Below are 57,324 nucleotides of genomic sequence, written 5' to 3'. Positions count from 1 at the left end.
CTACATGCAGGATTCCTGAGGAGGCCTTTCTAAGAGTGTCAGAATGAAAAGATCATGTGAAACAGTAATTCCACCACCTGCTCAATTCAGACACATGGCGTGGAAGCACCCCTGGTGAGGCATCATGCATTCATGAAAGCAGAAAGACCATTCACAACAAACCGCAAACACAGACTGCTGAAAAACTGCAGTTAGAAACCATGCAGCGTTCTATGTGAATTAACAACTTACACAGAGCAGGCAGGTCTTATGACTCCTGGGAACAGCAGACTAACTACTATCTACTAATTATGCTAACTACTTCATAGATCAGGAACATCAACAAACTCAAAGTGTTCAATGTTGTGTACAGCCAGCACGTGTATGTTTTTCAAAGCCAGAGCACGAAATGTACTCAAATAGCCCTATCAAATACCAGTTAGCAAATGTGTCAGAGAATCTTACAGGCTGGTCAGTGGGGTAAAAAAGTAACACTAAAAGCAGGTGTAAAATCATAGCTCTGCAACTGAAATCACAGACAGCGTAAGAAGACAATAGTAAGTGACTAAGTACCAGCAGAGTACCTGCAGCGTAATGGACTAGTAATGGAGCTAATTCAGACAGGGGTAGTACTGTACAGTGGGTATGAAGATGGTGAGACATCTCAATGTAGCCTCTGGATACAGCGTGTGAACTGAACACAGCGTTGCATTAGTAATTGGGCGTATGCTCAATGCATGCATAAAATGGTTCATCACATGGAGAGTGGTGCTCTTGGGTTTGCTGATCAGGTGGACTGCACTCTGTTTTACCAACATACCAAGCAGCCAATGTGAACTCCAGTATTGAGCTGTGCAAATGCATGAGACTGTATGAATATTGTCCTTGCTTCAGATCTAGGCTTTTTAGACTCTGGAGCCACCACTGACAACCAAGGAGGTGAGGCATACTCCAGAAGGTGCAGACAACAAGCTCAAAAAGCATCTTGAGTGTCTTGAACATCTGTCAGGTTCTTTCCCCTAGTACTACAACTGTAGCGTCCCAAAGCCTGCTCCATCAGTTCACAGGTGCAAATCAACTACTGGCCAACAGCAGATCCCCAGGCCTCCAAGGATGCAAACACAGCACAGGCATTTCTCACACAACCACACAAACTTCAAAACAGCTCCAGCAAAACAACATGCCATTACAATTATCAATTAACAAGCCACCAAACTTTGCAAGATTGCAGATGAAGGCAGCATATGCTCTTAGACAATAGGAAAACTCTCACTGTCTTCAGGAACTCGGGAAAGTGCTTGTCTCATCCTAATGACCTGCACCATTCAGACTTTCAGGCTCAGAAGCAGTCCTGCACAGAAGGAAACTTCTGTATGGAAGTTTATGCTACATCATCACACTGATTCCTTCATCTGCATTCTTCACCTTCTCTGTAGTGGCAGCAGAGAAAGAAGAAATTAATTGGTATGGAAAAATATTAATATCGGGCATTAACATAACTTCTCTCTCAACAAGTACACTTAAGAGTCTCACCTCAGCATACTAATATGGACAGGACCATGTTAACTAGCAATTTGCATTAGATTAGCAGTTTGTTAGTGTATTGCTGCCTGCTCTATTCATAAGGGCTCTGCCATACCCTGTGTACAGTCCAGAGAGACACTTGCAGGTCCTGCCTGACAAACCTGATCTCCTTCTACAACAGGGCCACCCGCTTATTGGATGAGGGAAAGGCTGTGGATGTTGTCTGCCTTGACTTCAGTAAGGCCTTTGACACCGTTTCCCACAGCATTCTCCTGGCGAAACTGGCTGCTCGTGGCTTGGATGGGCACACGCTTTGCTGGGTAAAAAACTGGCTGGATGGCCGGGCCCAAAGAGTTGTGGTGAACGGAGTTAAATCCAGTTGGCAGCCGGTCACGAGTGGTGTCCCCCAGGGCTTGGTTTTGGGGCCACTCCTGTTTAACATCTTCATTGATGATCTAGATGAGGGGATCGAGTGCACCCTCAGTAAGTTTGCAGACGACACCAAGTTGGGTGGGAGTGTTGATCTGCTCGAGGGTAGGGAGGCTCTGCAGAGAGACCTGGACAGGCTGGAGCGATGGGCTAAGGCCAGCTGTAGGAGTTTCAATAAGGCCAAATGCCGGGTGCTGCACTTGGGCCACAACAACCCCCAGCAGCGCTACAGGCTTGGGGAGGAGTGGCTGGAGAGCTGCCAGTCAGAGAGGGACCTGGGGGTGTTGATTGACAGCTGGCTGAACATGAGCCAGCAGTGTGCCCAGGTGGCCAAGAAGTTCCAATGGCATCCTGGCTTGTATCAGAAATAGTGTGGCCAGCAGGGACAGGGAAGGGATCTTACCCCTGTACTCGGCACTGGTGAGGCCGCACCTCGATGACTGTGTTCAGTTTTGGGCCCCTCACTACAAAAAGGACATTGAATTACTCGAGCGTGTCCAGAGAAGGGCAGCGAAGCTGGTGCAGGGTCTGGAGCACATGTTGTACGAGGAGCGGCTGAGGGAACTGGAGTTGTTTAGTCTGGAGAAGAGGAGGCTGAGGGGAGACCTCATCGCCCTCTACAGCTACCTGAAAGGAGGTTGCAGAGAACTGGGGATGAGTCTCTTTAGCCAAGTAATGAGCAATAGGACAAGAGGGAATGGCCTCAAGTTGCACCAGAGAAGGTTTAGACTGGATATTAGGAAGCATTTCTTTACAGAACGGGTTGTTAGGTGTTGGAATGTGCTGCCCAGGGAGGTGGTGGAGTCCCCATCCCTGGAGGTGTTTAAGAGTAAAGTTGACTTAGCGCTGAGGGATCTGGTGTAGTTGGAAACTGTCAGTGTTAGGTCAATGGTTGGACTGGATGATCTTCAAGGTCTTTTCCAACCTAGACGATTCTGTGAAATTCTGTGAAATTATCAGACTTCCAGGAGGCCTCCTTGCTGCTTAGCTCAGACCTACACCAGAATTAGACTAAGAAGGTGCAAAATGTCTTACATGCTTAAACAGCTTGTTTACTCAGAATACTTGTATGCATTTTCTTTCTCCCATCCTAATATTACGTATATTCTGCACGTTTCAACTCATGGTTCCCTTTCTGTCCAGTCTCCTTTACCCGTGCAGACAGCATGCTGGCAGAATTTCTTAGCTTAGCTTGTGTATTACTAGAAAGACTATATAGCTATGTGCAGCAGAAAAATTCCTTCTGCTGGCAATCACTTTGGAAAGCTTTAATACTGTGTTTAACAATCTTAAGGGACTATGGCAAGCAAACTCAAATCTAGGTAGCAGACTCTGAACAATCATGTCTACACCTCCTCTAAATGTTTCTAAGGCCAAAAATAAAGTAGGCTCTGAAATAGGCCAAAAATACTGTGTTCAGAGGACTTTAAGCACCAGTCCACATGCTTTATAGGACACTGCTTGCTCCTGTCTCCAGGGAGCAGCCGTCCTTGAAAGTTTCTCAGAAGCATACATGAAAATGAGCTATCAAAAAGAGGGAAAGGAATGCACTGAATTTAGCAACTGGTTGGTGGGGTGGAGTGAGGAGGGGAGCAGAGAATTCAGAGAAGTGGTATCATTGCTAAAGAACAGCAGGCAGACTAGTAAACACGTGAAGTTAAGCCCCGCAAATGCACTCTCCCAAACAAGGCACTTTCAACTATTCAACTTTTATAAAGTTAAGGAAGGGGGAAAAGTCCACCAATAATGCATGTCTCTGACACTAAATGCAGAAATATTGAGGACTGCTTCCATGTTTCCCAAAATGCTCGTTAAAGAAGAAGGGACAGCTCTGAGTAATAGCTCTGAGATAAAAATCCCCCCAAATTAGGGAAAGATCACAAGAACAAAAGTAAACATTGTTTTATTGATAAATGGCTTTTTTAATATTTTCACCCAAACATTCTAGCATTACAATGGTAAACAAAGTGCAGATTTTCAGGAAGTCAACTGAAATCAACAGAATCCAAACTTGTTAAACAAACCCTTTTCACAGAACACAGATTTTTCAATTTTATCACCTTTAAGTCTCCAAGGCCATATAGTAGTTATATTTCTCTTCAAAGCCTGTTACTTATTTTATTGCTAAAGAATCTGAGCTGCTACATTCAAGAAGTGGTGATTAATCATCCTTTGAAAATTCCACAAGACTTTGAGACACAAAATCATGAATCCATATATCAGTATCTGGAAGAGATGTGTCCACGAGAAAAGTCACTATTTTTCGATCCCAAGAGTTAGTGCTTTCATTAACTGACTGTATCTGTGCCACCAAGGGTTTCTTCTCTACAAGATTCCGAAACACTATTGATGCCTCTTCTGACCACTGCTGGCTTTTCACTCCTAGGACAAATGTAAAGCAAAATAGAAGGTCATTTATAGACTAGACCAATCTGAATGATTAAGTTTATAAAGAAGTGGGAGGAGTTTAAATACTTGAGAAACAGATGTTCAAGTACTACTGTATGCAGCTTAACTCTAGAAAAGAAACACAAGCTCACTCATCTCCCACACAAACAAGCTTAATTATTACAGAGACTAGGCCATTTATTTTTTCTTGAAGTCTAAAGATATGGAAAAGTTTGCAGAAGTGAAAGGCAAATGCACTGACTCATTGAGTAATTCAAAGTATATCAGCTGCCATGCATGATCAAGGCATGTTAGGAAACATGACTAAAAGGAAACTAAAGGTCCTTTCAAAACAAACTTATTTCTTTGTCTTCTGCCTGAGGCTGCTGAAATTATTTGTCCTGTTGGCCTTGCTTTAGATTAAATTTTCTTCACCTCAAAGCAGCATTAGCTACTAAAACATCTCCCAAACTAGATCTGCAGAGAGCAGAAACAAAGAGAAATGCTACCTAAATGCCTCACAACTTCCGCTATTTTTTTGAGAGCAGCATCCCACAAAGTCAAGTCTGCTGATGGATGTGATGCTAGAACCCAGACAGGTTTTTGAATATGGCTGTAACACACCAAGAAAGAAGGGGCTCCTGCAGACTTGGAATTCAGTCTCCCCAGAACACCGCTGGTGTACAGCATCTAGACACATGGGGCTCAAATACTGTGCATGAATACCCAAGCAACAACTTATGGGTAAAACAAGCAAAACAGCAAAGTGACAACACTTTGCTTTTACTACTAGCAGCAGCTTGATGCTGACAGGACAGGACAACACAGGAACACAGCTCCCTGCAGGTTACAGATCCAAGGAGAAGTTAACAGACCATCAGCAGTTAAGAAGGGTAATTAACACTAGGAAAGGCTGGTGGGGAAGCAAATGGGATTTTACAAGGAAATAGACCAGAGACTGAGAGGTAGCAGAGAGAGAAAAAAGTGGAAGAATAGCAAGACAATAGTTACCAGTCTTTTGGGCTCAGCTGGCCTGATCTGACAATATGAAGCAGCTCAGAGGCCAACTTAACTAGGTACTTGGGATTCTGTGAAGCAGGAAAATTGTATGACTTGCAGGCTTGCTCAGCTGGATCCTGTACTACCCCAGTAGACAGACACAGATAGAAATCAGCTTCATTTCAGCACTGCCCTCCTAGGACCCCAGCCTGTCGGTAACACAACCACCATCACTAGTTTAAAGCAACCCCCCAGGTCACACTGAGGCTTTGCGGGAAAGCAGATCCACAGAAGGTAGCCTAGGACCAGAGCACCAACTCTGCAGACTGTCACTTCAGACAAGCGTATTCTGTAACTGAAGTCTACACTAGTGCTGACCAAACTGTGGCAGAAAGTAGCAGCTGAATAAGAAGAGACGCATACACCTGAAAGCAATGCAGAAATGAAAGAAAAATTCGGAAAGCAAGAAGAGATCAAGTTTGGTTTTTTTTTTCATTCTATGATCAAATGTATGCACACTCTCTACGCCCCATATTCTCAAGGAATTTAATCTTACTTAAGACTGTTGAAAGCCCCCCCCCTTGTGGAGTTTGTTTGAGAACACCAATATATTTCAGGCAACTGTGGATTCCAAATACGCAGCAGAAAACAGTAAATTACAATAGGGGCAAGATATGTAAGAAAAACTTCCCCAGAAACTCAGCATTTAGTTCCTAGCTTTATGCAGATTAGGATAATCAGATCATAAACTCTTATCAACAGATATATCAGAACTTTCACACTTCATAATGGGCTATGTTTAAGGATCCAAAAACAATTTAGTTTTGATTTCCTTATGTCCTTTGCATATTAGACATCACACATATTAAATGATAAATATTTTTGACAATGAAAAGCAGCTGCTGGGAAAGTGTAAGCAACCTTCAGTTTTATACATAGTAACTAAAAGTGCTGCATTAAAATAAAACAGAACCATCACCACCTATGTCAAGATGTCAAGAAGAAAAGCAGAGCTACTTTGATGACATAAACATGCATGCATTAAGTATGTTTTTGCAAGCAGGTACATGCTTACTTTATTAAAAATCAATCACATCACTAACCTTTGGCTTTGTCCACTTTACATTTCTATTCATTTGGTATCCCCACTGATTTGTAAATGCTTACTACCTACCTGCAAGCTGAGCTGTTATAGCTTGGAAAGGTAGTTTTCTAAATGTATCCATGAGTGGCTGTACTTTCTCTATGCTGACAAATTCATGTTTACCATAGTCGAGCTCATATACTGACAAAAACCCATTTCTAAGAATTCCTTTTATTATGACCCTGTACCACCTAAAAAGGGGGAGAAAAAGAATAGTCAATCTGAACATGCTGTCAAGGCACCAGAAAAATAATACACGACCAAAAGATCTTAACCAACATGTCTCAGGCTTCCTAGATCTGGTATTACCTGAATAGAAGTCAACTCTTCCAACTACAATCTGGAAGCATGAAGAGACTACAACCTCATTTACTCCCTTAATCTCTCAGACATCACTGGACATCTGCCACCTTGTTAACAATGCAGACAAAGCACACCTAGGCTTGCCTAGCTTAGCAGAGCTAAGCTTGCCTTCAAAGATTTGTACAATACAAAGTATGTACTTACTGATTTTCAATTTTAGCTGCATACAGCTTGTTTTTTTCAATGTTCACAGGTTTCTCTTCTGCCCTGCTGTAGTACAAGATCATTTCTTCCATTAGGGCTTCCAGATTATGTAGCTCTTTCCAAGGCTGGAGAATAAAGTGACCTGGATGGCAGGCGACCGAGACATAGACATCCATGAGCTCACCAGTCTTTGACAAGGGTAGAGGTGGAGGCATATCAATGGTGGACACTGCACTGCTGAGTTCTCTGGATGAATCAGAGAAACTCTTCTCTAGCCTTCCACTAGTTAACCGTAGAGCTGAAACAGCATCACTTGTCACTTTTGTGGAGGTAGTCCCACTGGCTGTAACACTTAAGAAAACATCTTTCTGATGCTTCCACAAGTCTGCATTTTTGATCTTTTGATTGACGCTATGATCCATGTCTGGGAAATTCTCTGGAGCAAACAAGTAAACGTGTGCAATCGCCTTTGAACCATCCTGTTTAACCACCTTGGAAAACAAAATACAGTTTAACTTCCAGTTAAGAACTATTAAAAGCACATCCGATTTTGTACAGGAGACTAAAACCTTTAACAGAAAAGCAGCAACAGTTCATTGCATTCTATATGCACAGAAGCATTTTCAAGGTTCTCTCAAATATGTTAATGAAGTTGTTGGATAGTAAGCAACTCACAGTAAGCAGCTAAAAAGAGCATTTGCAGCTACCCCACTAATGTAAAGCTTCCGGGTTTGTATCATGCATAATTTTCAACCACTGTCATAAAAATACTTCCTATTTAACATCAGATATGCTAGCGTTATTGATAGTAAAGCACTGAAATTTTAATTTGACAAAGTATATAACATTTCTTCACAGATTTTTCTGCTGGTTTTCCTAGCCAGGAATAAAAACTTTCCACAATTAAAGTGGAAACTGTTATTTAATCAAGCAAAAATTAGTACCAAACTCAAACTATCTTGGAAGAGGATGTTTAGAAAAGCCACATTCAACAGTCATAAGTCCCAGACTAGAGGAGCTATGTTTTAACTATATGGTCTCCAGTGTTAAAGCAAGCAAAAAAATAAAGGAACAAGTGCTGTGACAGTATCTGAAATCAAATTTTTAAGAGGAAATCAGCTTTATGTAGTCTGTAGCTAGTAATAGATTTCCTTTAGAAGGGTGTTTTCAGTTAATTAAACTGGACAGGATACACTGCAAGTGGAAATAATTTTATGTCAAAGATAACAGAAGTTCTAAGTATACAATAGCATATACTAAATTACACTGGATTAGAAAAAGCAAACAAAAAATAAAGCTGCTTTCTAAGGCCAGAAGGACAAAAAGCTATGCTCATAAGAGGCATAAGATACTTCAAGATTAACTCAACAGTTTTATCTTTTCATGTGGTGAAACATTAGCAACTGTGTTTCTTTCTTATCAGTTGGTAAAATAACTCTAGCTGCATATTTGGACTGGGACAGCAAAATGTGAAAGGCTAATGTGAAAGCTGTTAAATTCTTGAGGGGAAAAGAGAAGCTTCCAACAGGCTTAAGCAAGTAAATTTTATGCCAAATATCCTAAGAAAATGATTTTGTATAGAATTTATATCCAAGAGCTAGCTACAAACTTCTAAACTTCTTTATCAAAAATCAAGTTTGATGAGTGGTTAAGCTTCTAGAGTTGTTCTTTCAATGCTCTTTCCACACGCCTGTGGATTTCAAGTCACATAGGCATTTTGCCTATTTACCTTCATGCTAAATTCAGGACAATTCATTACAGTGTCTCTCAGCCACAGTACAGCATCTGGAGTCCACATGCCAGTGTTAGGAGGCAGATCTGCTAGGCAGCATTTTATAGCCTAAGAACAGAATCAAGTATATAAGGTATAATTTACTAATATGGAGACTAGTCCACAAATTCCTATTCACAGAAACTTCATTGATGCTGACAGATTCAACAATGTATGACAAACAAACAGAGGAACATGCAAAACTAGTACCATTACACACACACAACATTCTGTTGATAACATAGGACTACATTATGATTTATTTCAGGCAAAGATGAACAATGAAATACACTCCAATGCTGAATGCTATTAAACAAAACAAAATTTCATTACATAATCCTTGAAGTACCAGCACTACAAACACTGCCAAGAGATCTAACATAGGTTAGCTTTAACATGTCTTTATACCTGAGGAGGTATTGCAATTACTTCTCTCAGGAATTGTGGTGGGATTTCTCTAAGCTCTGATACTTTTACAGTTGCAACTGTTCCAGTATCCAAGAACTGCACATCAAGTGCCCGTCTAGTGTGAATAATTCTTATCTGAAAGAAGAAAGCAAGAGGCTAATTTTGTGGTTAAAAACACAACAGTGACACATACACTATCACAAGTTTCACAGAAACTAAGGATTCAGATTTAGCTGAACAAAAAGAACAGCCATTTCTATGTGGGAAAAATGTAGATGTTTTTGAATACTTCTTACCTCTACACGTGCCCATCTTCCTTTAGAAGGAAACAAGCAGATTTTGCCACAGAAAGGCAGCGATACATTAAACTCAGGTGTCTGCTGCAAATACAAAAGCAGAAGTTAAAAAGCGTGGAGCTATTACAATCTGGCACTCAACTAACCATTTCAAAAGCCACACATGAAATAAACAGTTCTGAGAAGCAAAAGTCTGTTTCAAACACAAAGTCTCTTTCCAGCCTCAGGAGCATTTCTTACCATGTTGTTTTAAGCTTCCCCAATTGGTAAAGCTTTAATTTCAAGCTGTGTATCTTACAGGGAAACTGAGAGAATATAAAGTGCCAGGGGAAAAAAGCCACATTTGGAAACACAGAATATGAAATCACCCACGATTACTTTAATGTTCTGAAAAGCAAGAGCAGTTTAGAGCTGTGACAGACAACTGAAGAAGCTCCTGCCTTCATGTTCTAGAACACATCATTTGGTGAGATACTTAACAAAACAAATTTACTACTGCCTCAAATGAAAGTCTCAGGGGGGTGACATTCACCATGATGATCCTAAATAACAAGACAGTGGCTACACTATAAAAAGCATTGAAGAAACTCCATTTGAAGACCCATCAACACCTCAGTTTGTTTAGATTCTCAGGCAAAATAAAAACTCTCAAGACAAGCTGCAAAGCCAGGATTGCTTATTTTACCCCTCATATACAGATTGATATTAAAAGATTCTGAATGTCAAGGTCTCGTTGATAGCTACAGCAACCTAACATACACTCTGTCCAGAAAATCTGAACTTTTGAAATACCTGCCTGGCTGCCTGCCTTTGTGTTGCTAAACCTTTCAGGGTTCTGTATGCTTTCCTCCAGTGTTTAGCTCGCTTGAAACTGAATCTTGGTAACTGAGACATGTTCCATATAAAGTATTTCCAGATGGTGTGTGCTCCACAATAAGTCTAAAGTTCAACTTCTACACCTAAAAACACTTTGACAGAGTAGTTTCACAAGCAGCAGTTCTAACAGGACCTTCAAGGATCTGCATTTCATGGTTTGATTCTCTAAGGCTCAGCTGAATGTTGAACAAATTAGATTCTCTTAAGATTTCTTTTCTTTTGTATAAATTCTCTTGAGTCTAGTAAGGGTTGTTGGATGTGTCTGTAAATGGCCAGTGGAATGTCAGACTCCTCTGCCACATGCCTATTTTAAGGCAACATAAGACTTTTGAAAATGCCTCCTGTATATCAGTTCTAGTTGAAATTAGCCACATTATTCAAAAGCTAAGGGTACAAGGACAAGATAGATAGCAGATCAGACCAAAGCCATAGAACCTCCAAGGAAGCAAAGCTAAAAAGAACAGACCTTGTTTACATTGCTTTTATTGTCACTTTGCATGGTGTGCTGTGGGCCAGGCTGTTTACACACCTGAACTCCTGGGAATACAACGGAAGATTGGCGAGGAGGATTGTAAACATGCTCAAGTCACTTGCAGCTGGGGGTGTCGAAAAACACATATTATCACACTAATTGTTGCTTAGCCCTGTGTGTTTGATGGGTAGAATATCTGTGTTTAGGTAACATAGGCCTGTGAGAAACTCAGAGGCACCTTATTGAACATCCTTGAGATCCCTGCCCTGCTGTGGGAAAGATCAAAGCAGTGGAAAATTACGCCTGTGAAAATCCCGGATATATACACACAAAAGCAGCAGGCCCAAGATCTTTTTTTTTCCCTTCTCCTTTCCCTGACTAGCCAAAACCAAGCTCTGTGGTGTCTGCATCTTTGCTTGCATGTCTCTGCCCAGGTGTTGCTGTGGAGAGCTCTCGGGTCATGAGATAACAGGAATAAATTTACTCTTTCATTTCATCCATAGTTTTTGTGGTTATTCCTGCGTCCTGCTTGTGCCAGCTCACACAGAATGCCATCATGTAAGTAAAACTTCCAGAAAAAAACATATGGCAGTATCTCAACAGGCTTTATACCAATCTGATGCAGTTTTCATTAGAAGCTTCCTATTATGAGCCATATTGTTACTGTTCTAACCATCCAAGGAAAGTTATAGGTAGTTACTGAAGCCTTAGAGACAGCTTGTGAGCAAGAAAGCATCAAAAGACACTCTTCATGCTGAAGGATGCACCCCCAAAAAAATAGGAAGAGAATTTATAGCCTTTTTGAATAGTCTATGGCTACCTCAGAAACTTGAACTTATGTGCAAGGAAAATGATAGGTACACTCTGAAGAAAGGTTACATGACTTTGCCACTTCTCTCACCATAGAACCTACCTTGTAATGGAAGTAGTCTTCTAGTTTCTGCAAGATTTCGGAAAGTCTTGACAAGCCTTTAGATGGCACTTGGCAATACAGGCTTCCATCAGAGAAAACACTGGTTACTCTGACATTTGTATATAGTGCATCTGCCTGCAATGGTAAGATTTTGACAAGAAAGGGGGGGAAAAAACCACACACACCAACTTACCAAATTTCTGAGTACTGTTTTTTGTCCATCCAAGACCTTAGCAGTCAATAATTTTTAATGAACTAAGAAGGAAACAGGAAAATGGTACCTGTAAGTGCAGTTCCAGGGACTTGTCATACAGTGCCTTCAGACAAGTAGCATTGATGTTGATATCGTCTTCTCCGGAAGTGTCATAGAGAACAAGAAGAGGAATATCACTCTTTTCCAATATTTCCACAGCAAATATCTTGGAGCATGTCTGTGATTCCACAGCCTTTACTAGGACAGGATCATCACAGAAGACTTCCAGTCCTGTAAGACAAACCATACTTTTTATGTATCACCATATTCAAAGGGAAAAATAACAACCAGGTCCGTGTTCGCAACAGGAATCTTTCAAAGAATCAGGATGTAGCAGCCCTACTTGCATTCTGCTTAATTTCTACCTTTTTTAACACAGAAAGCCATCTTAGGGGGTGGGGGGGAGAAAATAAAAGAAAAAGATCCTTCAGAAAGACTCTTCAGAAAGAGTCAAGGCAAATGTGTAGAGAAAAAAAGGAATGCACCCGAGTATTAAAAAAACAACCAACCAAAAGTGCTCATTCATGGCAATTTTATATATTTAAAATAAAATATTTTTTAAAAGTTAGAAATGCCTACCAGCTTTAGGAAGGTAAATAATTCCCAACAGAGCTTAGGAAGTCCGCAAGTGTGCAAGTACTGAAAGAGGAAGGATCACTTTACAATAGCTAAATAGGATCACATTTACGAATACTGCCTGACCTGACCACAACAAATGTGCCTCATTTGTGGAAAAAGGAGTTGTGCTAATACATTGCTTCACACAGCAGCAAACATTTCCTTATATTTCTTTAGGCTTGCATATCTTAAACCAACAAAGACATCTAAGCTAATTGCAGAGACAACTAAGCTCCATACAGTATCAAGGTCTAGATATCAAGGTCTTCTAATACCAAAGTTTCTCTATAAAGTTCTCCTGCACGTCCTTCCTTCTTTCCATGCCTACCAGTGTCTGCTTAGGCTAGCTGTCTTGGACAAAATCTAACATAAAGAGAGTTATTGCAAACAAGGACCAAAACTCCCAAACTGAGACGCTTCAATCCAAAAATCGTGAACAGCAAGCTGTATAGTCAACACTGGCTTTCTCTTACCTGCCAGTTTACACTTTGCAGCTTGAAATGGAAGTGAATGGAACTGTTTCTGTAGTTTGTACACACTGTTGCTTTCAACAAACTCACTGAAGCCATGATCAACATAGCATACCTGATAGTAGAAAAGGGAATAAAAGCAGAAGATCATGAATACAATTGTCAATATGTTTTCTTGAGTCTAGGGAAAATATATTCAGTTACCACATTCTCTGTGCAGCCCCAGACAAATCACTTTTCACTAATTTAGTATTATATAATGCCATTTATTTCACTGCTTGAATGTTCAGAGTTTTCAGGGAAAGCCACCTTCTCAAGATCTCAAGATCTCTGTAAAACCATCCTCTCCAACTGTTCCACAGAATCTCAACTCTTAACAGGAACAGTGCTGGAAGGACTCGGCACATATTACACCAAAATACATGAAGAAAGGTAATAAAGCAGCAATTTTTATTTGTAAAGTTTTGAAAGTGTTGTAAAGTCAAAATACCACAAATTGTAAAGTTTTGAAGTGTTGGAAAGTCAAACACCACAGAAACAAATGCCTTTTCTTTTTACAGCATTAAGAGAATCATTTTGATTTATGCTTATAGTAACTTTGATACAAATACCAGTCAGTGCAGGAGACTAGTAGGAAAACTGCTGATTGGCAACAAGCAATTGGAGCCAAAGTGAGAGAAAGAAGGCTTTGACAGGACTTTTTACAACTCTTGTTCTAAACTCTACCATGCAAAATGTCTGCACACCAAACACTGAGAAGGGAGTCTGAACACTGTGTCAGAGGATAATCAGCAAATGTTGCGATAAAGCAGTAGCCTTATTTGGCTGATAGCTCTAGCTAGAGAGAAATTAGAGGCAAGCTTGCTACCAGGGTCCTTGCAACTACTCTAAACCCAACAATCTTTCACAAAATCAAGTTCTGACATCCCCCTCCAAATTTCAGCTGAAGGGTATCACACTAACTTTCAGAAAAACCTCAGTTTTAATACATGTGTTATTTAAATGTTTATGAAATGGATCAACTTTAGAAGTATGTTAAGCAGACCTGGGTAAAAAGTCACCTAACTGGGTGAAGAAACAAAAAATAAAAAGATATCATTAATGTTTGACTAGGCAAGAAATAATTGAGATGTTTGAAACTTTTTTTACATTTCTATCATATGTTCTAGTTTCATTGCCGATGGCAAGAAGAGTCTGCTTGGCCCAGGAAAAGTTTAACAGAAGAGTTAAAATAATCTCAAAGGGGTTTAACTAAAATGCATGCTACAAACGGCTCCCAGAATACTAGATCTGCCTGGAAGGGAACACACGTATATCCTTCTCATTGTCTTGCTATTTAGTGCATGTAATAGATATTTCAGTACAATATGATCTATGAGCAAGCGAATTTTGTTTTTCCCTTTCCCTTTCTCTGTCCCACACCAAATAGTGCTACCACACCCATTCCTCCTAGACTGTCAGAGGTACATTTTCAGTACAAAACAAAACCCCCAAACTCAAACTACTTATGGAAAAAAACCTGAAAGACCATTTAATTTTGGCAATCACATAACTTCAAAAAAAGTCCTAATTTCTCATACAACTGAAAATAGAACTACTTCAGGGCAAGAAAGGAAAGAATGCCAGTGTAGCATATTTAGGAATCGACTATCTAAAAACCAAGATTATTTCAAGCCTTCCTCCAAGTGCCAAAAGAAGTAATTGCTTGCCTTTATTCTGTTGTCTTCGAGAGAAATTATCCGAGCACGCAACCAGGCATCTTCTTCAGCATGTACTGCAACAAGTTGCTCAACGCTCAGAGATTGAGCTAGTGACACTGTACTGTTCTGACTATAGTATGCTTTCATGTCATCTTCCATTTGTTCCTGGGCAGAAGAATAATCTTTGCCTACATACCTACAGTATTTTACAAAAAAAACCACCACAAGAGTTAGGATGCAACTTCAAAAAGCTGAATTAAAAACTAAGAACATTTTTATGCATATATGAATACGAGTAAATTATGGATATATACATTTTCTAAGCACATCAGTAACCAAACTCTTTCCCCGTTAACAGGGCTATAGAAAAGCAACTGACATAAAATTTAGTACTTTTGTTGACAGCTAGATGTGGTCCAGCAGTGTATAATCTAACACGCTCAACTGTTTTTTTAGTAAGACCTCTTACTTGATTATTACAATCATGTAGACCAGCTTGACCACAAGTGCAGCGCAGTATCTGGGACCAAGTATAAAAAAGAACTAATATGTCATCTCTGATGTTAATTGGTCATTAAAAACCACAAGCTTACTCAGCTTTTCACTAAGGTTCATCAAAACTAAGGCATCTAAAATAACTTTACAAATCAGATGTCAAACCATGTGCTGTTTACTCTCAGCCTTCAGAACAAACCTGATATTAGGCTGCTGATGTAATGGTTCATACTGAAGCAGTTGCATAGATACTCTTTCATAAAGTATATAAATTTACTGAAAACTCAAAATGGGATGTTCTGAGTGCTTCAGAAATAAGTCAGATCAGAGCAAACAAAAGGAAAACTTATTCCCTAATTTGTATTAATAGCTACTGTTTTAACTTGTTCATAGAGTGATTAATACTGCTCATTTCTACCACACAGTTTAGGTTTTCATCCTACAAAAATCCAGGTTATATTTTCATCCTATAAAAATCCAGGTTTATTCTGAAGGTCTGCTATATGCCCAGTATTACTGCAGATACTGTACTATGACGTACTATGCTAACTTTGATATAAAGATTAAGTTAAATCTCACATTCCAGGGAACCCTCATTTTCCTAAAGACAGCCTGCTACCTCACCATCCAGTTATATATTGCTTTTCAGAATGACAGCCCTTTAGTTTCTATGCAAGCACTCCTCTACTTCATAATGGACATGGAGTGGGGCAACAGTCATGTATGTGCTACTTAAAATTTTCTTAACAGTTTCATAAATATACTTAACAGACAGTAGGAATATCTTAACAGAAATTAGAAGAATCTTAGAGAATTTCATGCCTCACTGTTTCTGGTAATAGGTGAGCATCATACTGAAGATGTTTTTGGCTGCTCACAGCCAACTGAAAAATCATTTTTCAGATTTTTCAGAAAAGCATCTTGGAAAGCAATCTCAAAGAATTGTGTTAGAGACTAATCTATGTGCAAGTGGACAGACACTGAAAGTGCTCATTCAGCAAAATTCTTAGTCTCAACTGGAACCAATTCACATGTGAAGTAAAGCTTACTACTTCATTGTGAAAGGAACAGAGGGGTATGCTTCCATAGTGAAACAAGCTATACTTTGTCTACTCAAAAAGATAAAAGAAGCAGAAAACAGTATCTGAACTGTAGCACAGAAACTCGAAGTTGTTGAGAGTAAAAGGTGATAGTTAATTATTTCTTGTGAGAATTCAATTGTAGCACCTAGCATATCAACTCTGCCTTCAATAATACTGTTTTAGACGTATAGTAGCAAATATCTAGCAGTGTTTCTATCGCCTCACTTTCATTCTGATTTCCTCAGAATTCTTACAGAACTGTACCACTCAAAATTGAAATAGCACCAACCTTCCAGCTTTGTTTTAATTAGTACTGCAGTTGAAAGGTTTCAGCCAAACAACACTTAGCCACATACCAAGAAAGTAAAGAGATATTGCTCCATCTTCAAGATAGAAAGAGGAATCTTGATTTTATTGATCCTGCAAAATCAACATCAACCAATGGCTGCTACACACTTCTTGTGTAGATGTGGAGAAAGTGACTGTTAGCACACGCATGGGAAGGGTAATTCCATGCGTTGTTTCCTTCCTATACGTCTACATGAACATTTTCTTGTCATGGCAAAAAACCTACTCCTTTCAGGGCTAGTTTCATCTTGAAGATAAATGACCTTGCCCATGAAGTACATAGACAACCCTAAGTAGTAATTTCTGTATCTAGGGCCAAGAAACCACTAATCACTACCATGTACCTTCACAGAGCTGACAAATTAATATTGTCGAAGAACCATGGTCCAAAATTTGGGAACTGCTGCTTTATAGAAATTTTAACATCATCACCCTGAGCTCATCAATGTCATACAGTAGTTCAATCCACAGGACTTGAAGCATTTCCCCAAATAATCCTTAAAATAACAGATGAGAAAGCTAAGATTTTTTACTCCACATATCAGCAAGTTATCAATGCTGCCAGGATTAAAAGGTGTACAGTGAGAAGGAAAAAGTTTTGCAGAGTTAAGTCCCACCTGCATAGCAAGCTGGAAGTAAGAGACAGGTAATATGTTCCTGTTCTTCCCAATATAAAACATATAATATGCAATATGCATCATGTCTAACTGTTTCAGTATCTCTATGTACAGATGATTACGTATCTTAAATTGGCTGTCTTTCCTGGCACTATTTGTTTTCATCATCTTTCATGTCTTAGACTAAATTCAAACAGGGCTTTCACAGGAACAACCTAAAACGTAAAGCCTCTCTTTTCTTTGAGGTAGTTCCTCCTCTTGTGATTTCTTTTTTTAAGTTTAGGCTCACTCACAAATTCCAGCTGGGTCTTCGTTGCTAAAATAACTGACTCATTCATTTGGAAATAGTACAAATGTTAATGATGAATTAAGATTCTTGTCTTAAATTATGCTTTTTGGTAAGACCAGTATACAAAATAAATGTATATGCAATGTACAAAAAAGTCTTATCTGAGAAAAAGTACAATATAGGAATGTTGCTAGCAGCTAAAACAAAGATGGCAACATTCTCAAATGAGAATTTCTCTCATAATCCCCAATTATGGGAATTTTCACTACAGATTATCAGACATTAAGATTCCATTACTTCAGGGAACCAAAACAGTGGACTGACACAAGGTTGAGTATTCCAATACATTACTGATAGCCAGAGAGAAAAAGAATATCTGAATTTCAGCCTTAAGGCTAGTGTGTTGAATATTGCCAACCAGCAATGAGGAACAGGGTATTAGTTTCATAGTGAAAGGATCTCTAAGTGAACTGCACACATACTTATTCTGATCCTAATCAGGACCTCTGAGAATGACTGAAAGCTGAAACTGCAGAAACTAGTGGGGAAAAAACAGAGCTGTCAATATAGTATATTACCATAATGTTGCTCAATTCATCCTTTGAAGTGACATATAAAACTTTTTAAGATTAGGCTCAATTTGAAATAATTTTCAAAATTAAATATCCTCTACAAAAAGTGGTGGTTTTTTTGTTTGGTTCATTCTTTTTTTTAAGTTTTAAAGAACTGCTAGGATTTGTGTGTTTTATCCCAACAATGAGGTACAAAAAGCTTATCATAGTATTTCCTGAAGCAGTACAATAACATATACACAAGATAGCCACTACAGGCCACTTGTTACAATGTCCTCTAGGGCTGGGCTGATTAGCAACCAAACCAAGAAGCACCGGTAGTTTATTGTTGGATGGAAGCTCATCTGTCCCCAAAAGTGAAAACTGCAGTGTAATCTGAACACAATCAAGTCTCACCTAGTTAGTAGTAAGTCACTTATAGAAGTAAAATATATTTTAATAAGTATTGCAGCAATATCTGAATACTACTATGTGTTATAGTAAGGTTATTTTAAAAGGTCTTCCAACAGCAGGTCAAATCTGCTTTGATTCTCAGACAAGCTAGTAATAGAACTGATCAGCTCAGCACAGAAAAAGTTTCAGAAAATTTCCATTTAAGCACACAAACAGAAGGATTCTTAAGTTTCATTATCAAAATAAGTAAATAAGAAAGTCCTGCAACCTCCTGTTCATCTGTTCCCTTATGGCAGACCTGCACCATATAAATATATGGATTTATAAATAAAGCAAAAAAGATAGATTATGAAGTACAAACTTGCCTAATTAGGACCTCATTAGTGTTTTTCAGTTCTAACACCATGACAGACACAGATCCTTCTGATGGAATGATTAGAGGAGGAACAGTTATGTTCTCTGGATACTGGTCCTTGGGTTCTTCATACTGTTGTTCAGCTGTGGCCTTCACACCATCATGCCTCTGGACTTTCTCAGTGACATTCAGATTTTCATCAATGCGTCTTTGGGGTTTAGCATAAAGGATGGCCTTTCTGGGGGCTTCAGATACATAGTCCACTACACATACATCTGAGAGCAACTCTAGATTATTTAGAATGTCTTCTGGAAATTTTACTTGGTAAGCATCTTGGTACAATTTAGGAAGCGCATTAGCCCAAAGACCACTGGAATACTTCAGCAAGATGTTAACAACTTTCTGCTTGAAGTCACTAGTAAGTGATGTAGGTGTGGTCTCCGTATTTGGTTTTAACAAAGGGTCTACTTTTGAAGAAGTAACATTATGAGTTGCCTTTTCTTGCTCTGTATCACTTTTTGCTATTGGTGGTATTTTCTTAGCAGGATAAAGAAGCCCATCCATCTGATCACCCCTGTGTACTTTCTCCACCTTGGAAAACAAAAAGTAGAGTAAATAATCAGTTGCAACTCTAAGTCTAAATAATTTTGTCAATTACATTTTTATAACATGCACTTTATACAGACTTAGAAGTGGACATCCACAGGGAACTAAGCTTGAGGCAGTTACTACAGGGTAGTATTTCACATAATGCTTCCTCCTCCATTCTGAAGGATACCAAATGCATTATGACTACATCGGTATAGGCAAATATCTAATCTATGCAATACAACTTGGACTTGCTTCCAAAGTATAATCTCTCTTTTCTCCTAGAAAGACACACTCCAGAAACTTAGGTCTTTTGCACATAACCCCCATCCTGATCTTCTACACAGGTAAGCATATCATAAACAAAAGTTTCTGTCCCAGTTTACTGAGGGAAAGGGAATTTGATTGTATACTTCAAAAAGAGAGGACACGTGTCACGCTGTGTTGTAAGGGCTATCTGCTGTCATGCTCAGGGAATTATTTTTTCTTTAAAAAAGTTCTGAAGTTAAGGAAGAAATTTCTGGATTATAATAAATTTTGTAATAAATTTGATTAGGCCATTTTAAACCATGTCCATAGCCTCTCTCCAGACCCAGCTGTTTTGCCAGTCCATGTCTTCACCCTTTCCTAAGTTCAATAATGATCTGAAACATGCTCTGAAGTCACAACCTTGAAAACACCATTTGAGAACTGTAGAAACAAACTCACATAAAATTCCATTTCCTAAGGCTATGCCATTTCAGCCTAGATCAACTTAACCAGAGCTTAGCAGGAATATCTATGTAGAATTGAGATGACAAAAGCTCTCACTGTTTTCACATTGCTCCCAAAGCAAGAACAACTCCTGCAATAAAGGAAGTTATTAAGGTTTACGTATCAAGGTGGAGACCTTGATGTTCCTTCCTCAGAGTAAACAACTCTCATCAGTTTTCTGGGTCCACATCAACCAAAGTCCTTTTCAGAAGCAGATCAACGAACAAAACATTGAGTAGTTGAGTCACTTGATACTACTCAGGGGAAGCATTTACTTTATAAACCTTGCTGAAATCAGAACTTTATAATATCCCAAGTGTCCATGCAGAAGATTGAGGAATTTGCTTAAATGACCAGCCAAGGAAACTTTTAGCTCCAGAAAATATCTGGTGTTATCAGGACAACAATCTTTTTGAGAAGGCTGTGCTGAAATGTATGGGAGTTCATCCTGAAAGAAGCTGGGTGCAGAAGTCTACCTTTACGCACCGTTTCTCTTAGCTAGCTCTTTTTAACTAGGGCTGCAACAGACGTGAATAAATTTTAGCTGATAGGACTATTAAACCTTTACAGACTGGCAGCAGACTAAAGAGAGAAGATCCTTAGGGACCTTTAAGCCTCTTAACTCCAATAATAGCTCTGAGGTTTTCTAGGCATTGCAGCTCTGTTTTGAAGAGACTGTAGATGCTGACTGAGCAAACCATTTAGAGACAGAAAAATGTCATTTCAGTAAATTGCTTCAGCTTACTTCAGTACAAATAAGCTCAGGTGGAAATCATCAGGCTACTATTTCTTGCCTAGAAGTTAATGTTCAAGATGCAACAGACTCCTCCAGAGAGTGATATGGCCAAGACACCTTCAAGGATACACAACACTACACAAACTCTTAATTATATACAAACAGCTTCACTTGTAAGCACCACTTCAAAACAGCCACCCTTTCTTTAGCACACATTTCTCAACTTGGTTTCCAGTTGAGTTTATAGATTTGCCTGCAAGGTACTTCCCATTAGCATGGCTTGCAAGGCTGCTTTGCAATCACAACATGCCTGTTGTCACTCCTCCATTAGAGAGCGCAAAGCAGTGTCAACAGCTGTCAGAATGTATTATCAGGACAACAGAGACTGAAGTCATTCTACACAGAAGAAAAACATGTTTGCCCTGGGCCTCAATAACAGAGGGAGCTCTTAAAAATTAAAATCTGGAGCCCAAAATAATAAAGCTTCAAATAAAAAAATACCCACAAGATAAATACTGACACTGCAACTAAGTCAGTGGAATGAAAAAGAAGAGCAAGTCCATTCCCTCTGACATACACAGAAGGGATGAAGACAGACATGCTTCTGTATGTGTTGCTAGGACAAAAGCTTTGTATATGTGTGCTTGACAACATGCAAGTAAACCACTACACTAACATATATAATCAAAAGAAAGGATCACCTTTGCAATGCCAGAATGACCAAGATAACACCAAGTCTTGTTTAATTGTGCATACAGTGATGATCAAAGAGCAGATACACTGGCAAACTCCTAGAGCATCAGTACCTTCCAGGAAGGAAGTGGAGAAAAACACCTTGAAATGAGAGCTTCTAGTCACAGAAAGTGTCCTTCACTTTCAAGGTTACATTCACAACTAGCATATGCAGCTATTTTCTGCCATTTTTCTGGGAAAGGAAATGCACAGTGGAAGTTGGCATTTGATGTCAATGACAGAGTCTCATCATATGTGGCAAACAGGAAAAGTCTGATTCCATGATTCCTGGTATCAAACAGGTCCTCAAAGACTGCTCTAAAATACACTGATCAGAACTATCACTCTAATCCAGTGAGAATAATTCATCAGAAGTGAGATGCATGAATTCCTCCAGATCTGATTTCAATCTGCAACACAGAACCTAGCTACCATGGCACATATACCACAGACTGCACACAGACATGTTTTGCTGAGAGGCATCTTAGACAAATGCTTTAATGTGAAGACAGCGCTCATCTACCTGACTTTCGTCAATAGTACATGAAGTTCAACTCCCAGCAAGCTGGAGCTCAAAGCAGTGAGGAAGGTATTCCTGGCCTTGATCAGCAGTAACTTGCATCCATACACTTGGCTGACAACATCTTTTCTCTGGAGGCGGCACTACAACTCCAGGTTCCACTGTTTTCTCCTATCATTCTACAGTACAGCTCTCCCTAGGCAATGGTGAGATGCTGCTTCAACACTGACATCTATTCCTCCCTGCTCTTCCAAGTAGCTGCCTCTGAAAGCAACAGTTTAAGCTACCAAGCTGTTGAATATGCATGCAAAGTAACCAATACTGGGGAAAAAACCCAGACTTGTGCAATGTTATTGAAAGGCTGAAGATCCCCACTGCACAGGGTGGCATCAGACACAGTAAAGAGTTGTTCTGGTTTTGGCTGTGATAGAGTTAATTTTCTTCAAAGTAGCTAGTACAGGGCTATGCTTTGGATTTTCCTGAAAACAGTGTTGACAACACAGGGATGTTTTCATTACAGCTGAGCAGCGCTCACACAGCATCAAGGTCTTTTCTGCTTCTCACATCACCCCACTAGCGAGGAGGCTGGGGGTACACAAGGAGCTGGGAGGGGACACAGCCGGGACAGCTGACCAAGGGGATATTCAATACCAAATGATGTCATGCTCAGCAATAAAAACTGGGGGAAGAAGAAGGAAGCGGGGACATTTGGAGTGATCGTGTTTGTCTTCCCAAGCAACCATTCCACGTGACGGAGCTCTGCTTTCCTGGGGATGGCTGAACACCTGCTGCTGATGGGAAGCACTGAATGAATTCCTTGTTTCGCTTTGCTTGGGCACGCATCTTTTGCTTTATTTATTAAACTGTCTTATTAAACTCAAACCACAACTTTTACCCTTCTGATTCCCTTTCCCATCCCACCGGGGGGGAGTAAGCAAGTGACTGTGGAGTTTGTAGTTGCCAGCTGGAGTTAAACCACAAAAGTCCTTTTTGGCGTGCAACACGGGGCTCAAAGAGTTCGAGATAAGGGCAGATTTGATTGGAATGTGCCAGATATTGAATTTATAACTGTTATTGCTGTTTAGCTCTTAATTGCCAAGCTCCTGTGCTTGCCATGGGGCTTGCTTGCCTTACTGTATAACAAGTCTAATACTTGTTAGTGGCTGCTTGCTGTAATGCATATCTTATACATGTAATGCACATCTTGCTCTGCTGTGCCTTGGAACATTTTGATAACAGTAATGGCCATGTGTCTGGGGTGGCAGACAGCCAGGGCATCACTGCTGCTTCTCTGCTGCCTGTACTGAACAGGCTGGAACTCTAGTGGGAACTCGAGTCAAAGTGTCTGCGACCTGGGGATGAGTCCCCATGGGAGCAGGACACCCCGAAGTGTCTGTGGCCGTGAATAAGTCCACATCAGAGCAGGTACACCTTGAAGCATCTGTAGTCACGGTTATGCTGTGCTGCAGCAGGTATACCTCTGAAGGGATTGTGGCCCAAGGATAAGTCTATGTTGGAGAAGGTACACCTCAAAGCATCTGTGGTTGTAGATAAGTCCATGCTGCAGCAGGTACACCCTGAAGCATCAGTGGCCGTGCATGAGGTCATGCTGGAGCATCTCAAAGCATGGGGCCATGGATAAGCTCATGACAGAGCAGGTACAGCCCCAGAGGGACTGCAGCCATGGGTAGGGTCATGTTGGAGCAGGGATACCTCTGAAGGCATTGCAGCCCATGGATAAGCCCCCACCCGCTGGAACAGGTGCCCCTCAAAGTGACTGTGGCTGTGGTTAAGTCCATGCCACAGCATGTATACCCCTGAAGAGACTGTGGCTCATAGATAAGGCTCCACTTGGAGCAGGTACAACCCTAAGGGACTGCAGTCTGTGGATAAGTCCAAACCGGAGCAGGGGCAAGGGGAGGAGTTCATTGCAATGTTAAATCCAATGGTCTGGTCCAAAGGCACCAGGGGTGCAGACTGTATGGAAATACCTTTAAATTGTTGTAACCCAGGATTTGAGCTGCATATTATGGGAATTACTATAGCAGGAGCCCCTTGTTGCCAGCCAGGCTAGGAGCAAGTGGAGGAGTTCACTGCAATGTTAAACCCTGTGACCTGGCCCAAAGGGACCAGGGGCAGAGATTGTAATGTTTGTAATGTAATACAACCTTTAAATTGTTGTAACCCGGGATCTGAGTTGCATGTTATAGGAATTACTATAGCAGGAATCACCTGAACCAATGGAGAACAAGCCTTACAAGAAGAAGTGCAAGTGCAGCAGTGACCCAACCTGAGTTGGCTTTGGTGCCCAGCAACTCCATGAAACACACCACCTCTCTTGTCCCTGAGTGACCACTGTAACAGTTGGAGCCCAAAGTCATGGACTGAATTAACTCAGTGGACATTTTGTGGAGATTTGTAGACATCTTATGGGCATTTTATGGACATTTTACAGGGGTATGACCCATAGACTAAGGGAATGATATCTGTATTATATCAAAAGATGGAAAGTGGGGTGGTGGTTAATGAGGTTGTACTGGATAGTTTGGGACCTGAGCATGACATAAATGGTATGGAATAAGGGGTGTAGAATGTGCTGGTTTTGGCTGGGATAGAGTTAATTTTCTTCAAAGTAGCTAGTACAGGGCTATGCTTTGGATTTTCCTGAAAACAGTGTTGACAACACAGGGATGTTTTCATTACAGCTGAGCAGCGCTCACACAGCATCAAGGTCTTTTCTGCTTCTCACATCACCCCACTAGCGAGGAGGCTGGGGGTACACAAGGAGCTGGGAGGGGACACAGCCGGGACAGCTGACCCCAGCTGACCAAGGGGATATTCCATACCATATGATGTCATGCTCAGCAATAAAAACTGGGGGAAGAAGAAGCAAGGGAGGACATTTGGAGTGATCGTGTTTGTCCTCCCAAGTAACCATTACACATGATGGAGCCCTGCTTTCCTGCGGAGGTTGAACACCTGCCAATGGGGAGCAGTGAATGAATTCCTTGTTTCGCTTTACTTGCGTGCACGGCTTTTGCTTTACCTATTAAACTGTCTTCATCTCAACCCATGAGTTTTCTCTCTTTTACCCTTCCAATTCTCTTCCCCATCCCACCAGGGGACACTGAGCAAGTGGCTGTGTGGGGCTTAGTTGCTGACTGGGATTAAACCATGACAAGAGCTTTTCCTTACAAGGCTGTAGAAGCCCTTTACATCATCCAGTTATAGCTTATCCTTGGGATCCACTCCAGCTTTTACAGCTTCTAGTCCAACATGCAATAAATTGTTTTGCATGGGAAGCTACGACACCTAACTGCTTACCGTAAATGCCAAAAGGACACATTAAATGCTTGTCTTCAGCCAAACTTCATGTCAACTGGGAAGTTGGAACAGTACGGGAGCAGGACTGTAAAATGTTGTCCAGAAAGGCTGTAAAGTATCTGTTATTAATACATGACCATATACAGTCCTGTGCAAACTGCTCATGGTGACCCTGCTTGAGCAGGGGAGTTGCATTAGATAATTTCAAGAGGTCCTTTCCAACCTCAGTGATTCCACGATTCTGTGAAAAGTTTATGCAATGATAGACGAACTGACTCAGTTCTTCTAAGTTTGCCAACGACACCAACTTGTGAGGTGGGGTCGACACGCTGGAGGCAAGGGATACCATCCAGAGGGACCTGGACAGGTTTGAGAGATGCCCAAACTTCATGAAGTTCAACAAGGCCAAGTGCAAGGTCCTGCCCATGGGTCAGGGCAATCTCAAGCACAAATACAGGCTTTGTGTGTGGATTGAGAACAGCCCTGTGGAGAAGTACTTGGGGGTATTGGTGGATGAAAAGATGGACATGAGCTGGCAATGTTTACTTGCAGCCCAGAAAGCCAACTGCATCCTGGGCTGCATCAAGAGAAGTGTGACCAGCAGGTTGAGGGAAGGGATTCTCCCCCTCTACTCTGCTCTTGTGACACCCCACCTGCAGTGCTGCATTCAGCTCTGGGGCCCCCCAACATAAGAAGGACGTGGACCTGTTGGAGCGGGTCCAGAGGAGGCCACAAAGATGATCAGGGGCCTGGAGCACCTCCCCTGTGAGGACAGGCTGAGAGAGTTGGGGTTGTTCAGCCTGGAGAAGAGAAGGCTCCAGGGAGACCTTATAGAGGCCTTCCAGTACTTAAAGGGGGCTACAGGAAAGGTGGGGAGGGACTCTTTATCAGGGAGTGTATGATAGGAAGGGGGGTAACAGTTTTAAACTGAAAGAGGGTAGATGTAGATTAGATGTAAGAAAGAAATTCTTCACTGAGACGGTAGTGAGGCACTGGCACAGGTTGCCCAGAGAAGTTGCGGCTGCCCCCTCCCTGGCAGTGTTCAAGGCCAGGTTGGACGGGGCTCTGAGCAACCTGGTCTAGTGGAAGGTGTCCCTGCCCATGGCAGGGGGTTGGAACTAGATGATCTTTTAAGGTCCCTTCCAACCCAAACCATTCTATGATTCTATGATCATGACTTTCAAATGAATTTCAGTTTTCAGGATGTAAGAACTACCTTCAGAAAAATCACAGGCCTCTTACAATACTAGGGAAAACAAAATAATTTTGAAATGTTTTCGATTTAATAGCCTTTTCAGTTACTAACCCTGACAGGTTTGCCAGTTTCATTAAGCGGGCCCAGAAGAGATCACTTATGATATTCAGACTGGCAATGACAACAAAAAATTTTGGTGGATTCTTCATGGCAAATACAGAAGATACTTTCAGTCCTTCAACTGAAGTGAAAATTTTCAGATGCTACAATGAGTCTGAAACCTTTCTATTTCTGGTAGTCATTACTTCTGTACTTAATCAAAATGATAAAATACAAGTCATACTGGGCATATTTTTGTATTTTCTTTTGTTGTTAAACTAAAGGATCCTCATTGCCAAGATATTCCTTGTTCAGGTTCAGCTAGTGCTCAGGGCTGGGGTGGTAAACTCTGCAGAGTTCAGGAGTGTCTTTAGGTTGCCCCCTTCTGCCCATCTTCTTTGCCCTCCCACTTCATTACCTTGCACATCACAGTGAAGATAATTATTCTCCACAGTTCCTTGTGCTTTTGAGACTCTGACTTCTGAAAACACACAGTTACAAGTGAAACTCTGTGATGCAATAAGCCACCTGAGCCACTCTAACAACTCCGTACTGTTGAAGGCTGCCCTTATTCCTCACATCCTTATGCCAGCACTCAAGATCAGCTGACACCTTTGTCAGCTGTTCTTTTTGGCTGCACTAATTTTTACCTCATAATGCAGTGAAGTCTTCCTAAGGGGTCAGAGAAGTGCAAGATTTAATAAACAAGGAGTTGCAGGAACAAGGAAAGGTGCTGTCAAATGGAGTCTACTTCATTTGGTGGTTCATCATGTTGTCTAACCACTCATCAGTAAGACTGAGCTTCAGGAACATTAAGTTACAGCCTGTTCCAGCACTGTGTTTGGACAGCAAAGTTATTCTGGACCTTGGTGTCCTCAACTGGCTCATTTCTACACATACTATGACACCATCTTTTCAGTGAGGCTGATACCAACTGTATTTTGGCCTGTGTTGTACTATATACAACACATCTAGTTAAGATGTTAAGGCAGCACATGTTTTCTGTTCACTGACCTCCATTCTAAACGGCTAGTGGCTCTGTCTAGTACTGAGATACCCACTAAAGCAAACTGTCAGACCAAACACTGATTTATTCAATGAGCATGGCAAAAGAAAGCTAACTATCATAATGCTAGAGCTCATCTGCAGAAGACAGTTCATAGGGCATGTGTAAAACTGTGCAAGTTTTCATTCATACATACCACCAGCCATGCTAGCCCACTGCACTGTCTCCTCTGTGTGGAAAGTACATAGCTCATAAGAACACATTATCTATTACGTATAATTAGAGCTGAATTTTTTATTCTCTCAAGTCCGTTTCTCTGTTTGGAATGATAACTTTTGTTTCACACTGCTTAATCATGGTATAGAAATTCCTTCCTTGAGAGTAAAAACTTGACAGAACCAAAGTTGCTCAAGGAATAGAACTGGTTACTATGGCAATCCTCCTCTTCTCCGAGCAGACCTGTTTAATTCACTCTGAACACTACAGTAAAAACTCAGCTGCCAGATGTAGTAGTATGTAGTATCTGGTTCATTAAGGTGGGGATACCACCCAGGAACAGAGATTCAGGAAACAACAGCCCTAATCCTGTTTCTGTCAGTCTGTCTACCAGTTGATGCTGCCATCTTCCTAAGCCTTTAGTTTCACTTTCTGCAAACAGTCACAACGTCTATAAAATGTAAAAGACGAAGAATATTCTGAGAACTAGATGCTGTTAAAAAAACCCCAAACAAACCCAAAATATCCTGCCTGTCAACTAGGCAACATATGCAAGTTCCATTTTTGTCTAAAAGTATCTTCTACCTTCCTGTTTGTAATGACAAACTTCAACTTGTAACAACTACTTAAAAAAACCCCAAAAGACCAACCACAAACACCCAAAACCCACCAAAGAAAAGCCACGCCAATTTTCCCACTCTTTTCTCTGATTTTTTCCAATTATATATCCTCAAGGAGACAGCCAGCCTTTGGGACCTGCCCAGCACCATCCCAGACATCCAGGAGATGAAGTGAAGAACACCAAGCTTTCCTGTACTTTTGTAAAACCTCCTCCTCAGAATAAATAGCCAGACAAATATTCTTCAGTCTGAGAAGCATTTTCACACAGTATCAGCCAATACAATACCAAAGTGCTTAAGTGCACTAAAGAATATGCTCAGGTATTACATATTATTTAGCCACATGCTTATTAAAAAGCAGTGACACAACTGACTGAGGAATGGTAGATTACTGGAGATGAAACTGGCCTCTGATAACTACAGATTAATGGTTAAACTGATAGGTAGCCAGAGCCAGTAGGATGTTTTACGAAAAAGAACATTTTTTTTCTAGAACTGTTGAAAACCAAGTATATCTCTTCCAGCACAACTGGAATTTCCAAATTCAGAATGCTAGTGTTATTTTTCTACCAGTTCCTTAAGAAACCAAACAGAAAGACTAAGGCACCCATTTCCCTAAGGAAACTCTAGAAGCAAGTCTAGAATCATGCATCCCTTCTTTCTGCCATTTAAAAGGTGGCTGCCTACTATTTGATCTTTCTTTTAATTGCAAGAATGAATTTGGGAAGACAAGTAGAGAAAAAGATGATAGAAGACAGCTTCACCTGACAAACACAGGGGACTGACATATTTTGTTATTTTCTCAGGTTGACATATGAGCATGAAAAAAGGCCACTACTAGAAAGAAGCCAGCACCAACACTGGATGGAAAGGATTAGCTGTGGAATAATTACATACAGGCAGATTGAATCATTGCATTGGATGAGCTGTTCTGGGTCAGAACAAAGATGTGCCTATCCTGACATCCTCTCTGACAACAGCAGCTGCCTAGGAAAAAGCATAGGGGATAGGACAAACGTAGTGATACCTCTTCCTCTCATTTTGGATACTCCTCAGTTCAGGCACTATCAGTTAGTGACTTTCTTTAGAATGAAGTAGTTCATGACAACTGAGGCCAGGGATCATGCATTCATCAGTGAACGTATTCAGTTGCTTTTGAATTCAAGATGATGATCATTCCCCATTTACCTTCTTCAGGTCTCTTATTATTTTATAGCCCATATCTCCCATCTTTCCCCACCTAAATCATCCAACTTAATTGTGGCTCGTACAGAACACATAACCTATCCTTACCCGTCACCTTTCTGAATCACCCTTTCACTCTGCTTGATCTCTCAGTGAGTTCTTTGTGCATTTTCTGTGTAGAGATGGGAGAAACACATCTGATTTTGACATGTGCTTACACACCATGTTTTCCCAGTGGTACAGTGTTTGCTATTTTGTCCTCTATTCATAAGAATAGAGACCAGACCATCTTTTCAGGGAAGTCTGCTGCCTCCCTGGGGCCCAAATTAGGAGATGTCACCGGACAACTGAATAGCTTAGTACAGCTTTGAGACTATTATCTGCTCCTGCTCTTTCAGGTGGGTACTAATGATGTTGCAACAAAAAGTCTAAAGTCAATCAAAACAGATTTCAGGGCCCTGGGAAGAAAACTAAAAATTCAGGAGCACAGGTAGTATTTTCCTCAATCCTCCCAGTAATGGGGAGAGACTTTGGAAGAAACACATGAGCCCAAGATTTAAACACCTGGCTCCAGGACTGGTGTGTCCACCAAAACTTTGGGTTTTATAACAATGGAAGAACCTCTGAGGCACAAGGTATGATGGGGCCTGATGGAATCCATCTGTCCCAATGGGGGAAACACATATTTGGTCGTAAGCTGGCAGGACTGGCTGAGAGGGCTTTAAACTAGAATCACTGGGGGAAGGGTATGTCAACAGGAGAGCTCTAAGTAAGCCAAGAGTTGCCATGGCATCATCTGAGGGTGGCAAGCTAGTGGGAACATCTACACTCCTCCAGGGAGCAAGGAGGGCCCAGGAGCATATCTGAAATGCTCGTACACCAATACATGCAGTATGAAAAACAAACAGGATGAACTGGAAGCCTTGGTCATTTCCCACAGTTATGTCATTGGTATTAGCAAGACTTGCTGGAATGAGTCTGTCATTCCAGAATCAAGACTTGCTGGAATGAACCTGCTGCCAGCCAGGTTTAAACCACAACAGAGTCCCACAGATGAAGTGCTGGGATGGAGAGCTACAGGCTGTTCAGGAAGGACAGTCAGGACAGGTGAGGTGGAGGAGCTGCACTATAGGTAAGAGAGAAGTTTGACTGTACAGCTCTTACAGTTAGTGATGATGTGGTTGAGAGCCTCTGGGTGAGGATGGAAAACAAAGGAGATGGTGTAGTGGGTGTCTACTACCAATCACCCAGCCAGGATGTAAGCACAGTTGAGTTATTCTACATGCAATTAGGAGAAATCTCTGGATGAGAAGCCCTTGTCCTTATGGGAGATTTCAATTTCCCAGATGTCAGCTGGGAATACCATACTGCTGTGATAAGCAGGCCTGGGAAATTCTTGAAGTTTGTGGAAGGTAACTTCTTCTCACAAGCACTGAGTGATCCAACTAGGAAAGATGCCCTCCTAGTCTTGTCATGTGTGACTAGAGAAGGACAGTATCAGGGGAGGTTCAGACTTCACATTAGGAAGCATTTCTTTATTGAGAGGGTGGTCGAACACTGGAACAGGCTTCCTAGAGAGATGGTTGATGGCTTCTGTCTGTCAGTGTTTGAAAGGCACTTAAACAATGCCCTTAATAACATGCTTTAACTTTTGGTCAGACCTCAAGTGGTCAGGCACTTGGACTAGATGATTGTCAATGGGTCCCTTCCAACTGAAATACTCTTTTCTACTCTATTCATTTTCAAGTACTTATCACTTGCATTCTTTTGTACTTAGCCAACATGGTTATTATAAATGCCAAGATCTCTTTTGTCAAGCTTAACAGTCCACACAGAAGAAAACATTTTATTAATGTAGAGTCCTTCCTGTCCCCTGCTCTAGTTAAGCCTCAGTTGCACTTTTATGGGCCAGCAACCTGGTATTAGGAAGTTCCATACTTCTTCAGAGATCCCTGGTCTTTATAACCCCGAACAAACCTGTATCATTAGCCAGTTCAACTTGTATTCACACCCTTTACCAACTCACTTATTACAATCCTGATGAGTATCTGTCCAAGCATCCGCCCTGTGGAATCCCACCATGACTTCCTCCCTTTCTGAAGATCAACCATTTCATCCTTGCTACATTTCCAATCTTTTAACCAATTACACATTGCTAATGTCCTAGGACTGCTTAATTCTCTAAAAGCTTTTGGAAAAGAACTCTGGAAATTCAAGCAAATGTTTTGAGAAAAGATGTAGGAATTTTGTCTTCTCTTGAACTGCCATATGTGAATAGCCATCTCCTGAATCACTTACAGAGTTCAAGTAATTGAGGAGAGCTGAGTATGTGCAAGCAAGTCTTTTAAACATACATGTCAATCAGTAAGGGGGTTTATAATTAGGCTGCAAAGGGAACCACCAGACATGTTGCCAGTACCAAAATGATCCGACTATTGGACGAGGGAAAAGCTGTGGATATTATCTACCTGGATTTTCGAAAAGCATTCAACACAGTTCCCCACAGGATTCTCATAGAAAAACTGGCTGCCCATGGCCTGGATGAGCGTACTGTCTGCTGGGTCAAGCACTGGCTGGATGGACGGTCCCAGAGAGTGGTGGTCAATGGAGCTAAATCCAGCTGGTGGCCGGTCACAAGTGGTGTTCCTCAGGGCTCGGTGTTGGGACCATTTCTGTTCAACATCTTTATTGATCATCTTGATAAGGGCATAGAGTGCATTATCAGTAAATTTGCAGATGACACCAAGTTAAGCGGGAGTGTCGATCTGCGTGAAGATAGGGAGGCTCTACAGAGAGGCTTGGATAGATTGGATTGGTGGGCCAACGTTAATGGGATGAGCTTCAACAAGGCCAAGTGCCAGGTCCTGCACTTGGGCCACAACCACCCCATGAATGGCTACAGGCTTGGGGAGGTGTGGCTGGAGAGCTGTCTGGAAGAGAAGGATCCGGGGGTTCTAACTGACAAGCACCTGAACATGAGCCGGCAGTGTGCCCAGGTGGCCAAGAAAGACAACGGCATCCTGGATTGTATTAGAAATAGTGTGACCAGCAGAAGTAGGGAGGTGATAGTCCCCCTGTATTCTGCACTGGTGAGGCCACACCTTGATATTGTGTCCAGTTTTGGACATGAGAGAGATATCGAGGTGCTGGAGCAAGTGCAGAGGCGGGCAACGAAGCTGGTGAAGGGCCTGGAGAACAAATCTTATGAGGAGCGATTGAAGGAGCTGGGACCGTTCAGTTTGAGGAACAGAAGACTGAGGGGAGACCTCATCACTCTCTACAACTACCTGAAAGGACATTGTAGAGAGGTTGGTGCTGGTCTCTTCTCATGGGTGATTAGTGACAGAACAAGGGGGAACGGCTTTAAACTCCAACTGGGGAAGTTTAGACTGGACATTAAGAAAAAATTTTTCTCAGGAAGAGTGGTCAGACAGTGGAATAGGCTGCCCAGGGAGGTGGTGGAGTCACCATCCCTGGATGTGTTTAAGGGTCGTTTAGATGAGATGCTGGGGGATATGGTGTAGGGGAGAACTTTGTAGAGTAGGGCTGATGGTTGGACTCGATGATCCCAAGGGTCTTTTCCAACCTAAATGATTCTATGATTCTATGAAAAGTAAATTTATTATTACTTTGGGGTTATTTGTGACTTCAGACGAAGAAAAAAAAGAAAAGAAAAAAAAAACTTCTTTGTTTACAAGTCTGCATCCCTCTCATTCTCATTCCTCTGCTGTAATGTTCCCTTTCTCTCAGGGGTTCAGCTGCCTGCATCCCAAGGATTCAAGGCTGAGCCCAAACACAGCAGAGTTACATAACTTTGGCTCAGAATTCTAAAAAAAATTGTTCAGTTCTGAGAAAGACTTCTGAGAAAAATCTGTAGAAAGATAAGAAACGAGACAGGGATAGGATGGTTAAAATGGGGATCAGTAACAGCTCAAAGATGCATGACAAAGTAATTCAAACCAAAAGGTGTAAGTTTCTCGTAGAAAAAAATGAAGGTGGGAGGGTCACCACCAGAGATCACTTTTTTCAAAGCATTAGTCTTGCTGGAGACAGAAGCAGACAATTCAACAACATTCCAGATCTCACCAACAGAGCTGTTGAGGCAGACTCTTCTCCTGACTGAAGCCTGTCTGGACAGCAAAGACTTTTGGGGTATTATATAAGGATGGTGAGCATATATATTCTCAGCCCAGTTGCTTATTAAGGCTTGGCTATAATCTGTGAGTGCTAGCCACTACATAATTACTTTGTATTTTTGCATTTAGCTGTGCAAAATATGTTGCTACGAGCAAGATGCTCAAGCAAGCCAACCTAAAGAAAAGAGGTAACAGACCGATGGAGAACAAGGTCAGCCTCAATTCTTTGTAGTAGGTCCTCTTGCCTAAAAAGCAAAGACTGAAAACAAGATCATCAACCTGCAACTTTACAGTGATTTTTGGAGACTTCAGCTCACTAGATAGGAAAAGTTTCCATTACTGGCAGTGTAACTTAAACACAGAAATCATTATTTCCAAGAAGTCAAAAATGAAGTTACTTCCTTTCAGAGAAAAGTTTAGGGATGCGAGTTATTCAGAAGTGACACTGTCCACAGTAGAGTCCTCAAATGATGAGCTTGGGAGATGCTGAAAGCGTATTACAAGGTTTATTGTCTGCTAGTTTGTAACTAAGGTACTATTGATCAGTATGCATTCAATAAGAATGTGCTGTCTCTTTAAGAAGGTACTGAGAGAAACATCAGGCATTTTTTCCTGTTCTTCTGAGGCTGTCAAATACTCCCAGCATAAGTACCCAACAAGGCAGAAATAACTCAGAAATTAGTCACAGAAGCACCTTTACTAATACTCTAGAGTACAGTCTGCCCTCTGGCATTTCAAAGGATCTAGAGAGCTGTATACCTGCAGACAACTTGTTTAAACCAGGAATAAACACTGATTATATTTAAGAGATGTATGGTGGCCTTCATACGAGAAGGCCTGGGTCCCAGTTCAAACTTCTCCATGCCAGAGCCATGACTATGGTTTACATAAGTCAGTGAAGTGAGACAGGCTTTACAGGCTCTTTAACAGTTCTCTACAATAAGACTGACTGTGCCAACACAACTTGACAGCTCCAATTGCTGTTGTACTGTGCCTGTTGTATCACAATGTTTCCACAGATCTAATGACTGCTTATTTACACTAACATGACTTTATTTACTTGCTAGAAAGAAGAGATAGACTCAACAGACAACAAGCAAATAGACAATGAACACAGGCTGAGGATCCTAGATGAACAGTAACATTTGTTTGGAACATTAGCTACAAAAAAGACTAAAATTTGCTACATGAATTAAGTAACTCAAAACATATCAGCTTGCTCTATGGATAACACAGGAACCGATCATCAACCATCAAAACAAATTGTTGCTGTCTGCATTTGATATGTGTGTTAGAACACCATACACACATGTAAATGGTGTTATTCCTGAAGGGCAATTATTTAATCTCAGTGAAACTTTTTTTTTTGCATGTAAAGTTATTACAGGAGAAAATACTTAGTAGTATGTACATGAAAAGTCACTTCAAGCAGACAGCTATTCTCATTACTTCAATAGCCTTTTGGTGCCAGAGTTTGATGAAGTTGGAAATGTTTATTGATATGACTGGCCTGTTAAAGTAAAAGCTAAACAAACCTTGATGCGAAGTTGCATTATACCCTAAGTGAACCATAAGTGCAGAAGAAGAAATAAAAGGACAGCAATTGAAGACTCAGTGGTGATGGCAACTCACATGGCAGACCTGTAAGTGGAGGCTCAGCCTGATACTAGCTTTTAATACGAAGGACAAAGACACCCCTGGTGAGCAAGAGGTAACAGACATGGTGGGGGGGGGGGCGATGATGGACAGGAAGGGGTTGAGCTGAATCTCTCCTCCACAACACCATCACATTTCATTTTCATGTATTATTGTATCATAAGCCTAATGTATACAGCAAAATTCCACAGCCTTGACTTAAGATGTGAGAAAGACCTGTGGAAAAGTCTAAAGAAAGATAATAACTACAGATAGACCTAAGACTATTTACACAGGATTTGCTGGTAGCTTATAGATTTAAGAGGAGATAAACCTACCACCAAGGAAAAGCATAAAATGCAATGGGGAAAAGACTCCACATGGCATGAAGAGCAAGTGTCATCAGCTGCTGTTTGGGTTGTCAGTGTTGGAGTCAGTTAAAGGTGGCAACTCAGCAACCTGGAGCACTTGCTTCAGGAGGCTGCAGAGGCTGACCTTCCTTCTCCAAAACAATGCTAGTCCAGCCAGCCGTGATTTTCTGGGTGTTGTTTCAAAGGCACAGTTACAATTGGGGTGTGCGTGTGTGTTCTTCTTTCTTCTTTTTTCTTTTTCTTTCCTTCACTACTACAGATCGTGAAAGGAAATGCAGGACTACATATAAAATAATATTTGCTAAGTGAACACTCAGAAATATGTAGGGTACTGGTATCTTCCACAAAAATGACTTTCAACACTTACTGTGCACACATGAGGCCAGTTCTCAAGCTGACGGAGCACTGTTGTGCTGAGCTCCTCCCAGTACATTTCCCGGTAGATCTGTGGCATCTTTGACACCCAGACACCACTGCTGCACTTGCTCAGAATCTCCTTAACACGACTTTGAACTTCACTGACATGAGCATCAGAAGGGCCAGAGGCAACACTATGTGTCTCCGCAGTGGATGTATTCAAGTTATCTGTTAAACAAAAACACAGCCTTGAAGTAAACATAGCCTTATCAGTGGAGAGAAAGACAGATGATTACCTACCTACATAAAAATAAAACATGGGAGCTGCAAGCATAACATCAACTCTAAAATGTGGCTTTCCTACCCAACATGGCTGTTTCAGTCACTTTCTATTGGAAAGAGCCATGGAAACCTCAGACATTTAGTAACTGACCTGAAGCTGTATTTTCAATCACTGTAGTTATTTTCATAAGACATTGCTAAATGTTTCTTCTGAAGGGATCCTGGAAGAGATTACAGAACCTTCAGACACGCTGATGCTGAGAGGCTGCACTGAGGTAGTGTCCCAAGAGGGACACAAGGTAATTTCTTTATGAGTACAAACACAACAAAGATACAGCAAAACACCCAAGGATGTTCTTCTAAATTCACACAGATGTACAAAACAGACCAATGATTTGCCTTTCATTCTAAGGTATGTCCTGAGGAAAAGTCTGAACCCAGCACCCAGCCTTTCTGTGCTATTGCACCCAACAAAGCCCTCCAGCAGAGCAGGGAAAGCGACAGCAACTGTCCAGCTACGTAGGACAGTTTCATGCATTGTGTGTAGGAGCAAGGCAGTCATTATCCCAGTTGGAGGTTCACATCACTAGCTTGCCTGCTCCCTCATCTCTACTCCTCTCCTCCCTTTGGAGGTGAGTGCTTGCTACCAGACCCAAAACTTCACAAATCAGGCTGACAGGTCTCCAAGAAAGCAACCATCATTTGACAAACCCATCAACTGCACAACTGCTGGGAGCCAGGCACACAGACAAGTATTTTCTGGACAGCCAGGTTAGCGTGCTGCTTGCTCCTGAAAGCCAGGATTTCATGCTCCTATACCAGATCCCTAGTTAGTGAAGGCAGTGAAGTTAAGAATACTCCCCCTGTTTCCAAGCTACTCACACTAGCTTTGCAGTTGGCTTTGACACTTACTACACAAGGATTTTCCTAAAAGACAGAAGTATACAAGCAAACACACACATTTCCCCAGCACCAGGCAATCAGAATGAGAAGGTTTACTCACAGAACTTGGTTTCTCACCCAAATCTATCTTCATTCAAAACAGGTACTAAGATGGATTTTTCGTAAAGTGATATCCAATCTAATGTGAGTAATCAATAAAAATTTTCTTAATGTGTAAACATACCATTTGAATCTATCGAAGAGCTTCGGGACAGGTGAACTTGCAACTCCTTCTGAAACCGTGGTGGGACAGTTAGTCTCTTCTCAGACCTAATATTGAAAAGAAAATTGCTTTAAATCACCCTCCTGGCTGTGAATATCATTCCATTTGCTTACAAGACCTATAAATAAAATAAAATGTATTTCACATACTTCTAGCAGGCCCCCTGCACAAAATCAGTACTCACAATGGAAGGCTTGGAAGACAACCTGATCAGCAGTAACAGGATAGATCAACAGGTAGTTTCTAGTTTTTTCTTATTATCCTAATTACTATGAAAAAAAAAATGCACAGTAAAAAGCCATTAGCAAGAGGAAAGCATCTAGGCCTAGTAACACAGTTGGTGGTCTTACATTTGTTATGTTCAGCCTATTTGGTCTTTTACCTGGATGGCATCTCAGTTTTGCTACTGAACATGATTATGCTCACCTTCTTGGTAGCCAAATCAGAGTCTTCAGAAAGTATCCAGCTTTAGAAGTCGGGGAACACCTAAAACTACACAGGAACTCAAGTTCTTTTTGTGGACGCTGTTGCTACCCTGTTTAACAGATTCCTCTCCGAAGTGCTCTCCCACCGAAAGGACACAAATGTCACGCTTGCAGGTGTTCTGAGATCCCTCAGAGAGCAGTAGCTTATACTGGGAGCACATGCAGCACAGTAAGTTCCTGACAATGAAGAGGTCACAGCAGTGTGTAGCTCACTAAGACCATTTTTTGAACACTCAGATGTGGAATAATTACATACACTACAAGCAAAAGCGAAAAAGAGTTGGAGAAAGTTCAAAGACCAGGATCAAGCACCTCCCAAAGACACATACCCAAGGAAGAACTGCAGTGGAGAAGTCACAGTGGCAAACACACCAAAACAGCTCTCCACAGAAGCATGGCAGGTTGCTGTGGTCACCAGGCATCTTGAGACCACAGCAACCACTGCACATGCACTGAGCAGGCTCTGCAGATGGTCTCTGCCTAAGGGGCCAGTAAGGAGATTGGTTACCTGTGGAGTTCAGGGACAACTCTGGAGGAAACTACAAAATTCACCAAGATTTCCCAGCTTCACCTGGGCTCTCAGAAGGTAGGACAGGGGTCAAGTATGATGCTGAGGCTAGTAGCAACAGGCAGTCGAGACTAACACAGTATTAAGGTGTCCTATGTGCCTCCACACTGACCTTTAACCAGAGCAGATCCACAAATTGGAAAGAGGCCTCCCACATTCACACCTCTTCAAGCAGCATCTTAAAAGGTTTAGCATGAATTTTTCTCCCTTGCTTTTTTGCTGTCCCCATAAGATGAAACTACTGCTCCACCATCAGCTATGGGGTGTCACTTGTACCAAAAATAATACTTCTGTTCTGGGTCACATCCCACAGCATTAGCAGTGAGGACAGCCAGTGCCCAGCACAGCATTTTCCAAAGCAGGAGAGGCATGCCCAGAAGTGCTGAGCAGCAGATCAACTACAAGCACATTTGTGAAACACAAGTGGGATTAGATTCAAAAAGCACAAAGGCAAAGTTGCCCACACGAAACCCAAACACACATTCACACCTTACACTTGTTGGGTATCTGAAAAGACTCTTCCAGTACTCCACCTGCATCACAGGAAAATCCTCTACCTTCTGGGCACAGCTCAGATCCACACACAAAGCACCAGCAGCCTCTTCTGAGAGTGTGCTGTGACTGGCCATGCAGACCCTGCAAGAAACCCAGGATCCCACCTCCCTATACATATATTTACCAGTATGGACAACTCCAAGCTGAACAGATACCCAAGGAAAAAGTCCCTTTAAGGGAAGCAGACTCAGAAGAGACTACTACCATTGCTAGGCTGGAAGGAAAACAATCCCATGAGCTAGCCACACGGGAAATGGAGACTGTCCTGCTACTGCTGTCTCCCAGTAGGAATCCATACCTGTGTTCTAATCCTCAGTGCCACATACCATTTCTACCACCTTAAGCCACACATCAGGTGCCATGGATGACATGAGTGCAAGGTAAAACAGCAGGAACAGCAGCAAGGTTTCAGTGAGGATGAAGGCAGATGTTCCCGTCTCAAGCCATGCCATCTGGAACACTTTGGAAAGGAACCTGGAACAGAGGACTGATGATTCTCTTATGTTGCAAATGAAAGCTGATTGGATTTGGGATCCTCGCAATATTAAGAGACTTCATGTGGTATCTTTCTATGCTTCCTGCTGTGGTTCAACAACTTCCCATAGAACAAAGTGGTGCTAACATTAGCTTTGAGCTCAGTTATTATCAGTTTCGAGTCCTGCAGTCAGGATCCTGTGATGCACTGCTTGCTCACACAGACCATAACGGTCTTCTCTCTCCAAAGATGGGATGGAACACAGCCAGCCAGCAGCAGGGCCAACACACTTCTCCCCAGCATGCAGGTATAGACAACTCAGCTGCCTGCAAGGTGACATGTTCCTCAGCTGCTAGAAATTCCTCCCAGCAAGAGGCCTCCTAGCCACACCAGCAATAAGAGAACATGTCAGCAGCCCAGCCCTTCACAAATGCCTGACTAGCCATGCAGCCCTGTCAAGCCCCCAGGCATGGCTGTAGCTAGGCAGCCAGTTACATTTCACTCCCACAGACCACCATCTCAGAGCAAAGGGAAGGCATGCCAATCTTTGCCCATCACCTTACCTTGGTAAGGCCCATGCCATCCAACTCTGCTTTTGGCCCTTGGCAGTGCTATCTCAGCAGTGGGGCCAGGTGGTGGCCAGCAGCAAATGCTGCCTGCTGGTCCAAGCAAGGGGGTCACCAAGCATCTCAACCTGTTCTTATGCATACTGTCGCTTTCCAGCTTAAAGGATCTCTGCAGTTAGCCTTACAAGCAAGGTCTCTCCCACCTTCTGCAGGTTTGCAGGTCCATGGCAACACACTCATGACATGAGTGATTGCTGCTATAAAGATAGCATCTCAGACCCTGCAACGGAGTCTGCAAGAAGGCCTGGGAGGGCAGCAGGAACCAACCTGGCACAACTGCAGCTACCTTCAGCATCTTCCCCTTGTCATCTGGGTGTGACAGAATGTGCCAAGACTACACAGTGGCAAGCCCCAGAAGCTGTAGGCATGAAGGTATCTCAGCGAAACACCACAGAGCCCTAGAGAGGTGTGGCTGCCAAAGTCTGTGTCCCAACGGAACTGCCATTTGCAGCCTCACTGTGTGGAGCACCAAGGCTAGTCAAACCCAGACAAAGCCTGTCACTGGGAGGACATCCTGACAAGGCAAGTAAGGCAAATATGCCATAGCAGGATGGAGGCCCAACAGAGAAGCAGAAATCGAAAGACCCTTAAGTACAACCCTGAGAGTACGGTTGTGCTTTGCTACCATTTCAGTAAATGGAGGGGCAGGACAGGTGTCAGAAAACAAATGCAGAGAAACTGCACACGGACAGTGCCTCACCTGAGACTGGGAAACAGGGCAGAGACAAGTTCTGTTACCTTCAGGACTCGTCTCAGTCAACCTGTGCTGTGAATGCTGAGCCACTCTCAAGGGCAAGTGCTGGCACCACTGCTGGAACAGTGTTGCTGAGTCTGTGCCAGCTACCTATGAGGGTGGTGTGATCCCAGCATTTCCGGGGATAATGCTCATTTGTACACTGTTTTGAGGTCAGGACATCCTGGCTCAAAGGGGCTTTCCCTCCCACAATTCCTCAAGCACAAGCAACCACAGCAGCTCTGGGGGCACAAAACATCCCCAGCAGCAGGGACATCAGCCATGGATCTGGCCAGTCCTGCTTCAGACTGGCCAAGTTGAAACAAAATAATCCAGTCACATGGGTCACTACACAACCTTGCATTAAAACAGAGTATGATCCTCTTCTCCATGAACCCTTCCTCTAGTACGCCCTCAAGCTAACAGGACAGCATTTGGACCCTTTGCAACAGCACAATATGTCTTCGCTTCCAGAACTACTTGAGCCAAAGCACACTTTACCTGTAGCTTCTCCTCCCAAGTAGGGCACGAACAGACACCAGAAACAAAAGCAGAACACTTACCTGAAAGGAGCTCAGGGGAACATGACAGAGAGAAACAAAGATGACAACACAAGATGGGGCACACTCCATTAGAAGAGCCAGAAGAGGGCTACCTATTTTTATTTCAAGCATTACAAAGCTTCAAGTACTACAAACCATATTCTGGCCTTCCAGCAACTAACCTGGAGAGAACTGAAAGTGGTTTTTTTGCTCTGCCTGTCGTGGAACAAAGGAACTCTGCCTTTCAGGGAAGTTCTACTTCAAAAAATCCAACTCATATGAACACACATAAAAGGGAAAGCCTGTGCACATCTGCTCCCACAACTCTATCATGGCAGGATGGCTTGGTGCTTCTCTTCTCTGCTGCAGAAACCTCCTCCACAGAACAGGGAGCAGAGCTGGTGAAATGTTTCTGCACTGCACCTCCACCCAGCTCACTTAAGAGCAAAAGAAGATTGGTTAGCTTAGTCCACATTCATGTCTTTAGGAGCTGTGGTGCAGACAAAGAGGCCCAATCTTGAGTCTCCCTGCTCCTGTCGAAGCCCCGGTCTCACTCTCCTCAATTGCCACATGCGGCATGTCTCTATTCCCTGGTCTCTACCTCCAAACCCTCATCCTCACACAGCCACTGCCAGCGCCTCTGGCTTCCTCACTGTTCCTGCCACTGCTCTCCTCTCACCCACCCCAGCTTTACAACCACTGTCTCCTGCCACCATCATTGCTCACCTCTGAGCTTCTCCAGACTTCTGCCTGGGCACATCCAAACAGCTGCTGCGACTGCACCAGCTTGACTGCCCATGACACAAGGAGCATCTCTGGCCCTCAAGAGGAGCCCTGCCCCAAGGCAAAGCCCAGCCAGATCACCCTGGCAACCCCAAGAGCCAGGATGCCTCCCCCTCCCTGGGGCACCTGCCCACTTCACCAGCACGCTGGGGAACCACCTAAAAAGCACAACCAGCAGGGCACTGCCATCACGAAGGGCCCCTTGCGGAGCAGCAGGAAGGTTACGGGTCAGTGCTATCAGCCACCAGTACAACATTACGCTCTCAGGCACAAAAGCTGAAGCGGCTGCTGCTCTCATGAGCGCTCCGAGCGCATCCACATCTGCCCCTCTGGCGCCCAGAGCCCTGAGGCACACGGGACTCACGCAGGCGGCTGGGGCAGGACGCGCCTGCTTTCTGTGAGTCTTCCAGAAAGAGCAGGCACCACGGCAGGATTAAGCTGTCACTCTGCTCCGTGCCACTTCACAGCTACGCTGCTGTGGAAGCGGCACACCGCTGCCATTTCCATTCAACACAAGGCTGACTTCTAACCCAGGCCGGTGACCTGCAGAGGATTACCACCACAATCACAGCTCCAGCGGACTTAGCGCAGCCACAATGAGGGAGCAGCAAACACTTTCTCGCCACCATCAGCTGATGGCCCAGGGCAGCCGAAAACAACACTGAAAGAGAAATGATGGGGCAGCAGTTGGGTAAGCCACCTGGATTAGAGTGGCTCAAAGCGGGCTGAAAACCAGCATGTACCGCTAACCCAGCAAAACTGCAGCTCCAGCCCTCAGCTCAGTTCACCCAAACACCGTCGGGCAGCTGCTGGGTCCGAGCACGCCGACAAGGGACACGAACACTAACGCTGCAACGCAGAAGTCAGGCAAGGGGTAAAGGACAGACAGCCACGACCCTCAACACGCAGCATCGCCCGACACCTACACACAAACCTCCTTCTGCTTTCATCGCGCCCGCCACAGCAGCTCCCTCCCTCCCGGGCCTGGGAAACAGCGACATCCCCCACACCTCTGCTGTGACACCTTTGGCCAGATTCCTCCCCAGAAGACGTGGGAGCAGGCCAAGAGCACAGGGGAGCTATGGCAGCATCCAAAAAGGCAAAGGGTCACCCGTCTCCCTCCTGGGTACCAACCCCCATTCAAACTTCACCTTCTGCAAGGGCAGGAGCCTGCATTCCCACATCCCAAAAGCCACCACTGGCATGGGCAGCATCCAAGGGCCCACCACACTTCACTTCACTCGCTCACACACGTGTGCACACACTGACCTGTTTACCACAGTGACGTGCCTCTGCATGGGAATTTCTTTAGACGGTCCGCTCCCAGCAGCTGGCGGCAAGGCAGACCGGGCACTCTCCATGGTGGGTTTCACCACTCCACACGCCACTCCTCTGCCTCGCGGAGGGCGAGGAACAGGCCTCTTGCTGCCTTCTTCTGGCATGCTCAGAGGCCTGGGCTGTCGCAAAGTTCCTTTGGGCTTTCCTAAAGAGTTTGCAGATGCAGCTGTGAGTAGTGCTCTCCTCCACCCAACCCAGAGAGACTTCAAGCACTGCAGGTAACTCCTCCAGGGAGCCCATACTTTTCCAAAAGACGGTTAAGAAGGACGCTCTCAGCCACCGTTGTGAGTCTCTGCTACAGCATCACGGCTCGCACCCAACAACTCACAAACCACAGTCCCACCACTGTGCTGCAGCAGGGAAAGAACAGGAGACCCATCTCCCCTTACCCTCTCGGAAAAGCCATGTACCTGTGAGGTGCCGCAACAGGTCACGTCTCAGGTGGAACCCACAGTCAGGTTGCCCTTTAGCACCCAACAGCACCAGCAGCTCCCAGAGGTGTGGCACATGCAGCCTAATTCCACCTCCTCGGTCACCTCCTGCGCCACCGCCCAAAGGTTTCTTCTTCTCTACCCTGGCTTGCAAGCACTCTCCTCCCAAACTCCCACCACACAGCAGAAGTTACCAAATAACACCTGCAGAGGAACACGCCATGCTGGCCTTCAGGCCACACCGGCATAAACAAGCTCTGCGCCACTTCACTCTTTACTTGCTGGCTGTACCACACCAGTTTTGGTGGGCTCAAACACTTCCAAGGGGTATTGCTGTGCAAGACAGTGAACCAATGTGTGTTTACAATCACTGTCGTTTAACTGGGATATGAGTCAACGGTTCAGCTTCCCAGCTAGAGGGTAGACGGTTGGCGTGGTCGCAGCAGAGCAAGAAGCAGCAAAGCCTTTGTTACAGATGACAACAGGGGAATACAAACAAACTGCGAGACCCACAGTTGCTCCAAGCTGCCAACTTGCAAGCAGATGGGCCTTGCCTGGGCCTGATCCTGGGAAACCACTGATGCAGCAGCTTCCGCAAAAAGGCACAGAATTACAAAGAGCAGACCCTGGGCATCAGCAATGACAATCAATGCACTTACAGCAGCCACAGGAGCTGCTGAAACAGGCACAGATAACGCTGCAGGGGCTCCTTCTTACTGTGACAGGTTAGCTCATCCCTGACACTCCACAATGGGCCAAGCTTGGCCTGCATCTCAGCCACATTTCTCACAGAAGCATGGACAGGTGGAAGTGAAGCCAAGCTTCCTCCATGAACTTTTTCAAGATCATTCATGTCGCACATATCCACTCAAGAAGGGCTTCCTCACTGACCATGGCTTGCAAGCACAAGCACCCTTGTTAACAACACTCCCTGATCCCAGGAATTCTTCACTGGGACCACACAACTCATGGCCATTAGTGACACAGTCTCATGGCCAAGGCTTTTGGTCCAGCAGCTGCACAGTTCTTTCACAAAGACAGGCCCTCCACAGCTGCCTGTGGCTTACCTGCCAAAGTGACTGGAGATGTGTTCTTTAGCCTCATCTGGCAGTTCACTTGCCGTCCCATTTTCCGCTTGGAACTTCTCTGCCGGGCCACCAGCTGAGTAATTGGCACAGTCTCGCTGCAAGCAACAGCATGGCAAACAACCTGGTTGGAACAGGAAGGGGACAGGGGGAAAAAGAGTCAGTCAGGCTCAGGCTCATCCACAGCCCTCAGAAGTACTTGTGACCATGTCCATGCCTGTAACTGCTGGGTGATGTGGGCCTGCAGGCAGTTCAGGAAAGGCTTCAGCAGCAGACACAGAACTTGGAGACCTCCCTTTCCTTTTGCAGTGCACCTCCAATCAGCAAAGCAGACAGCTGGAGCCTCTCTATCACCTTCCCACATTAGGTTGGGCCCCACCAGGGAACAGCCTGGTTTCACACTCCCATCCTACAGGAAAACCATCTCACTTTGCAGCACTGGGAAGCCAGGGGCTTCAGCATCCCCTGGGTTCTCCTGCCAAGGCTCATCTGAGGCTCTGGCACCACTCTGACCCTGCTGAGCTGGGCTGCTTCTGCCCCACTTACCAAAGACACAGCATGGACATCCTGGCTGCACAGATCAACCTGCAGGCACTGGGCTGGCCCCCAACAACAGCCCAGCCTTGGGCAAGCCCACGGCCACCTCCCCAGCCTCTTTAATGGCCTCTTGCCTTGACCTCCCATTGCCATATCTCAGCAATGCTGCCACAGGCCATCCCTTGAACAGATGCAGGAACCTTGCTTTGGCAAGCCCCCAAACCACATGCCTAGCATGCACTTTGCTTCACAGGGGAGATGCAAGCCCAAATTTTTGGGCCATTCAACTGCTAACATCCTGCAAAGGCAGCTGGATTAGTACTCTGTCAGGGCTCCACAAGGACACAGGCAGCCACTCAAAAACTGCCGAGTGAAAAATAGGAGTCTGTGGTCTCAGGGCCTCTCTCCATGGGTCTCAGCCATGCTCTGTGGTGGTGGTACAGGGTGAAAAAGGGGTCCTCAAGCACAGCACCAGTACCCTCATAACCACGGCCCTCAACAAGCACAAGGGTTGACAATTCAGCACAGGAGAAACTCAGGGACTTGGCCAGCACCTCTGAAACTTGGCAAACAGCAGCTCCAGACAGGAACTTTTCTCACAAGCAAGGCAGGACAACCAAAGCAGAAAAAACAAGTGCCAAGACAAAAAAAGCAAGCCATTGCTAAGCAGCAACAACTTGCTCTAGAGTTCTCCTCAGTCTCTCAGGCTGACCCAAGTAGCCCAGGGAAATATGGGCAATGGATGACAACACTAGGAACAAGGCAACACTCGTGGTGTCCAGCAGCGCACTCCAGCTTGTCCTTCTCCTCCTCCTCTGCACACCCAGCATCTGCACTGGGCTGGCTCAACCTACAGCCATTGGAGGGGGGGCCTCCCCTTCTGAGGGACAGTTCTCCCTTCCGAGGAGCTCCTGCTTAGAAATCGGATGGTGTACCCGCTGTGCAGTCAACACCTACGCAGAAAGCATACCAGCAGCCTCACCACGGCAGCGGTTAAATGTAAGGAATCACAGGAAAATTGAGGCTGGAAGACATCTCTATAGACCGCCTCATACACATCTCTGTTCAGAGCAGCATGAACTAGAGCTAGTTGCTCAGGATATTGTCCAGTCAGGAATGGAATATCTCCAATGATGGAGACTGCTCAACCACTCTGGACAGCTTGTTCCAGTGTTTAGCCACCTTTGCTTTAAAACAATGGGGTTTTTAATGTTTAAATGGCATTACCTGTATTTCACTTTGCTCCTGTTGTCTCTTGTCTGTTTACTGGATACCACTGAGAACTGGAGATGGAGTCTGGCTCTGTTTTTTTACTCCTTCTAACAAGTATTAATACACACAGATAAGATCCCCCTGAGCTTTCTCTTCTCCGGAACAAACGGTTCCAGCTCTCTGAGCCCTCTGTCAAAGATGTTCCAGTCCCTTCATCATCTTCACAGCCATTCACTGAACTTGCTTCAGTGTGTCCATGTCTCTCTTGTTCTGGGGAGCACAGGACTGGACACAGGTTCCTAGATGTGGTCTCACTAGGGCTGAGTAGAGGGGAATAATCATCTGTCCACATGCTGGCAACACTCTCCCTAATGGTCTCCTTTGCTGCAATGGCACATTGCTGCTCCCTGTGAACTTCATGACCACCAGAACCTCCAGGAATTTCTCTGCCAAGCTGGTTAGGCAGCTGGTTAGCCCCCAGACTGTACAGGTGCATGGGGTTATTCTTTCCCAGCACCAGGACTTGGTATTTCCCTGCACTGAACTTCATAGGGTTCCTGTTGTTCCACTTCTCCAGCTTGTTGAGGTTCCTCTGAATGGCAGCACACCTGTCTGCTTTACCAGCCCCTCCTATCATCTACAGACTTGCTGAGGATGATCTCTGTCCCATCATTTATGTCATTCATGAACATGTTAGACAGCATTTCCTCAGCATCAACCCCTGGGACACACCACTGGTGACTAGTCTCCTGATGGGTTCTGTGCAACTGTTATAGGAGAGACTGTCAAAGTCCCTACTAAAATTAAGATAAACACATCCAATGCTCTTCCCTCATCCACCCAGCCAGTCACCTCATTTTGGTAGGGTATTAGTTTGGACACATACAATTTTCTCTTCATAAATCCATACTGACTACTCCTACTTGCCTTCTTGTCTTTCACATGTCTGGAACAGCTTTCCAGGATTAGTTACTCAATCACCTTCCCAGAGATTGAGGTCAGGCTGATCAGCCTGCAGTTCCTCAGATCCTCCTTTCCACCCTTTCTGAAGGTAAGGGGCAATACTTGCTTTCTTCCAGTCCTCAGGAACCTCCCATAAATAACCGTGACTTTTCCAAGATAATGGCCTTGCAAAAACATCAGCCAATTCCCTCAGCACCTGAGGGTGCATTGCAACAGATCCATGCACTTGTGCACATTCAGTTTGTTTAAATGCTCCTTAGCCTAATCCTCTGCCACTGAGGGTAAGTCTTCCTTGCTCTGCACTTTCCCAGTGCTCTCAGGAGCCTTGGGACTGCTGATGACCAGTAAAGACCAGGGCAAAGGTGGCAATCAGTGCCTCGGCCTTCTCCATGTCCTTTAAGTCCAGGTGCCCATTCCCATTCATCAGCAGACTGACATTTTCCCATCATCCTTTTGCTGATGATGTACCTGTAGAAACCTTTCTTGTTGCCCTTCATGTCCCTCGCCAGAATCAGCTCCATATGGGTTTTAGCTTTCCTAAGCCCATCCCTGCACATTTGGACAGCGTCTCTATATTCCTTCCACCTCACCCAATTCTGCTTCTGCCTCTTGCATGCATGCTTTTAATGGCAGAGCTAAGTCAGGAGCTCCTTGTTCACCCATGTGTGCCTCCTGCAACCTTGCATTTAAAATTGTCACTTAAATAAAAGAGAAACTTGGTCATACAGTGGACTGTACCAGATTGAGTCTTAACTCATCTTTGTGAAAGGTGAACCTGAAATCCTTAACTCTTCACCCTTTCAGAGCTGTCTGTGCAACAACCTGTGCTCCATGATTTGATCATGGATTTGGTAAGGCTTTAGTGAAACAAAACACAGCAAAGGGTTGTAGTTCTTAATTTGCTGTACCTTCTTTCTTCTAGCTTTTCTGTTGTTCCTGTATTTTCTCCTGTGGTCTACAGTTAACCTGCTATTTTAAGGACTTTCTTCAGAAGGAGGAGCTCAGAACTGGCAGTGCTTTGGGAGCTGTTCTGAAGGTGATGACACTCTGTCTTCGTTTTCATGTTGCATGAAGAAATGCAGTCTTTCTTAAACCCATGCATACTTGTCTCTATATTCCTCCTAGGTTGCTTCTCTTTACACCCACCTCATGTAAGCTTCCCTTTTATAGTTGAGTTTTGTCAGGACCTCCTTGTTCATCCATGTGTTGCCTCCTGCAACCTTGGGGTTTTTTCCTGGCTTGCTGGGATGGACCATTCTTGAGATTGGAGGAGGTAATCCTTGAAAATCTACTACCTCTCCTGGACCACTCTTCTCTCCAGGACTGCATCCCATGGGAGTCTTCCAAGCAGATTCCTGAACAGGTCAAAGTCTGCTCTCCTAAAGTCCTGGCTTGCTGATACTGCTATTTGCTTTATTCCCCTCCTTTCAGGCTCCTGAACACCACTTGAACAACACTGCAGTCGTCACTGCAGCCAGAGCTGTCCCCAGCCTTTACATCCCCAACCAGTTCTTCCTTGTTTGTAAGAATCGGGTGCAGCAAAGCATCTCCACTCATCAGCTCATCACTTAAGTCAGGAAGTTGTCATCAGCACACCCCAAAAACATCCTGGCTTGCTCATGCTTGGCTGTCTTGTCCCTCCAGCAGGTATGGCAGTGGCTCAAGTCTCCCATGAGGACCAGGGCCTGCAAATGTGAAGCTTCTTGCAGTTGCTGGAAGAAGGCATCACCTGCTTCATCTACTACTTCTTGTCAATTAGGGCATTTGTAACAGCCAGCCACCACAACGTCACCCATACACTGGTCTGTCCACTACCCATAAACCATAAACTCTTGCTGTCTCATCACCTGTGCCAAGGCAGACCTCTGAGCATTTCCACTGCTCTCACACGGGGGCGTCTCACAGGAACTTCCCCTCCTTGCCATTCCAGCCTATCATTCTTCAATATCCTGCGTCCATCCACGGCAGCACACCAGTTGTGTGAACAATCACAACAGCTCTCCATGACCCCAGTGAGATCACAGCCCTGAACAGCAAGCAGACCTCCAGTTTCTCCTGGTTGTGTCCCATGCTGTGGGCAGTCATGTACAGGCACTTCAGAGATGTGTCCAGCCGTGCCCATTTCCAGAGAAGGGTACAAGAGCTTTCCTCATACTCCTGGCTAATGGGATGCACATGGGATGGACCACCTTCAGCTCTGCTCTGTTCTCAAGGTCTCAACATAAAAGATTTTTTTGTTCATACACAGTTTATCATAGTTTCATAAATGCACATTTTAACATCTTTGGTACATTTCAGGGTTTTCCTGTCACTAATGTCATAAGCTATTTTCAGCATTTTCTTCCCTTGTTTTCACATCACAGTGACTTTAAGTTTAGCAAAAATGATTGTTTGAGTTAGAATGAATTCAGATGTAAAAAGAGATGGGGTAGATGAATTCACTTGCAGCAGACCAAAGCAGTCTTCAAATTCCTCTTTTTGGCAGAGCCTAGTTATTCATGCAGAAGTCAAAGTCTTCTTAGAGGAAGGTGCAACCATACACTGCTTGTAAGTGAACATGAAGCAAAGCAAAGCAGGGTTCCTTGAAATGACACAACCACCTGCTGCAGGTACACAGTATTACAATTTGAGACCTCTTGCAGTGTTTTCTGTATACTGAATTTAAGTGGAAACTGGAGGAACACACCTATCATGTGAAGGAATAATTTTCAACATTCAACTTTCCTATATTCAAGAAGACTAAATCAGTGTTCAGTAGTAAGAGGAACAGAGGGCAATTTATATCATTGCCTTCCCAACACAACCAGTATGTTCAGCATCAGTTACCTAGGCAATATTCATCTCACACAAATTCTTCGATTTAAGGAGCATGTAACATGCAGCACTCTGAGATCAATTTGTATTATTTACTGTCCACTTTATAGGTTTGCTTGTTGAATGTATTTCTTGTGGCATGTCCTGGACAGCTGCCCTAGCAGTAAGGAAGGTCATTTTAGGACCGCCTAGCCTGCAGCCAGGATCAGCTGCTAGCAGTCCTCTGCATGTGCGAGAGTGTCTTGCTTTCCTTTAATCCCTTTGGATACAGTGGTGCAGGAAGAGGCAAGGGTCTTGGCAGCATTTTTGGAGGTCAGAATACTCCCAGAGCCAGAAAGAGAGACTGGTTGACTGTGTGCTCTTGCAGCAGGCTTGTCTGGAGTCTGAGCTATGCTGTCAGCTTATAATGGAGCTCAAATATTCTGGAGAGATGTGAATGAAGAGATAAGCACTTTACTGAAGTACTGCCCAAGTCCTGTATCAGGAAAGCAGTGAGAACAGTCCCAGGTAGCTACCAGCCCATGCCAGTGCATAACCACACCTCCCACCCTCTGGTCAGTGTCTGCCACTCCGAACAGCAGAGGGTCATCAAAAAGCAACGTGGGCTCGGTCTTTCCATCTCTCCTGCCTTCCAGGCGCTCGCAGAGTGCCTCTCAGTTGCTTCAGTCATGCAAAGCATAGTCGGCACTCCTAAACCAAAACAAGTCCTGCTCAACTACCTCAAGACTCCTGTTTAGTAGCTTTCTCCTTTTCCACCTCCTAAAGCTACGTTCCACTCACTCCTTACAGCTGCCACAGAGAAGGCACCACCTCTAGTGCTATCCAAGAGTCCACAAGGCTCTCAGCACACATCGTATGAGAGGATAAGCAAGGCTCTCAAGGGAATGGGAGGATACCAGATTACACCCTGCAAGGCCCGAGTTAGAAACAGATGGCTATCTGCCAGAGCCACCATGATGAGGGAGCATTAAACTGCAGCATCACAGATGTTCCCAGAGGTATTGCATTCATGTTACTGATATAGCTGTAGCCAATACAGGCTTGGAGCAAGCAAAAAAGAACCCCAAACTTGGCTACCTGCTGCAAAAGGGCAAATTCTGATGGTTGCAAAAATGCAGCAAGGGACCTTCTTGCTTAAAACCAGCCACATTTCCAGACACCAGCACAAAACTCAGGACACCTCTCATCACACTCTTCACAGCTAACCAGGAAGACCTACCTCTGAGCTCCCAGATGCTAACCCAACCAGCTGAGCCAACAAGGGACCTTGGCCTTAAGTGTTGTCTCTCCAGACCTGCTGTGACAGCCATACATTGTGCCAAACATCTGCTAGCTTTCTCCTCTCCCATGGTCTACACTGACTTCCGGTACCCAGACACGGCTCCAACAAGGGAGAGGCTTCAAGGTCTCTAATCAAAGAGATCATCTACAAGTCATGCAGCTATACCAACCATCAAGAGAATGCCTTCTGACTCAAAACCAGGAACTCCACACTATTGGACAAGGAGGCTTGTGGTCCTGGCAAGCCGCTTCCAAGCTGGCAGCCACCAGGAGACACAGGCTAGTGCAGCAAGGTCAAGGAATAAGGGAAAACTCTCCCATCACACTAATATTCTCTGCTCCACCTTCTCCTTGACTTCTTGTCCCTTGCACACTCACTAAACTGAGGCATTGCGACTTCTGCATCACGGCACCTCACTTGCATGGGCTCTCCCTCACCTTGGCAAGTCTTCACAGTCCTGCAATTCAATCCAAACACGACTGCTAAGCCTAAAGCAAGCACCACCAGACTTATAAGCAACAGCACTCACAACAGTTTCGCTGTAGGAAAAAGATGATGCTAAACCCCAGCCTGAAGAGATCATCAAGACACACACACGCAAGTTAACCTTCTTTAAGGTCCTAGGACAATCCACCAATATCCCTCCAGAGTTAGAAATGCTGAGACAGGGACCAGAGGTCTACAGTCACAGAAACCGTCTTTCCAGACAGAACTCCTGTTTCTGGGAAAATGCCCTGAAACCTTTCATCTCTTGTAAACGCAACTGCTCGGTCTGCATGCAGAGGCAGGAAAATAAGGGGCATGTGGTCTATGCTACAGCTTCCACTTCTCCCAACATTAATGCACCACACACATGCTACAGCACTCTTCTCAGAAATCCATGGCACAGGCAGAGGTAAACTCATGAACCATGCATGCTTTACAAATACAATAGCCATTTCTGAACTGTGACTGATTCTTACCTCTCCCATTTTGTTCCCTTCCATTCTGACCACTCCTGGGATGCTCTCCAAGTAGCCTTCCAGTGTGCCATGTCCTAGGTGCCTGAAGGGAATCCACTCGCCAGTCAGAGATTTGTATTCACCTTGAAGCTCTGACAAAGGTATGCCATTTTTAAAAGCATGAAGAACAGCTCGCAGTGTTTTTGCAATAAGTTCAGGCTCCTGCATCTTCACCTATACCCCCTTCACCCCAAAAGAAAAATAAAAAAAGCATTTTTACATACACAGGCTAAAAATACTGGCTTTTACTAGTCAACCTCCCTCCCCAAACAAACAAGGATTCAGTGACTCAGTGGCTCATCTTTGGACACTTCGATACTTCTGGGTACACTCGGGTACCTGGTCCTGCCAACCAAGCATAAAGTGGTATGAAACACACGGGACATGACACGGCCGAAAAAAGCAGCTAAAGGAGCACAGCAGCCCCTGTGCACGGGCTGGCCCTGCCAGCCAACCACCACAGACCACGTGGCCAGAAAAGGGGTGGCGCTGCCAGGCAATTGGCCACGTGTGGGGCCAGGACTTCCACCAAAAGTGGGGCACAGCCCCTCGCCCTCCAGCGTTGGCACCCAGTGCTCCCTCCCCTCCTGCCCCACGGTGACACTGGTTAGCTCACAGCTGCTCCTCCCTCACACGAACCTGCTCCCCTGCACCAATGCCCACGGGGTGCATGTCAGCTCCTCCATGGAAACCCCATGCACCCAGGCCACACCATGTCTTACCCACAGGCACACGATGCCTCAACTCCACAGACCCCTCTTCAAACAGAAAACCCAACAGAAATGAAACCTGCTCCCTGCAAACTGGCAGAGCAGGAGCGCCACAGAGTCACTGCCAACACTGCCCCGTCACACTGCCAGGTGACCACCCTATCCAGAGAAACGCGCGCCCACCCTTGAGGTGCTGGTAAAGGCTCAAGCAGTCCACTGCTTTACTTCTAACAGCGCCGTCCCCGGTGCCACAGGCTGCCTTCAGAAAAAGACTTACCTGCCAGCAAGGGCTCCTGCCCGGGAAGGCTGGGCAGCACAGGAGGTGGTTTCAAAGAGGGTGCCAGAACTACCTAAAGCCCTCCCACCCCTCCCAGCTCACAGGTGTGCGCACACTCAGGGCTCCTCCAGGGCCACCAGCTATGCTCATGAAATGGTGGGGAGCTCCAGGCACAAGTGCTGCTGGGCAGATGCTGCGCTCCTGGACAGGCATCCTTCTTGCAGGCGCTCACTCACGGCAGGGGCAGTCTCGCATGAAAAACCTGGCCGCCATGATCGCCGACCAAAGCCAGACAGAGCTCTCACATGACCCAGGACCAACCCTGCTCTCAAAGCATGTGTTGCACACAGGCTCAAGTCTTGGCACTGAGCACACTTGTATGCTTGAAACACCTTATCTTAACCCTCTAGCAACTAACTTGTGACACCAGCAGAGTCAGTGGTTCAAGAGAAGGCAGTGTTACTCTCCTCCAGCCTCTCTAGCTCAAGATAAAACAGGAGAGTCCCTCACCTCCAAGCACACAGAGGCGAGCAACTGCCACTCGCGTACCTGTGCGCTGCTCTCCAAATGGCAGCAGCTGCCTGAACCCCCAGTACCGCTATGCGGGACACCGCGTAAAGTTAGTCTGCTGCTCTTTGCAGAAGCAGCCCCTCTCCCCTCATGGTTTTCCTTTTTTAGAGGAAATCACCCTGGGCAACAGACTAAGTCCAAAAGGAAGAGAAATCCCAACCCTCAGCACATTTCGGACACCGTGCCACGTGTTTCAGTCCACACATGGACACTAACCCTGTCCCTACCTTCCTGCACCCAAGTTCACAACAGCCCAACTCAGGTGCTGGGCAAGGAGACACAGCATTAATTGCTGTTCTTCACCGTTCCTTGAACAGTTTTGCTTTATGCACACACAGCACTCTAACCTGACTGTGTCTCTCTGATTCTTACACACAGGTACACCCACACACCTACACCTATGCAGACAGCCCTGCATACACCTGTGTTTACACATGCATGGTTCCTTACCCCAGCAATTCCTGCCTTTGTCAGTCCAGTGTGTTTCACCGACTGATCGTGGAACAACCTCTGCCACACCTACCTTCACAGCATGCCCTGCCCAACTACAGGCCATAGCATTACTGCGCCCAGAAGGAGGAGCACACATTGAACACATGCACTTGCACACCTCCAGACAGCCACGGGCAGCAGCCACGCTAGGCATCTGGATCCCTCCCTCGTCCTTTCAGAGACTTAGCAGCTGGTGAACACAGCTTCACAGGATGCCCCCCAAAGAGTGAGAAGAGTTGGTGGTCACCTGCCAGAAGGAAAAGATCCAGGAAGTTTGTATCTTCTTTGGACCCACTCAGTGTCACAGGGACATCACGTGCTGGACACATGCATAAGCGGTTTAAAGTTTCAATTGTATTAAAAAAACAAACACCCAAACACTGAGAAGTACCGCAAAAAATGCATTTTGTTTGCAGTTGTGTTCCAAGGCACATACATGCAAGAGACATGGAAAAGGCAATAAGAAGCATTACTTGGTCCTTTCTCCCTTTCTTTTAAATAATATACCCAAATCCTTATTTTGTTAATATGGCTCTTGAAAGTCCTCTTACCTGACCCACCTGAATAACTTACTGCTCAGGAGAAATTAATGCAATATCCATTACAGCTGGGCAAAGAGTGACAATGAAGAGAACCTACAATAACCTGGGAAAGCAGTCTCAAAAGTTGATTCAAAAGATGAAACTTCAACAGAAAAAGAAATGGGGCAGGGACATGGGGGGGATGACAGCAAGCCACCATCAGATAGCTCTGCAGTACACCAATACAAAGGAACTGCGGTAGATCAGATATAGCAAACAGGATACCATAAAATATATCCTCCTAAATTACCTTATGAGGAGCAGTCAGGAGGACAATTCACTTAAACAAGATGACAGATACTAGGGTACAAAGGTTAAACTGAACGCAGTCTTCAATTTATACCTGAACAACATTCCCATTCCTATAGCTAGTAACAATGCAGAAGATTTGCAGTGCAGCAATGGTGACAATAAGTAACACACCGATACGTTAGCAGAAAGCCACATAGGTCAGAGTGGCTTCTGAAGCTTTCTTAAAATTCTTTTCGTGGTCAGCTGCTGTAAGGTTATGTCATTCTACAGTTATGCCATTCACCCAGCAGCTCAGTCTCCAGACGGGAGGACATTTCACTGGAAACACAGCCCGAGGAGCCTCTACCAGTAAGTCAGGGCACATCGTTCAAATGAGTCTTCTCCAGCATCTGAACAGAAACTTTTTGCAGTAACGGACAACCAGACTCCAGTTGCAAAACGGTCTCCGTGCCGCAGATTATTACTCAGGCTAACAGAAAAAGGAAGTGAGGATAGTTTTCCTGCTGAGAAGGATGAACTCCCCAACAGCCACGCAACCCTGCAGAACACAAGTCTCCTCTGAAGACAGAAAGTAGCCACTAACCCGCTGAAGTCCGGACACTTCCTCCGTCACAAGGGAGAGCCACAGAGGAGAAGCAACCTCCCGCGGACCGGCAGAGCCTGCCCCACCGCCCTGCCGCTCCCCCCAGCCCCTGAGGGCTTACGCCCGGCGGGGCTCCGCCGTTTCCTTACCACCACCTCAACCCAGGGGCTTTCAGGCACCAGCCAAAGTCTCTTCCCCTGTCGTCGCCGCCGCCGCCGCGGGCCGGGCCGGGCCGGAGACGGGCCGAGCGCCGCCGCCTCCCGGTGACGGGTCGGCGCAGCAGCACCGCCCGCTGCCCTCGCGCCGAGGAGCGGCCGCGCGGCCCCACCCAGCCCCTCCCGCTCGCACCCGCCGCCGCCAACCGCGCGGCACCTGCCGCGCCCCCGCCCCGAGCCGCTCGCCACGCATGCGCCGGGCGGCCGAGCTGGCGCCGTTGCTCCGCCCGGGCCGGCCGGCGGCGCGTGCGCGCCCCCCGCCTCCTCCCGCCGGCGGGAAGGGGGCGCGCACGGCCCGCCGGCGGGGGACGCCGCGCCGTAGCGGCGGGAGCCGAGGTGGGGCTGCCCTGGGGCTCCGGTGCGCGCCGTGGGGGGGCCCCCCGCCCCGCCGGTGCC

At 44.5% G+C, this 57,324-nt stretch overlaps 1 protein-coding gene across 8 annotated transcripts; it reads right to left on the bottom strand.

Annotated features, from left to right (window-relative positions):
- Positions 1–3,819: 3,819 nt before the first annotated feature.
- TDRD7 (tudor domain containing 7) lies at positions 3,820–57,003 on the bottom strand. Of its 8 annotated transcripts, none has more exons than XM_074813792.1 (17): positions 56,222–57,001; positions 53,210–53,431; positions 45,422–45,563; positions 43,855–44,068; positions 37,780–37,865; positions 36,382–36,599; positions 18,909–19,489; positions 14,757–14,943; positions 13,051–13,162; positions 11,988–12,190; positions 11,707–11,841; positions 9,446–9,529; positions 9,150–9,284; positions 8,700–8,810; positions 6,971–7,461; positions 6,494–6,654; positions 3,820–4,314 (listed from the first exon to the last, which is right to left on the bottom strand). In XM_074813792.1, the coding sequence occupies exons 2-17, from the start codon at positions 53,414–53,416 to the stop codon at positions 4,094–4,096; spliced, it is 3,288 nt and encodes a 1,095-aa protein (XP_074669893.1). In that variant the 5' UTR covers positions 53,417–53,431; positions 56,222–57,001; the 3' UTR covers positions 3,820–4,093. The 8 variants fall into 8 exon arrangements, with proteins under 8 accessions (XP_074669893.1, XP_074669894.1, XP_074669892.1 ...); XM_074813793.1 differs by having other exon boundaries at positions 56,863–56,989; XM_074813791.1 differs by having other exon boundaries at positions 53,210–56,599; positions 56,863–56,974.
- Positions 57,004–57,324: the final 321 nt, after the last annotated feature.

The sequence above is a fragment of the Strix aluco genome, chromosome Z (assembly GCF_031877795.1).
Source record: "Strix aluco isolate bStrAlu1 chromosome Z, bStrAlu1.hap1, whole genome shotgun sequence".
NCBI lineage: Eukaryota > Metazoa > Chordata > Aves > Strigiformes > Strigidae > Strix > Strix aluco.
The sequence above is the reverse complement of the archived record's forward strand: the minus strand, read 5'-3'. Positions and strand labels throughout refer to the sequence as shown.

Excerpts from the sequence above, each read along its gene's own strand:
- TDRD7 (XM_074813792.1), bottom strand. The coding sequence starts at position 53,416 with ATGCAGGAGCCTGAACTTATTGCAAAAACACTGCGAGCTGTTCTTCAT. Across the intron at positions 14,944-18,908 it reads ACTAATGAGGTCCTAATTAG|GTATGTAGGCAAAGATTATT; the intron begins GCAAGTTTGTAC and ends AAAATACTGTAG. Across the intron at positions 9,285-9,445 it reads GAAGATGGGCACGTGTAGAG|ATAAGAATTATTCACACTAG; the intron begins GTAAGAAGTATT and ends TTCTTCTTTCAG.